Here is a 72,089-nt window from a genome sequence, read left to right on the forward strand (position 1 = left end):
GTCGTTGTCCTGTTGGAAGGTGAACCTTCACCCCAGTCTGAGGTCCTGACCGCCCTGGAGTAGTTTTTCATCAAGGATTTCTGTACTTTGTCAATCTTTGCCTCGATCCTAACTAGTCTCCCTGTCCCTGAAAAACATCCCCACAGGATGATGCTCCAACCACCATGCTTCAGCGTAGGTATGGTGGCAGATTTCCTCCAGATGTGAAGCTTGGCCAAATAATTTAATCTAGGTTTCATCATGTGCCGTTTACTGAGGAGTGACTTCCGTCTGGCCACTCTACCATAAAGGCCTAATTGGTGGAGTGCTGCAGAGATGATTGTCCTTCTGGACGGTTCTCCCATCTTCACAGAGGAACTCTAGAGCTCTGTCAGAGTGACCATTGGTTTTCTTGGTCACCTCCCTGACCAAGGCCCTTCTCTCCCTTTATTGCTCAGTTTGGCCGGGCGGCCAGCTCTAGGAAGAGTCTTGGCGTTTCCAAACTTCTTCCATTTAAGAATGATGGAGGTCACTGTGTTCTTGGGGACCTTCAATTCTGGCAAAAGGTTTTGGTACCCTTCCCCAGATCTGTGCCGCAAGACAATCCTGTCTCGGAGCTCTATGGACAATTCACTCGACCTCATGGCTTGGTGAATGCCTTTCCAAATCATGTCCGATCAATTGAATTTACCACAGGTGGACTCCAATCAAGTTGTAGAAACATCTCAAGGATGATCAATGTAAACAGGATATATAGTTGAAGTTTACATACATCTTAGCCAAATACATTTAAACTCAGTTTTTCACAATTCCTGACATTTAATCCTAGTAACAAATTCCCGGTCAGTTAGGATCACCACTGTAATGATCTTCGTCTTCATCGGATGAGGAGTAGGAAGGATCGGACCAAAACGCAGCGTGGTAAGTGTCCATGATTATTTATTATAACAGAACACGAAAATACAAAATAACAAAGTGAATGTAAGAAATGAAAATCAAAACAGTCCTGAAAGGTGAAAACACAAAACAACTACCCACAAACACCAGGTGGGAAAAGGCTACCTAAGTATGGGAAAAGGCTACCTAAGTACAACGATAGACAGCTGCCTCTGATTGGGAACCATACCAGGCCAAATGCATAGAAAAGAAATCGTAGAAAAACAACGTAGAATGCCCACCACAACTCACGCCCCGACCAAACCAAAATAGAGACATAAAAAAGGAACTAAGGTCACTTTATTTTCAGAATGTGAAATGTCAGAGTAATACTAGAGAGAATGATTTATTTCAGCATTTATTTTGTTCATCACATTCCCAGTGGGTCAGAAGTTTACATACACTCAATTAGTATTTGGTAGCATTGCCTTTAAAACGTTTAACTTGGGTCAAATGTTTTGGGTAGCCTTCCACAAGCTTCCCACAATAAGTTGGGTGAATTTTGGCCCATTCCTCCTGACAGAGCTGGTGTAACTGAGTCATGTTTGTAGGCCTCCTTGCTCGCACACGCTTTTTCAGTCCTGCCCACAAATTTTCTATGGGATTGAGGTCAGGGCTTTGTGATGGCAACTCAAATACCTTGACGTTGTTGTCCTTAAGCCATTTTCCCACAACTTTGGAAATTTTCTTGGAGTCATTGTCCATTTGGAAGACCCATTTGCGACCAAGCTTTAACTTCCTGACTGATGTCTTGAGATGTTGTTCAATATATCCACATCATTTTCCACCCTCATGATGCCATCTAATTTGTGAAGTGCACCCGTCCCTACTGCAGCAAAGCACCCCCACAACATGATGCTGCCACTACCGTGCTTCACGGTTGGGATAGTGTTCTTTGGCTTGCAAGTCTCCCCCTTTTCCCTCTAAACATAATGATGGTCATTATGGCCAAACAGTTCTATTTGAGTTTCATCAGACCAGAGGACATTTCTCCAAAAAGTAAAATATTTTTCCCCATGTGCAGTTGCAAACCTTAGTATGGCTTTTTTTATGGCAGTTTTGGAGCAGTGGCTTCTTGTTTACTGACAGATTAAACAGCATGATCATTACACAGGTGCACCTTGTGTTGGGGACAATAAAAGGCCACTCTATAATGTTCACACAACACAATGCCACAAATGTCTCAAGTTTTAAGGGAGCGTGCAATTGGCATGCTGATTGCAGGAATGTCCACCAGAGCTGTTGCCGGATAATTTCTTATTCATTTCTCTAAGCCGAGCCATAAGCCGCATCCATTGTCATTTTACAGATTTTGGCAGTACATACCACGTGAATGGCGTTGTGTGGGCGAGCGGTTTGCTGATGTCATTATTGTAAACAGAGTGCCCCGTGGTGGCGGTGGGGATATTGTATGGGCAGGCATAAGCTACGGACAACGAACACAATTGCATTTTGTTGATGGCAATATGAACGCACAAAAATACATGACGATAGATTAGGCCCTGATACATTTATTTTTTATTGTCTGATTTCCTCATATGGACTATAACTCAGTAAAATCTATGAAATTGTTTGTATGTGCATGTATATTTTTGCATGTGGCATATATATTTAAAATTAATGTTAAATCTTCCAGTCCATTGTCATGATCCAAATGCAGAAGCATCTCAACATATGATTTCTTCAACAGGCTGAATGTAGACCTATTGTCTCATTAATGGATGACATGTAGAACTATTGTGTAACTAATGGATGACCTGTAGACCTATCGTCTCATTAATTCACGGCATGTAGATCTATTGTCTCATTAATTTACGGCACATAGACCTATTGTCTCACTAATGGTGAGACAGGTGGTCGCCCCCAGGTGGTGAAGGTAGGAAACAACATCTCCACCCCACTGATCCTCACCACTGTGGTTCCAGGGTGCGTTCTCAGCCCTCTCCTGTACTCCCTGTTCACCCATGACTGCGTTGCCATGCACGCTTCCAACTCAATCATCAAGTTTGCAGACGATACTACAGTGGTAGGCCTGATTACCAACAACGACGAGACGGCCTACAGGGAGGAGGTGATGGCCCTCGGACTATGGTGTCAGGAAAATAACCTCTCACTCCTCGTCAACAAAACAAAGGAGATGATTGTGAACTACAGGAAACAGCAGAGGGAGCACCCCCCCATCCACATCGACGGGACAGTAATGGAGAAGGTGGAAAGTTTTAAGTTCCTCTGCGTACACATCACAGACAAACTGAAATTATCCACCAACACAGACCTCAGGAGGCTGAAGAAATTTGGCTTGTCATCTAAAACACTCACAAACTTTTACAGGTGCACAATCGAGAGCATCCTGTTGGGCTGTATCACTGACTGGGGGGGGGGGGTCAATGTAAATTGTCCGGGTGGCCATTTGATTAGTTGTTCAGCAGTCTTATGGCTTGGGGGTAGAAACTGTTAAGGAGCCTTTTGGTCCTAGACTTGGCGCTCCGGGACCACTTGCCGTGCGGTAGCAGAGAGAATAGTCAAGGACAATTTTTTGGGCCTTCCTCCAACACCGCCTAGTATATAGGTCCTGGATGTCAGGAAGCTTGTCCCCGGTGATGTGCTGGGCCCTACCTACTACCCTCTGTAGCGCCTTACGGTCAGATGCCGAGCAGTTGCCATACCAGTCGGTGATGCAACCGGTCAGCATATTCTTGATGGTGCAGCTGTAGAACCTTTTGCGGATCTGGGGACCCATGCCAAAATCTTTTCAGTCTCCTGAGGGGGAAAAGGTGTTGTCGTGCCCTCTTCACAACTGTCTTGGTGTGTTTGGACTATGATAGTTTGTTGATGATGTGGACACCAAGGAACTTGAAATTCTCGACTCACTCCACTTCAGTCCCGTCGATGTTAATGTTCGGCCCTCCTTTTCTTATAGTCCACGATCATCTCCTTTGTCTTGCTTACGTTGAGAGAGAAACTGTTGTCCTTGCACCACACAGCCAGGTCTCTGACCTCCTCCCTATAGGCTGCCTCAGTGTTGTTTCGTTAGCAAACAGTGATGGTGTTGGAGTCGTGTTTGACCACGCAGTCGTGGGTGAACAGGGAGTACAGGAGGGGGCTAAGCAGGCACCCTGAAAGGTCCCAGTGTTGAGGATCAGCATGGCAGATATGTTGTTGTCTACCCTTGGGGGCAGCCCGTCAGGAAGTCCAGGATCCAGTTGCAGAGGGAGTTGTTTAGTCCCAGGGTCCATAGCTTAGTGATGAGCTTTGTGAACACTATGGTGTTGAACGCTGAGCTGTAGTCATTGAACAGCATTCTCACATAGGTGTTCCTTATGTCCAGGTGGGGAAGGGCATTGTGGAGTGGGATTGAGATTTCATCATCTCTGGATCTGTTGGGGCTGTATGTGAATTGGAGTGGGTCTAGGGTTTCTTGCATGATGGTGTTGATGTGAGTCATGACCAGTCTTTCAAAGCACTTCATGGCTACCGATGTGAGTGCTACGGGGCTGTAATCATTTAGGCATGTTACCTTCTCTTTCTTGGCCACAGGGACTATGATGGTCATTTTGAAACATGTAGGTATTACAGACTCGGCAAAGGAGAGGTTGCTAAAGTCAGTGAAGACTCTTGCCAGTTGGTCCACGCATGCTTTGAGTACACGTCCTGGTAATCCATCTGGCCCCGCAGCTTTGTAAATGTTGACCTGTTTAATTGTCTTGCTCACATTGGCTACGAAGAGCATGATCACACAGTCGGCCGGAACAGCTGGTGCTCTCATGCATGCGTCAGTGTTTGTTGTCTCGTAGCGAGCATAAATGCATTTAGCTCATCTGGTAGGCTTATGTCACTAGGCAGCTCGCGGCTGGGATTCCCTTTGTAGTCCGTGATAGTTTTCAAGCCCTGCCACATCCGACGAGCGTCAGAGACTGTGTAGTAGGATTCAATCTTAGTCCTGTATTGACGCTTTGCATGTTTGATGGTTTGTCTGGGGCATGGTGGGATTTCTAGTAAGCTTTCGAATTAGTGTCCCTCACCTTGAAAGCGGCAGCTCTAACCTTTTTTTTCGGTGCGGATGTTGCATGTAATCCATGTCTACTGGTTGTGAAATGTACCTACGGTCACTATGCACTTATTGATGAAGTGGTGACTGAGGTGGTATACTCCTCAATGCCATTGGATGAATCCTGGATAAATCCCGGAACATATTTCAGTCTGTGCTAGCAAAACAGTCCTGCAGCATAGCATCCGCGTCATCTGACCACTTCCGTATTGAGCAAGTCACTGGTACTTCCTAATTTAGTTTTTGCTTGTAAGCAGGAATCAGGAGGATAGAATAATGGTCAGATTTTCCAAATGGAGGGCGAGGAAAAGCTTTGTATACATCCCAGTGTGGTGAGTAAAGGTGGTCTAGAGTTGTTTTGTCCTCTGGTTGAACATGTGACACGCTGGTAGAATTGTGGTGGTAAATACTGTAGAAGGCTACGAATAATATAGATGAGAACTCTCTTGGTAGATAATGTGGTTGACAGCTTATCATGAGGTATTCTACCTCAGGCGAACAATACCTCGAGACTTCTTCAATATTAGATATCGTGCACCAGCAGTTATTGACAAATATATACACACACACCCACCACCTCACCAGACGTAGCTGCTCTGTCCTGCCGAAACATGGAGAAGCGAACCAGCTCTATATTATTTGTGTCATCGTTCAGCCAAGTCTCGGTGAAACATAAGATATTACAGTTTTTACTGTCCCTTTGGCAGGATATTCATAATCATAGATCGTCCAGTTACAAGGCACCCCGCCCTCTGCCTCCTTTTTCTCTGTCTGTCTTTTTTTCATGCTGATGATGGGGATTTCGGCCTTGTGTCGACAAAGCAGTATGTCCTTTGTGTCGGACTCATTAAAGAAAAAATCTTTGTCCAGTTTGAGGTGCGTAAATCGCTGTTCTGATGTCCAGAAGCTCTTTTCGGCCATAAGAGACGGTAGCAGCAACATTATGTACAAAATGAGTTGCAAACAATGTGAAAGAACAAACAAAATAGCACAGTTGGTTAGGAGCCCGTAAAATGGCAGCCCTCCCCTCCGGTACCATTATTACCTTAATGGACCTATTGTCTCATTAATGGACGACATGTTGGCCTAAATCAGAGTTGTTAAATATAAAAAGTCTGATGCTTCTAAACCATATATCCCAATCTGACTGTGTAGGTGCCTCGTATTTATCCGTCTCAGCAAGAAAAACTAAGCTTGACAATTTTCTGGGATTAACGATCTGTACTGTATCTGGCAGACAAAAAGCTAACACAATAGATTAGATTATACAATGCACTCCCTATCAATACAGCTATTCTAGCCTGTCTATGCTTAGAGAACGTCCTTACCAATGATCTGTATAGCAGTTATAATTTAAACTTGAGGTTTATTTGGTAAGAAACACAGATTGGCTGTATTTTTATGTCGAACTGTATGTGAAGTGTGTGGACTTGATGGAGAGGAGCATCTCTGGCAACACTGAGTGTGAATACCAGCGTCTTACACAAGTTGCACCTCAGCCCCTTATGCTGCTAACTGCATAAATAAAACGTGAACGGACTTGTTCAAGTGTTTTCTCTATGAAACAGGTTCCCATAGGGACAGATAGACAACATAACATAACACAGAATACGAAATGAGCCACAACACCGCTCCATATAAAGATGACCAACTTTCTTTTTATTGAAAAATATAGCTGGTATTTCAAAAGAGGAGGAAGTGTGAGAGGTAAATACACTGAACGAAAACATAAACACAAAATGTAAAGTGTTGGTCCCATGTTTCATGAGCTGAAACAAAAGATCCCAGAAATGTTCCATACGCACAAAATGTCTCTCAATTTTGTGCAAAAATTTGTTAACATCCCTGTTAGTGAGCATTTCTCATTTGACAAGATAATCCATTCACTTGACAGGGGTGGCATATCAAGAAGCTGATTAAACAGCCTGATCAATACACAGATGCACCTTGTGCTGGGAAAAATTAAAGGCCACTGAAATGTGCACATAACACAATGCCACATGTGTCTCAAGTTTTGAGGAAGCATGCAATTAGCATGCTGACTGCAGGAATGTTCACCAGAGCTGTTGCCAGATAATTTAATGTTAAATTGTTTACCATAAGACATCTCCAACGTTGTTTTAGAGAATTGGGCAGTATGTCCAACCGGCCTCAAAAACGGCATACCACGTGTTTGGCGTTGTGTAGGCGAGCGGTTTGCTGATGTCAACATTGTGAACAGAGTTCCCCATGGTGGTGGTGGGGTTATGGTATGGGCAGGCATAAGCTACAGTTGAATTAAAGCGATACTGTGACGGCCCATACTGAGGCCCATTTTTTTTAAGGTATCTTTGACCTTCGCAGTCATGAAATCCATAGATTAGGGCCTAATGAACTTAATTCAACTGACTGATTTCCTCATGAACTAGAACTCTTGTTGCATGTTGCATGTTACATTCATACATTTATATTTTTGTTCAGTATATACACACAGTAGAATGAGAAAGAAAAAGAAAAGTAGCACATACCTGGCATAAAAACCAGCCACAGAGCAGAAAAAAATGAAACAATCTCCAGCTGAACCTTTAAGCCAGTTCTTTTTCACAATCCCTTCCCCTTGTATGACTCTCCCCCCCCCCCCACATCATGGATGGCACCATTAGTATGTATCTACTTCACTTCAGTAGCAAATAAAATGGGGGTGGACAGGTATGAGTGCTTTGATAGAAAATTAAAAGGTTCTTTATAAAGTGTCCCAGCATTGGTGAAGAACAGCTAAGTGATTGCAACAGTTTAACCCACTTTCCATAGACATATTCTACAACAATGGAACAAGCAACTGAGTTTAAAACAATAAGAACATAACAAAGAAATCCCAAATTTGGCCCATTTACAAATGAACAGCGTGAGAGGCCTGAGATTTATGTTCCCTGTACTGCTGTAGCCCGTAAATGTTTCCCTCAGACATCAAGACTCAATATGACATGTCAGAGAATGATTACATACATACTTGGCACATTTCCACCTGGTCATTTTAATCTCTGAACCGATCTCTCTTTAATACAGACATGTACACATGGAACTCAAACATACATAGCATGAACATATGGTTGAGTGATGTCACATCCTGCCTGGCATTAGGTTCCTCCCCTGACCTAATACCATTGGATAATGTGTTCCCCCCTCCAAACAACCAATCAACACCATAACAGGGAACAAAAACAGTGATCCCCAGTGTCACATATGGCACAAATGTGTCAAGCATGAAGTCAATAGATTATGACAACTGGGAACTCTGAGGAAAAAAACTAGGTCAAATCGCAACATCAATGATCTTCCGGTCGGAAAATAAAGTCAGTTTTAGAAAGATGCCCAAGTTTCCGACTTGGATGACTGTTCAAAATTATTTTCCCAATCAGACTTCGTTCAGAGATTCCCAGTTGTTTTGAACGCGACAATACTCAGGGATCCAGGAAGGTGTGAGCAGGGACTTCCTGCTTTACTTTAACAGATTAGATTTTTATCTGACCAAATTAATGAGAGGGAGGGGGACCTATAGTCACACTTCATTCATCCTAAATGGCACCCTATTCCCAATATAGTGCACTACTTTTGTCCAGAGCCTTATGGGCCCTGGTCAAAAGTAGTGCGCTATATAGGGAATAGGGTGCAATTTGGGATGCAAATACTGTCGGAGGAATCTAAAGGGAAAGGGAGCAGGCGCGCCTGTCTTTTCCTTTCCCAAACATATGACTCATGAATGGATAAGTCATTGGTTTGGTTACCGACCGATCAGCCAACTAAGTTCATGAATGACAGGGTGGAGGGAAGCCAGAGAGTGTGCTGATTTAATCTACTCCTACAGTATGTTTATGAATGAGAGGGTGGAGGGAAGCCAGAGGGTGTGCTGATTTAATCTACTCCTACAGTATGTTTATGAATGACAGGGTGGAGGGAAGCCAGAGGGTGTGCTGATTTAATCTACTCCTACAGTATGTTTATGAATGAGAGGGTGGGGGGGAAGCCAGAGGGTGTGCTGATTTAATCTACTCCTACAGTATGTTTATGAATGAGAGGGTGGAGGGAAGCCAGAGGGTGTGCTGATTTAATCTACTCCTACAGTATGTTTATGAATGAGAGGGTGGGGGGAAGCCAGAGGGTGTGCTGATTGAATCTACTCCTACAGTATGTTTATGAATGACAGGGTGGAGGGAAGCCAGAGGGTGTGCTGATTCAATCTGCTCCTACAGTAAGTTTATGAATGAGAGGGAAGCCAGAGGGTGTGCTGATTCAATCTACTCCTACAGTATGTTTATGAATGAGAGGGTGGAGGGAAGCCAGAGGGTGTGCTGATTTAATCTACTCCTACAGTATGTTTATGAATGACAGGGTGGAGGGAAGCCAGAGGGTGTGCTGATTTAATCTACTCCTACAGTATGTTTATGAATGAGAGGGTGGTGGGGAAGCCAGAGGGTGTGCTGATTTAATCTACTCCTACAGTATGTTTATGAATGAGAGGGTGGGGGGAAGCCAGAGGGTGTGCTGATTGAATATACTTCTACAGTATGTTTATGAATGAGAGGGTGGAGGGAAGCCAGAGGGTGTGCTGATTCAATCTGCTCCTACAGTAGGTTTATGAATGAGAGGGAAGCCAGAGGGTGTGCTGATTCAATCTGCTCCTACAGTATGTTTATGAATGAGAGGGAAGCCAGAGGGTGTGCTGATTCAATCTGCTCCTACAGTAGCCAGGTCTGCGTGGCACAATGGCGAGAGGAGGGTAATATTGTCACTTATAACTAGTGTTCTCCTATTACTGATACCCTCCTCCCTTCAAACTCCTCTCTTTCTCCTGATCCTACAAGCCTAGGGTGTGTACGGGGGAAGAGATGACCACATAGATATGACAGTCTACATTACGGTCACTTCTCTTGTTCACAACCACCATCTCTGCTCCTGTGAGTTATGTATTTGTTTCCATCGGTTTCTAAACATTTGTACAATAAAAGCACTACTGGTCATGAAAGCTTCTACAAAAAGGCCATTTATTTTCAACATTTTCATTTTTTTGTATTTAATAATAAGTCAAGTTAATTTAAAACATTTACATGGAAACAAAACAAAGATTTGTTGTGTACAATAGTTAGTGTTTTAGGGAGTGAGCTGTTGCTACACCTTGGCAGTGCTTGCAGGGGATATATGACTGAGTCCATTGATCTAAGCTAAAGTGTCATGGACTCACTCACCAAACCCAAACCTAGCCTAATCAACTCCAAAGCTAAGGCTTAAGCTGGCTCACTGAGTAGGCTAGTACGTTAGGCTTTAGAACAACTAAAGATCACCAAAATCCAACCTTTAACTAAATTCCTCCAATCAACATGGTGACTTAAAACAGTGCACAATATGATCGACCCCTTATTAGAAGTAGTTATTAGATAACAAACGAAACAAGCTAACTGATAATTTAGGACTTCAGAGTGTGTTGGCTGTATAGAGTATGTCTAGTGAAGAGTACAATAAAGCAGACTAATGGTTGGAATAATGAACAACCAAGTTGTGCCATTGATGAAGAACCTGAAGACCAACTGATGAATTCTGTATGTAGTAAACATAGGAGAAGCCACCTGTATTTACCCTTTGAACATGAACAAAACCAATATTTTAACTGCATCTCACCTCACTCAACACACACATACACATACAATCCAGTCAATGCCCCAAAGAATGCTGGGATACATTTCACTTCCTTTCTCCAAAGCAGTGTGGGAAATATACAGTTCAGTCCGTGACCTCACATGACTCTACACCCCACGCATTACACCTCCTCCTGGGTGATCAACAGTTCACGCGTCGACCTCTGTGACCTCTGTCAATCTCCATATGTCTGCTTTCAAAGAATGTGACAATCAGTGTCATGAGCGCTGGTTGGTTTTCCCTTACCTAATAATGGGCAATAAGGAATATCCTAGTACTGTAGCCAGGACTGTAGCTATGGTAACCATGAAGGGACATCCTCTGAATGGAAAGACAATGGTGGGATATGGTTCATGTTGAATATGAGTGGATATAAGGGTTGATCCCCTTATAAGGAGAAACACACTTTAATGACATATTGGAACTGTGGGATTAGATCATCATAATGACAGATCATAGTTCTACAAAAAAGAATCCCTCAAACCAATAACTGGTGTCTCAGAGTTGCAGTGTGTGTGTGTGTGTGTGTGTGAGAGAGTTAGTGGTCGACACGGAATTCTGTAATGGGCTGGAGAAATGGACTCATGGGACAGGCATTTTCGTTTCCATTGACAGTTGGACACACACACACACACACACACACACACACACACACACACACACACACACACACACACACGAGTAAATAAGGTTAAATAACAGATGGTGTATGGGTATTCCTGATCCAGGAGGTATAGCAGAACAGGATGTTCCCGTATATAAGTTCTCAGGATAGATCCATTTGTGGGGATTTTTCCAGTCTTTATCGTGCTCCCAACCCCTCCCAGACTTATTATAGCATCAAAACTCATGAAAAATAATTGTCTCCTTCGGGGACCTCACAAACCACGTTCTGGTGTCCTTATTAACCACATTCTGTGGTGGTGACATTACAGCCCTGTTCTGTTTTACACCCTGATCTCATCATCATCCTCGTCCATGAAGGAGAAGTCTTTATCGTCCTCCCCTCCAGCCCCCCGAGAGCTGTACTTGGCGCTGTCCGTGTCCCCCTCCTGCAGGTGGTGGAGTGGTTTCTCCTCAAGAGCGGCAGAGCCGGAGGAGGACACGGAGCAGCTGTCCAGGTGGCTGTGGGGGTGGTAGTTCCTGCGAGGGGTGTAGAGGGGGTCGGCCATGACCTTCTGCTGAGGATAGGTGCGTGGGGGCCTGACTGGAGCCTGTAGATCCACCTGGTCCTCGATCTCATCCTCCGTGGTGGGAGGGCTAAAGGGGGGTGACCCACGGCCCTCACTGCCCTTCCCCTCCTCGTACCCCAGGTCATCTTCCTCCCAGCCCTTCTTTTCCATGACGCTGAGGATGTCCCCCAGCATGGAGGGTCCCAGGTCAATGTGAAATGACATGATGGACTCTGCGTGCTTCATCCCGCCACCCCGAGGATGTGATGGGGGCAGGTCAGTCAGTTCTCCAAAGTTACGCTCGTCAAACTCCAGATCCAGCATCGCCATGGCCGAGGCACCGTTGACTGGTTTTCTGATTCCATCGACCTCGGGCAGCTTCTTCAGAGGGCTGGAGGAGACGCTCTTGGGCATCTGCTGACCACCGCCCATCCTGACCACGTCCTCGTCATTGAGGTAGGGCAGGGAGATGGCATTCTTCACAAAGTTTGGCGAGCCACCGTGGGGCGCCAATGAGTTGTTCTTGTACATGTCACCGCGGTTCACCGACTGGGAACGCTTGCTGCTCCTGAAGGTTCGGGACAGCAGGCCTGGTTTGGGTCCAGGGGAGCTCTGCTGGACCTCTGGAACTTGTTCTTTAGGGGGCTCCCCAGACCGGGTACTTAGGAAAGAGGTGTCCCCGAAGGCGTCCCCGCCACGACCCACATGCATGGTGTGTCTGAAGTCCCCCAGAGGGGCGCTGATCATCTCCGCAGTCAGGTCGGCCCGGGAGCGACGCTTGGACTGGTTCGAGGTTAGCTGCTTGAGAATAGGCATGGTGATGTCTGATGAAGTCTGATTTAATACGCAACAAGACCAGAAACACCTGATTGGTGCTGAGAGTTATGTGATGGTTGTTCCTTTCTCACATTTAATTGTAAACTGTGTTGTCAAGGCAAGGTTTGAACCAGGTCTCTAGAGTACCCAGCCATTGTGGTCCTTCAAACAGCTACGGTGAGTTCTGGTCCAGATAATCCACAAATCAACCTAAGGGAAAAACAGAAGAGAGGACACATTAAAATCACATTGCAAGAACCATGCAAACCAACTCAGATCCTCAAAGTTGGCATAGAAACTAACTATAACACAGAGTAGCTTTGTAATGTTATTCCTTCGGAGAATAAGCACATGACACATGACAGTGAACAATCTATTTCCAATAGCTGCTGGCTGCGTCTGCGGCCAGAATCAAGACAACTTTCTTCTTCTATGCCGCTCTGCCTCAAATGTGGAAACTTTTGTTGCCAGGCCGGGGCTTTGAAATTAAACCTCCAGTTGAGTGGTTCCAAACTCTAGGGGGACAAAAGGTAGGTATTCTGGAATGAAGTAGAGGGGGTGGGGGGACTTAAGGTAGGTATTCTGGAATGAAGTAGAGGGGGTGGGGGGACTTAAGGTAGGTATTCTGGAATGAAGTAGAGGGGGTGGGGGGACTTAAGGTAGGTATTCTGGAATGAAGTAGAGGGGGTGGGGGGACTTAAGTTCTTTCTCACTTAACTGGAATTCTAACCTTTCTCTGCCTGAACTAAAAGTACTTTTTTTAAAACAGGGGAAACACGTTTCAAGTCATCAGAACACATTTTTCATGCAAATACGTGTCTTTAATAGGGCTTCCAAGTTCCCATAAGTGCTGAAATATTGTTTAAAAGTGGCAGCCGGAATATTAATCAGTTGGGCTTTTCAATTTTTAGGAGACGGCCGTCTGTTATCTGGGGTCCCTGCTTCCACTACAGTACTCTGTTCTACTGCCGCAGTTCTGCAATTCCCATTTGGGCCCGTGCCTGCCTCTCTCCCCCTCTCTGCGCCTCTCTCTCTCCTATATTACCCTACAGTCATAAAATACTGGGAGCTTGAGGGGCCTCCAGCTGCCAGGAATAAAGAGCAGATGAAAAAAAACTATGAAGACAGAAGGGTTGGAACAGAATGATACAGTTAGTTATTGACAGTCGAGACATTTCTTCTGCAGCTTGGATTAATTTAGAGCAACAGCTAAGAAGCATCGACTGTCAATAACTAAATGTATCGTTCTATTCCAACCCTGGTCACTGACTGACTGTATCATTCTGTTCTAACCCTTCTGTCACTGGCTGACTATTGTTCTGTTCCAACCCTTCTGTCACTGGCAGATTGAAACTCTCTCCGAGTCTCTCCTGCTTGATCTCGGATTTCTCGCTCTCTCAAGATTTCCAGACATCTTTAAGCCAAGGGGACGTTTGAAGCTTGTACTCTTTTCACCCGGCCGTTCTTCTGCAGGTACTGGTTTGTGTGTAAATAATGACCTAAAGAATCTCACGCCCATCAGAGCCTTCTTACATCTACCCCATTAAGCTACATCCGGTCCATATGTCACCAGTCACTTGTATTATTGCAACACTCAAAGCATGCTGTGACTGATCACTGTGTTCAGAACTTCATTTGTGATTAGAGTCAGGGGCCCTGATAAGTCTACAGCCCTGCCACGAGGATATCATTTACTGCTTACATGCTCTGGATTTCACAGCAGACACTTTGATCTGCAACCTGGCAGCATTTTGACCTATGGCTCAATAAGCCTGATGATATGGGCCATTTCAGAAGCTGATGATACGGGCCGTTTCAAGAGTGTCTGCTTACCTAAGCCAATCTGTCTTCGTGTCACCATTGACCCCGCAATGAAATAAGATCTCAAAACATAATGGTGTGGGGTGGACAGTAGCAAAGTTGGCAGCTTTTAATGGGATAAAAGTTACTGTCCCCAGATAGGCCAGCAGCCAGCAATAAGGCCCAGTAGGCACATGAGTAGGCCTAGGTGACGTCAACAAGGGTTTCAATGTGGCTGCTAGGCGCCATCCAATCATTCTCATGTTTTAAAACCACAGCGCACGCGTGCACACACACAACGACACACCCTCTAGTCTCTGAGTATTCGTGTATTCATACCCTGTGGATGAATGGGGCCTCAGGGAAAAAGCAACGTCACCCTTGAAAACATTTACATCTCTGACAACAAAGGCCCATTCAACTGAAAAGGCAACTGTAGCAGCAGAGAGAACAGAGGGGGTTTTGAAAGATGATATGTTAACCCAGTTCTTCTCCATTCAAAGGACAGAACGTCCCTAAGGACAATTCAATGATCTTCTTGTCTGCCTACTGTGGTTTAACCTCTTTATTCAGTACCTTCAGAAAATCTGTCCTCAGTCATAAGGATTGTTAGTGTGTGGGGAGAGGTTTTGCACCCTCAACAAAGAATTCCCCTTTAGACAAACACAAGGACAACTGTATTGACTAAGACTGAGCATGAATGACTGAACAAGGGGTTTGGAGAAGTAGAAAGTTTATAATGGAATTTCCATCTTCACCTTTTCACCAACAACTAAAACACTAGCCATTATGAAGAGCTAACTGCTCCAAAACAACCATGCAAATGAGCTCAACCATCACCGCTTTCAAGGGTCACAATTGTGCAACCGCACATTGTGCTGTTGTGGCTAAGGAGATCTCTTAAGGAGGACAAGCTTTCTTTACTGCAGTGATCCGTCACTACCTATTACATTATTACACAACTCACTATGCATGAGACCACAATCCTCCAGTCAGTTTGCCGGCCCGCCTGCCTCTCCTCTATGTGCCGGCCCGCCTGCCTCTCCTCTATGTGCCGGCCCGCCTGCCTCTCCTCTATGTGCCGGCCCGCCTGCCTCTCCTCTATGTGCCGGCCCGCCTGCCTCTCCTCTATGTGCCGGCCCGCCTGCCTCTCCTCTATGTGCCGGCCCGCCTGCCTCTCCTCTATGTGCCGGCCCGCCTGCCTCTCCTCTATGTGCCGGCCCGCCTGCCTCTCCTCTATGTGCCGGCCCGCCTGCCTCTCCTCTATGTGCCGGCCCGCCTGCCTCTCCTCTATGTGCCGGCCCGCCTGCCTCTCCTCTATGTGCCGGCCCGCCTGCCTCTCCTCTATGTGCCGGCCCGCCTGCCTCTCCTCTATGTGCCGGCCCGCCTGCCTCTCCTCTATGTGCCGGCCCGCCTGCCTCTCCTCTATGTGCCGGCCCGCCTGCCTCTCCTCTATGTGCCGGCCCGCCTGCCTCTCCTCTATGTGCCGGCCCGCCTGCCTCTCCTCTATATGCCGGCCCGCCTGCCTCTCCTCTATATGCCGGCCCGCCTGCCTCTCCTCTATATGCCGGCCCGCCTGCCTCTCCTCTATATGCCGGCCCGCCTGCCTCTCCTCTATGTGCCGGCCCGTCGGCTTCTCTCTCTCATTCAATGTGCAGGCCGACAGTGCCTTCAGAGAGTATTCATACCCATTGACTTCAAGCCGGAATTCCATATTGATTAAAGAAATCTAAAAATCTCACACACACACACACACACACACACACACACACACACACACACACACACACACACACAATACCCCATGACAAATTAATTACAGAAATACACTATATATACACACAAAAGTATGTGGACGCTCCTTAAAATTTGTGGATTTGGGTATTTCAGCCACACCCGTTGCTGACAGGTATATAAAATCGAGCACACTGCCATGCAATCTCCATAGACAAACATTGGCAGTAGAATGGCCTTGAAGAGATCAGTGACTTTCAATGTGGCACAGTCATAGGATGCTAACTTTCCAACAAGTCAGTTCATCAAGTTTCTGCCCTGCGAGAGCTGCCCTGGTCAACTGTATGGATGAATCTGGGTTTTGCAGATGGTCTGGGGCTGTTTTTCATTGTTCAGGCTCGGCCTCTTAGTTCCAGTGAAGGCAAATCTTAACGCTTCAGCATACAATGACATTCTAGACGATTCTGTGCTTCCAACTTTGTGGCCAAAGTTTGGAGAAAGGCCCTTTCCTGTTCCATCATGACAATGGTTTGTCAAATTCAGTGTGGAAGAACTTGAACGGCCTGCACAGAGCCCTGACCTCAACCCCATCGAACCCCTTTGGGGTGAATTGGAACGCAGTCTGCGAGACAGGCCTAAACGCCCAACATCAGTGCCCGACCTCACTAATGCGATTGTAGCTGAATGGATGCAAGTCCGAACAGCAATGTTCTAACATCTAGTGGAAATCCTTCCCAGAAGAGTGGTTGTCGTAGCAGCAAAAGGGGGGGACCAACTCCATATTAATGCCCATGATTTTGGAATGAGATGTTCATCGAGCAGGTGTCCACATACACTACCAAAAGTATATAATTTACATAAGTATTCACACCCCTTTGCCGTGACACTCCAAATTGAGCTCAAGTGCATTCAATTTATTTTGATCATCCTTGAAATGTTACTACAACTTGACTGGAGTCCATCTGTGGCCAATTCAATTGTTTGGAAATGATTTATAAAAGAAAACACACCAACAGTTGACAGTGCATGTCAGAGCAGAAACTATACCATTAAGTCCAAGAACTGTCCATAGATCTCCGAGAGAATTGTGATGAGACTTATCTGCGGAAGGATATATAACCATTTCTAGAGTATTTGAAGTTTCCAAGAGCACAGTGTTCTTCACCATTGGGAAATTGAAAAAAAATATTGAACTAACCACACTCTTACTAGAGCTGGCCATCCGACCAAACTGAGCAACCGGGCAAGAATAACCTTTGTCATGGAGGTGACCAAGAACGCAATGACCACTCTGACAGAACTACATATTTCCTTGGCTGAGATGGGAGAACCTGCCAGAAGGAGAAGTCTCTACCGCGCTTCACCAATCTGGCCTTTATGGGAGAGTGGCCAGACAGAAGCCAATCCTGAGAAAAAGGCACGACAGCACGCCTGGAGTTTCCAAAAAATGTATGTGAAATTCTGAGCGCATAAGCCAAAAGATTCTGTGGTCTGATGAGATAAACATTTAACTCTTGGGCTGAATGACAGGCACAGCTCATTACCCGTCTAACACCATCCATGAAGAATGGCGGTGCCAGCATCACGCTATGGTGATGCTTTTCAGCGGCAGCGACTGGGAGAATGGTAAGGATAGAGGGAACAATGAATGGAGCCAAATACAGGCAAACCTTGATGAGAACCTGCTTCAGAGTGCAAACAACTTTAGACTGGGGGTGAAGATTTACATTCCAACAGGACAATGACACCAAGCATACAGCCAAAGCAATGCTGGAATGGCTGCCGAACAAGAATGTGAAAGTCCTTGAGTGGCCCAACCAAAGCAAAGACTTGAATCCCATTGAAAATCTGTGGAAAGACTTGAAGATAGATGTGGAGCAGCAGTGAACAGCAAATTTAAGAGGTTGACAAAATCTGAAAGGAAGAAAATCCCCAAATCCAGATGTGCGAAGCTGATACAGACATACTTAAGATGATTCAAAAAGGTGTAATCACTGTCAAAGGTTTTTCTACAAAGTGTTGACTCAGGGGTGTGAATACTTATCGTACCAGTTTGGACACAACTACTCATTCCATGGTTTTTAATTATTATTACTATTTTCTACATTGTAGAATTATAGTGAAGACATCAAACCATGAAATAACACATATGGAATCATGTAGTAACAAAAAAAGTGTTAAAACAAAATATATTTTATGAGATTCTTCAAAGTAGGCACCCTTTTCCTTGGTGACAGCTTTGCACACTCTTGGCATTCTCTCAACCAGCTTCATGAGGTAACCTGGAACGCATTTCAATTAACAGGTGTGCCTTGTTAAAAGTACATTGTGGAATTTATTCCCTTCTTAACAATCAGTTGTGTTGTGACAAGGTAGTGGTGGTACAGAAGATGGCCCTATTTGGTAAAAGACCAAGTCCATATTATGACAAGAACAACTCAAATAAGCGAAGAGAAATGACAGTCTATCATTACTTTAAAACATGAAGGTCAGTCAATCCAGAAAATCAAGAAATTTCAAGTACAGTCACAAAAACCATTAAACGCTGATGAAACTGGCTCTCATGAGGACCGATACAGGAAAGGAAGACCCAGAGTTACCTCTGCTGCAGAGAATAAGTTCATTAGAGTTAACTGCACCTCAGATTGCTGCCTAAATAAATGGGTCAGAGTTCAAGAAACAGACATCTCAACATCAGCTGTTCAGAGGAGACTGCATGAAATCAGGCCATCATGGTTAAACTGCTGCAAAGAAACAACTACTAAAGGACACCAATAAGAAGAGACTTGCTTGGGCCAAGAAAGACGAGCAATGGAAACTAGACTGGTGGAAATCGGTCCTTTGGTCTGATGAGTCCAAATTTGAGATTTTTGGTTCCACCCGCCATGTCTGTGTCAGACTCAGAGTAGGTGAACAGATGATCTCCACATGTGTGGTTCCCACCATGAAGCATGGACGAGGTAGTGTGAAGGTGCTTTGCTGGTGACACTGTCTGATTTATTTAGAATTCAAGGCACACTTAACCAGCATGGCTACTGCTGCATTCTGCAGTGATACGCCACCCCATCTGGTCATCAAAATATATTTTGATTTGTTTAACACTTTTTTTGGTAACTACATGATTCCATATGTGTTATGTCATAGCTTTGATGTAAATAGTAAAAATAAAAAACAACTCTTGAAGGAGTAGGTGTCCAAACTTAACTGGTACTGTATGTAAATTAGATATTAATTAATTACATTTGCTAACATTTCTAAAAATAAGTTTTCCCTTTGTCATTATGGGGTATTGTCTGTAGATGGGTGAGAGAAAAAAATAATTTAACACATTTTGAATTCAGGCTGTGACACAAAATGGAAGTGGAATAAGTCAAGAGCTATGAATACTTTCTGAAGGCACTGTATGTCCTTGGCTTTGCTCTCCTGCAGTATACCAACCCACTTGTATAATCATAACACATTAAAACAACAAGTTACTTGTCCAATTCTACTGTTAATATTATATACACGTTGACATTTTCAGTAAGGCTGACAAAAGCAAGGTATTACTACTGATGCATAAGATCACTGTCAACAACAGCAGTTGAAGGTACTACCTGGCAATAGCCTACACTGACACAGTGCCCACAAGGCCAGGCAGCAGCCAACCAGGGAGACTTGGCAGCATGGATCCACAACAGAGTGCCCTGTCCTGGACTACAGTCCAGAATTCTCACGTGTCCCTTCCTAGCTAATTCTCTGGCCATGTCTCCATGGCGACTTCAGCACTGCCTGGCTGCCCAGCTAGCTAACTTCCTATCTGTCTGAAAGGCCCTTATCCCCCCCAGGGTGACATCTTTTACTAATGGCTTCACCCTGGCTCCCTTAGAACTTTGTCTCTGTCCCAAATGGAGCCCTATTCACTAATATATATATATATATAGTCCATTAGTTTTGACCAGGATTCATACACACAATAACCCATTACCAAAGACATGGCATTGAGTAAAGCCAGTGTGTCTATGTATGTGGATGACTCAACACTATACACCTCAGCTACTGCAGCAATTGAAATCACTGCAACACTTAACAAAGAGCTGCAGTTCGTTTCAGAATGTTTGGCAAGGAATAAGTTAGCCCTAAATGTTTCAAAAACTAAAAGCCTTGTATTTGGGACAAATCATTCACTAAACCCTAAACCTCAACTAAATCTTATAATGAATAATGTGGAAATTGAGCAAGTTGACCTGACTAAACTGCTTGGAGTAACCCTGGATTGTAAACTGTCATGGTCAAAACACGTTGAAACAACAGTAGCTAAGATTTTTTTATTTCACCTTTATTTAACCAGGTAGGCTAGTTGAGAACAAGTTCTCATTTGCAACTGCGACATGGCCAAGATAAAGCATAGCAATTTGACACATGCAACAACACAGAGTTACACATGGAATAAACAAAACATAGTCAATAATACAGTAGAACTAAAGAAAACAAAAACATACATACAGAGAGTGCAAATGAGGTAAGATAAGGGAGTTAAGGCAATAAATAGGCCATGGTGAGGAGGTAATTACAATATAGTAATTAAACAATGGAATGGTAGATCGGCAGAAGATGAACGTGCAAATAGGGATACTGGGGTGCAAAGGAGCAAGATAAATAAATAAATAAATACAGTATGGGGATGAGGTAGGTAGGTAGATAGCCCATCTGTAAACAGCCCATTTATGTACAGGTGCAGTGATCTGCTCTGAAAAGCTAGTGAGGGAGATTTGAGTCTCCATCTTCAGAGATTTTTGCAGTTCATTCCAGTCATTGGCTTGGAAGGAAAGACGAACAACGGAGGAATTGGCTTTGGGGTTGACCAGTGATGGGGAGAAGTATGTATGTATGTCCATAATAAAGTGCTACTCTGCCTTTTTAACAACACTAATCAACAAGGCAGGTCCTTCAGGCCCTAGTTTTGTTGCACAGCTGGCACTTAAATGTACACATTAATAATATGCGTGCCAATCTCTTCTGGCTCAAAGTGGAAGAGATATTGACTTCATCACTACTTGTTTGTGGTGAATGCACCAAGCAATCTGTTTAAACAACTAGCACACAGCAAAGACACCCATGCATACCCCACAAGATATGCCACCAAGGGTCTCTTCACAATCCAAGTCCAGAACAGACTACGGGAGGCGCACAGTACTACATAGAACCATGACTACATGGAACTCTATTCCACATCAAGTAACTAACTGATGCAAGCAGTAGAATCAGATTTAAAGAACAGATTAAAAATACACTTTGTGGAAGAGTGGAGACTGAAGAGACACACACACAGGAACAGACACATGCACTCTACACACATACATTGTAATATTGTTGTATGGTGGTATGATACATTTTGTATTGTATATATGTAGTGGTGTAATATTGTTGTATGGTGGTATTATACATGTTGTGTTGTAGACATGTAGTGGTGTAATATTGTTGTATGGTGGTATTATACATGTTGTATTGTATATATGTAGTGGTGTAATATTGTTGTATGGTGGTATTATACATGTTGTATTGTATATATGTAGTGGTGTAATATTGTTGTATGGTGGTATTATACATGTTGTATTGTAGATGTGTAATATTGTTGTATGGTGGTATTATACATGTTGTATTGTAGATATGTAGTGGTGTAATATTGTTGTATGGTGGTATTATACATGTTGTATTGTAGATATGTAGTGGTGTAATATTGTTGTATGGTGGTATTATACATGTTGTATTGTATATATGTAGTGGTGTAATATTGTTGTATGGTGGTATTATACATGTTGTATATATGTAATGGTGTAATATTGTTGTATGGTGGTATTATACATGTTGTATTGTATATATGTAGTGGTGTAATATTGTTGTATGGTGGTATTATACATGTTGTATTGTAGATATGTAGTGGTGTAATATTGTTGTATGGTGGTATTATACATGTTGTATTGTATATATGTAGTGGTGTAATATTGTTGTATGGTGGTATTATACATGTTGTATTGTAGATATGTAGTGGTATAATATTGTTGTATGGTGGTATTATACATTTGAATTGTAGATATGTAGTGGTGTAATTGTCACGCCTTGGTCTTAGTATTTGGTGTTTTCTTTAATTATTTGGTCAGGCCAGGGTGTGACATGGGTTATTGTGGTGTGTTTTTGTCTTAGGGGTTTTGTGGGGTGTCTACGTAGTCTATGGTTGCCTGAGGCGGTTCTCAATCAGAGTCAGGTGATTATCGTTGTCTCTGATTGGGAACCATATTTAGGCAGCCATATTCTGTGAGTGTTTTCGTGGGTGATTGTTCCTGTCTTTGTGTTTGCACCAGTTAGGGCTGTTTCAGTTTTCGTTATTTCATTTAGTTATTTTTGTAGTTTCTGCATGTATAGTTTTTCCTTCATTAAAATATATCATGAATCATCATCACGCTGCATTTTGGTCCGATCCTTGTTCTACCTCTTCGTCAGAGGAGGAGATAGAAGAAAGCCGTTACAGTAATATTGTTGTATGGTGGTATTATACATGTTGTATATATGTAATGGTGTAATATTGTTGTATGGTGGTATTATACATTTGTATTGTAGATATGTAGTGGTGTAATATTGTTGTATGGTGGTATTATACATGTTGTATTGTAGTGGTGTAATAATGTTATATGATGTTATTATACATGTTGTATTGTAGACATGTAGTGGTGTAATATTGTTGTATGGTGGTATTATACATGTTGTATTGTAGATATGTAGTGGTGTAATATTGTTGTATGGTGGTATTATACATGTTGTATTGTATATATGTAGTGGTGTAATATTGTTGTATGGTGGTATTATACATGTTGTATTGTAGATATGTAGTGGTGTAATATTGTTGTATGGTGGTATTATACATGTTGTATATATGTAATGGTGTAATATTGTTGTATGATGGTATTATACATGTTGTATTGTAGATATGTAGTGGTGTAATATTGTTGTATGGTGGTATTATACATGTTGTATTGTAGATATGTAGTGGGGTAATATTGTTGTATGGTGGTATTATACATGTTGTATTGTAGACATGTAGTGGTGTAATATTGTTGTATGGTGGTATTATTCACGTTGTATTGTAGACATGTAGTGGTGTAATATTGTTGTATGGTGGTATTATACATGTTGTATTGTATATATGTAGTGGTGTAATATTGTTGTATGGTGGTATTATACATGTTGTATTGTATATATGTAGTGGTGTAATATTGTTGTATGGTGGTATTATACATGTTGTATTGTAGTGGGGTAATATTGTTGTATGGTGGTATTATACATGTTGTATTGTAGATATGTAGTGGTGTAATATTGTTGTATGGTGGTATTATACATGTTGTATTGTAGACATGTAGTGGTGTAATATTGTTGTATGGTGGTGTTATACATGTTGTATTGTATGTATGTAATGGTATAATATTGTTTTATGGTGGTATTGTACATGTTGTATTGTATATATGTAGTGGTGTAATATTGTTGTATGGTGGTATTATTCACGTTGTATTGTATATATGTAGTGGTGTAATATTGTTGTATGGTGGTATTATACATGTTGTATTGTAGATATGTAGTGGTGTAATATTGTTGTATGGTGGTATTATACATGTATTGTATATATGTAGTGGTGTAATATTGTTGTATGGTGGTATTATACATGTTGTATTGTAGTGGTGTAATATTGTTGTATGGTGGTGTTATACATGTTGTATTGTATGTATGTAATGGTATAATATTGTTTTATGGTGGTATTGTACATGTTGTATTGTATATATGTAGTGGTGTAATATTGTTGTATGGTGGTATTATACATGTTGTATTGTAGATATGTAGTGGTGTAATATTGTTGTATGGTGGTATTATACATGTTGTATTGTAGTGGTGTAATATTGTTGTATGGTGGTATTATACATGTTGTATTGTAGATATGTAGTGGTGTAATATTGTTGTATGGTGGTATTATACATGTTGTATTGTATATATGTAGTGGTGTAATATTGTTGTATGGTGGTATTATTCACGTTGTATTGTATATATGTAGTGGTGTAATATTGTTGTATGGTGGTATTATACATGTTGTATTGTAGATATGTAGTGGTGTAATATTGTTGTATGGTGGTATTATACATGTTGTATTGTAGTGGTGTAATATTGTTGTATGGTGGTATTATACATGTTGTATTGTAGATATGTAGTGGTGTAATATTGTTGTATGGTGGTATTATACATGTTGTATTGTATATATGTAGTGGTGTAATATTGTTGTATGGTGGTATTATACATGTTGTATTGTAGATATGTAGTGGTGTAATATTGTTGTATGGTGGTATTATACATGTTGTATTGTAGTGGTGTAATATTGTTGTATGGTGGTATTATACATGTTGTATTGTAGATATGTAGTGGTGTAATATTGTTGTATGGTGGTATCATACATGTTGTATTGTATATATGTAATGGTGTAATATTGTTGTATGGTGGTATTATACATGTTGTATATATGTAATGGTGTAATATTGTTGTATGGTGGTATTATACATGTTGTATTGTATATATGTAATGGTGTAATATTGTTGTATGGTGGTATTATACATGTTGTATTGTATATATGTAGTGGTGTAATATTGTTGTATGGTGGTATTATACATGTTGTATATATGTAATGGTGTAATATTGTTGTATGGTGGTATTATACATGTTGTATTGTATATATGTAGTGGTGTAATATTGTTGTATGGTGGTATTATACATGTTGTATTGTAGATATGTAGTGGTGTAATATTGTTGTATGGTGGTATTATACATGTTGTATTGTATATATGTAGTGGTGTAATATTGTTGTATGGTGGTATTATTCACGTTGTATTGTATATATGTAGTGGTGTAATATTGTTGTATGGTGGTATTATACATGTTGTATTGTAGATATGTAGTGGTGTAATATTGTTGTATGGTGGTATTATACATGTTGTATTGTAGTGGTGTAATATTGTTGTATGGTGGTATTATACATGTTGTATTGTAGATATGTAGTGGTGTAATATTGTTGTATGGTGGTATTATACATGTTGTATTGTATATATGTAGTGGTGTAATATTGTTGTATGGTGGTATTATACATGTTGTATTGTAGATATGTAGTGGTGTAATATTGTTGTATGGTGGTATTATACATGTTGTATTGTAGTGGTGTAATATTGTTGTATGGTGGTATTATACATGTTGTATTGTAGATATGTAGTGGTGTAATATTGTTGTATGGTGGTATCATACATGTTGTATTGTATATATGTAATGGTGTAATATTGTTGTATGGTGGTATTATACATGTTGTATATATGTAATGGTGTAATATTGTTGTATGGTGGTATTATACATGTTGTATTGTATATATGTAATGGTGTAATATTGTTGTATGGTGGTATTATACATGTTGTATTGTATATATGTAGTGGTGTAATATTGTTGTATGGTGGTATTATACATGTTGTATATATGTAATGGTGTAATATTGTTGTATGGTGGTATTATACATGTTGTATTGTATATATGTAGTGGTGTAATATTGTTGTATGGTGGTATTATACATGTTGTATATATGTAATGGTGTAATATTGTTGTATGGTGGTATTATACATGTTGTATTGTATATATGTAATGGTGTAATATTGTTGTATGGTGGTATTATACATGTTGTATTGTATATATGTAATGGTGTAATATTGTTGTATGGTGGTATTATACATGTTGTATTGTATATATGTAGTGGTGTAATATTGTTGTATGGTGGTATTATACATGTTGTATTGTATATATGTAGTGGTGTAATATTGTTGTATGGTGGTATTATACATGTTGTATTGTAGATATGTAGTGGTGTAATATTGTTGTATGGTGGTATTATACATGTTGTATATATGTAGTGGTGTAATATTGTTGTATGGTGGTATTATACATGTTGTATTGTAGATATGTAGTGGTGTAATATTGTTGTATGGTGGTATTATACATGTTGTATTGTATATATGTAATGGTGTAATATTGTTGTATGGTGGTATTATACATGTTGTATTGTAGTGGTGTAATATTGTTGTATGGTGGTATTATACATGTTGTATTGTAGATATGTAGTGGTGTAATATTGTTGTATGGTGGTATTATACATGTTGTATTGTATATATGTAGTGGTGTAATATTGTTGTATGGTGGTATTATACATGTTGTATTGTAGATATGTAGTGGTATAATATTGTTGTATGGTGGTATTATACATTTGAATTGTAGATATGTAGTGGTGTAATTGTCACGCCTTGGTCTTAGTATTTGGTGTTTTCTTTAATTATTTGGTCAGGCCAGGGTGTGACATGGGTTATTGTGGTGTGTTTTTGTCTTAGGGGTTTTGTGGGGTGTCTACGTAGTCTATGGCTGCCTGAGGCGGTTCTCAATCAGAGTCAGGTGATTATCGTTGTCTCTGATTGGGAACCATATTTAGGCAGCCATATTCTGTGAGTGTTTTCGTGGGTGATTGTTCCTGTCTTTGTGTTTGCACCAGTTAGGGCTGTTTCAGTTTTCGTTATTTCATTTAGTTATTTTTGTAGTTTCTGCATGTATAGTTTTTCCTTCATTAAAATATATCATGAATCATCATCACGCTGCATTTTGGTCCGATCCTTGTTCTACCTCTTCGTCAGAGGAGGAGATAGAAGAAAGCCGTTACAGTAATATTGTTGTATGGTGGTATTATACATGTTGTATATATGTAATGGTGTAATATTGTTGTATGGTGGTATTATACATTTGTATTGTAGATATGTAGTGGTGTAATATTGTTGTATGGTGGTATTATACATGTTGTATTGTAGTGGTGTAATAATGTTATATGATGTTATTATACATGTTGTATTGTAGACATGTAGTGGTGTAATATTGTTGTATGGTGGTATTATACATGTTGTATTGTAGATATGTAGTGGTGTAATATTGTTGTATGGTGGTATTATACATGTTGTATTGTATATATGTAGTGGTGTAATATTGTTGTATGGTGGTATTATACATGTTGTATTGTAGATATGTAGTGGTGTAATATTGTTGTATGGTGGTATTATACATGTTGTATATATGTAATGGTGTAATATTGTTGTATGATGGTATTATACATGTTGTATTGTAGATATGTAGTGGTGTAATATTGTTGTATGGTGGTATTATACATGTTGTATTGTAGATATGTAGTGGGGTAATATTGTTGTATGGTGGTATTATACATGTTGTATTGTAGACATGTAGTGGTGTAATATTGTTGTATGGTGGTATTATTCACGTTGTATTGTAGACATGTAGTGGTGTAATATTGTTGTATGGTGGTATTATACATGTTGTATTGTATATATGTAGTGGTGTAATATTGTTGTATGGTGGTATTATACATGTTGTATTGTATATATGTAGTGGTGTAATATTGTTGTATGGTGGTATTATACATGTTGTATTGTAGTGGGGTAATATTGTTGTATGGTGGTATTATACATGTTGTATTGTAGATATGTAGTGGTGTAATATTGTTGTATGGTGGTATTATACATGTTGTATTGTAGACATGTAGTGGTGTAATATTGTTGTATGGTGGTGTTATACATGTTGTATTGTATGTATGTAATGGTATAATATTGTTTTATGGTGGTATTGTACATGTTGTATTGTATATATGTAGTGGTGTAATATTGTTGTATGGTGGTATTATTCACGTTGTATTGTATATATGTAGTGGTGTAATATTGTTGTATGGTGGTATTATACATGTTGTATTGTAGATATGTAGTGGTGTAATATTGTTGTATGGTGGTATTATACATGTATTGTATATATGTAGTGGTGTAATATTGTTGTATGGTGGTATTATACATGTTGTATTGTAGTGGTGTAATATTGTTGTATGGTGGTGTTATACATGTTGTATTGTATGTATGTAATGGTATAATATTGTTTTATGGTGGTATTGTACATGTTGTATTGTATATATGTAGTGGTGTAATATTGTTGTATGGTGGTATTATACATGTTGTATTGTAGATATGTAGTGGTGTAATATTGTTGTATGGTGGTATTATACATGTTGTATTGTAGTGGTGTAATATTGTTGTATGGTGGTATTATACATGTTGTATTGTAGATATGTAGTGGTGTAATATTGTTGTATGGTGGTATTATACATGTTGTATTGTATATATGTAGTGGTGTAATATTGTTGTATGGTGGTATTATTCACGTTGTATTGTATATATGTAGTGGTGTAATATTGTTGTATGGTGGTATTATACATGTTGTATTGTAGATATGTAGTGGTGTAATATTGTTGTATGGTGGTATTATACATGTTGTATTGTATATATGTAGTGGTGTAATATTGTTGTATGGTGGTATTATACATGTTGTATATATGTAATGGTGTAATATTGTTGTATGGTGGTATTATACATGTTGTATTGTATATATGTAGTGGTGTAATATTGTTGTATGGTGGTATTATACATGTTGTATATATGTAATGGTGTAATATTGTTGTATGGTGGTATTATACATGTTGTATTGTATATATGTAATGGTGTAATATTGTTGTATGGTGGTATTATACATGTTGTATTGTATATATGTAATGGTGTAATATTGTTGTATGGTGGTATTATACATGTTGTATTGTATATATGTAGTGGTGTAATATTGTTGTATGTTGGTATTATACATGTTGTATTGTATATATGTAGTGGTGTAATATTGTTGTATGGTGGTATTATACATGTTGTATTGTATATATGTAGTGGTGTAATATTGTTGTATGGTGGTATTATACATGTTGTATTGTAGATATGTAGTGGTGTAATATTGTTGTATGGTGGTATTATACATGTTGTATATATGTAGTGGTGTAATATTGTTGTATGGTGGTATTATACATGTTGTATTGTATATATGTAATGGTGTAATATTGTTGTATGGTGGTATTATACATGTATTGTATATATGTAGTGGTGTAATATTGTTGTATGGTGGTATTATACATGTTGTATTGTATATATGTAATGGTGTAATATTGTTGTATGGTGGTATTATACATGTTGTATTGTATATATGTAGTGGTGTAATATTGTTGTATGTTGGTATTATACATGTTGTATTGTATATATGTAGTGGTGTAATATTGTTGTATGGTGGTATTATACATGTTGTATTGTAGATATGTAGTGGTGTAATATTGTTGTATGGTGGTATTATACATGTTGTATTGTAGATATATAGTGGTGTAATATTGTTGTATGGTGGTATTATACATGTTGTATTGTAGACATGTAGTGGTGCAATATTGTTGTATGGTGGTATTATACATGTTGTATTGTAGACATGTAGTGGTGTAATATTGTTGTATGGTGGTATTATACATGTTGTATTGTAGATATGTAGTGGTGTAATATTGTTGTATGGTGGTATTATACATGTTGTATTGTATATATGTAGTGGTGTAATATTGTTGTACGGTGGTATTATATATATTGTAGATATGTAGTGGTGTAATATTGTTGTATGGTGGTATTATACATGTTGTATTGTATATATGTAGTGGTGTAATATTGTTGTACGGTGGTATTATATATATTGTAGACATGTAGTGGTGTAATATTGTTGTATGGTGGTATTATACATGTTGTATTGTAGATATGTAGTGGTGTAATATTGTTGTATGGTGGTATTATACATGTTGTATTGTAGTGGTGTAATATTGTTGTATGATGGTATTATACATGTTGTATTGTAGATATGTAGTGGTGTAATATTGTTGTATGGTGGTATTATACATGTTGTATTGTAGATATGTAGTGGTGTAATATTGTTGTATGGTGGTATTATACATGTTGTATTGTAGATATGTAGTGGTGTAATATTGTTGTATGGTGGTATTATACATGTTGTATTGTAGTGGTGTAATATTGTTGTATGGTGGTATTATACATGTTGTATTGTAGTGGTGTAATATTGTTGTATGGTGGTATTATACATGTTGTATTGTAGTGGTGTAATATTGTTGTATGGTGGTATTATACATGTTGTATTGTAGATATGTAGTGGTGTAATATTGTTGTATGGTGGTATTATACATGTGGGCTAATACATAGAAAGAGGGCTGTCAAACAGGGCTAATACATAGAAAGAGGGCTGTCAAACAGGGCTAATACATAGAAAGAGGGCTGTCAAACAGGGCTAATACATAGAAAGAGGGCTGTCAAACAGGGCTAATACATAGAAAGAGGGCTGTCAAACAGGGCTAATACATAGAAAGAGGGCTGTCAAACAGGGCTAATACATAGAAAGAGGGCTGTCAAACAGGGCTAATACATAGAAAGAGGGCTGTCAAACAGGGCTAATACATAGAAAGAGGGCTGTCAAACAGGGCTAATACATAGAAAGAGGGCTGTCAAACAGGGCTAATACATAGAAAGAGGGCTGTCAAACAGGGCTAATACATAGAAAGAGGGCTGTCAAACAGGGCTAATACATAGAAAGAGGGCTGTCAAACAGGGCTAATACATAGAAAGAGGGCTGTCAAAAAGGGCTAACAAAGAAATAAGGTTATACATATAAATAGGGCTGTCAAAAGTATTGCATAATGTAGAGAATAGGGTGCCATTTGGCAATGGTTCTTAAACCTCTCTTTGGGGACCCCTAAAGAATTGTGTTGTAGCCTTGAACCAGCACACCTGATTCACCTAGACACAGGCTTGATGATTAGTTGAATTAGGTCTGCTAGCTGTGGAATAAAACAAATACATGGAACGTCTGGGGCTCCCAGAGGAGAGGGTTCAGAACCAGTGCCATATGGGACACATGTCTCAGTCCCTGCCTATTGGGCTCAGAGGGGAAAACAACACAACTGCTACACTAGAGGGGGAATGGAATACGTTAGAAAACATACATTGGATGTGATGCATCATTAGAACACATTCATACTTAGGAAAAAAGACCTGTGTGTACTCCTTTAATAACAACTATCCCACTATCCATAGACAGTCAAAATTGTCTATCGTAAAAATTCAAGAAAACAAAAGTGAATTTAAGTTTAGGGTTAGGAATAAGGTTAGCAGTTTGGTTAAGTTTAAAATCAAACTTTAAGAGAAATTGTAGAAATAGGCAGGGTCTATGACTTTGTGGCTGTGGTAACTAGTGACCACCTTTTACAGATGTAAAAGGTAGTCACTAGTTACAGATGTAGGATCTTAATATGATCACTTTAGTTGCTGTGAATTTCCCTGCACCGCAGGGAGTTTCTAGTTCTAGTTCTAGTTTTAAAAAGGTGTCTAAAGTTATCAATATCCACTTTGAATACATTGATTTGCTCAAAAAAATAAAAAGAATTGATCAACCCCTACAGAAATTCCCATTAATTTGAATCAACATAATAAATCACATTTCCTGGAAGCTACAGTACTTTGTACACAATCCACAAGCAATTCAAAACAACCTTCCAAACTGCTTGCTTATTTGTAGCCCCTTCATTGGGGTGGCAGGTAGCCTAGTGGTTAGAGCGTTGGACTAGTAACCAAAAGGTTGCAAGATTGAATCCCAGAGCTGACATGGTAAAAATCGGTTGTTCTGCCCCTGAACGTGGTACTTAAGCCACTAAATCTGTATGCCGTCATTGAATTTGTTCTTAACTGCCTAGTTAAATAAAAGGTTTTAAAAAAGATGTGCATTTTACTAGGGCCGAGACAATATTCTTTCTATGGTAAAAAAGAAAACACGAAGCAGACCCGACTCTTTGGCCATTAAAAACCTGCTGTATGTAAAATATTGTGTGATATAGGTTGACAAATAAATATAAAAAATAAACATAATTATGTTTGTTTCCAACATAAGGGCTGCTTTCGATTTTTTTTTTCCCCTTGTCGCGGCACTAATGAATATCACGATACTGGTATCGTCCCGGCCCTTCAGTTTACATTGAGCATTAACTAGACTGCAATAAAAATACCAGTGAAAATGAAAGCCATTTGCTTCTTTGCCTGGGACGTCATGCATGGGTTTGAGTAGTCACTGGGGATTTCACTGAGCCCAGCTGTATGGCCCATAATATACTGTTCCACACACAAATACACAGTGGTTCTAAGAACACCGCTGGGGAATGGATTATATCAAAGTGATCTTTCAAAGATCTCTAGCCTTTTGCAGGACCCAAGAGAGACTTGGTGGGCAAAACATTTTAGTGCCACCCACCCTTGATGGCAGAGAGAAAAACATATGTTTTAAAGTGAATTTCCTGCAATTCTACTCATTTTGCCATGACTTAAGCTATGTTAATGATATCTGATTGAGAGTGACTAACAAAATCAATTGGGGGCCCCCCTGGAGGTCAGGGCCCTGCGTGTCTGGTCAGTATTCTTAGTGGGCTGGGTCCCTCAGTGACTGCTTATGCCAGGTGCCAGCTCTGGTAACGTGGCCAGCCCAGTACAACTAGGCGTGTCCCTGTACTGTGAATCAGGCACATCTCCATCGACCTCTTACTCTGCTAATCCTCCTGGTTCACAAGCCACAATCCTCCAACTATGTTCCACACATATTACGCTCTTCACACCTCTCTCTTCCTCAGAGTATGCACACACATAAGAGGTTTTGGAAATGTCATCCATGTAGCCAAGTCAAGTCAATCTTCCGTCGCTCCTTCCTTTCACAGCTAGACTACCTAGAGAAACAAGCACACACTGCAGTCCAAAACCATGCTAGTTTTATTTTGGGGTCCTTTTAATTTTTCAAAGGAAAGACGGAGAGAGAACATTACTTATTCACTAGGCCGAAGGGAGGGAGGGTACTGGTTGTGTAATGTAAATAGAGTTAGTGGATCTTACACAACTGCAGAGTCACTAACATACTGTATGCCCAGTTAGATATTCAATTCTAACTCGGCATAGTCACATTTTAGTTTATATTAACAATATCATAAGAAATAAACAGCTGATATGCTTGTGCCATAAGTTGTTAGCTGTATATCACCACAAAAATCAAGTTTCCTTTCAGTGTTCCACAACCATCACTCATACCACATGTTCCGAATGTGTCAGACATATTTGTGCAACTACTTCAAATCAAATCGTATTTGTCACATGCGACGAATACAATTGTAGAACTTACCGTGAAATGCTTACTTACAAGCCCTTAACCAACAATGCAGTTAAGAATAATGTAAGAAAATAGTTAAGAAAATATTAACTTTTTTTAAACAAAAAAGTTCAATAGCAACAAAATAACAATAACGAGGCTTTATGCAGGGCGTACCGGTACAGAGTCAACGTGCAGGGGAACACGTTAGTCCAGGTAATGTAGATGTAGAAAATGGTGGGGTAAAGTGACTATGCATAATAAACAGCAAAAAAGGGCGGGGGGGGGGGGCAGTGCAAATTGTCCGGGTAGCCATTTGAATAGCTGTTCAGCAGTCTTATGGCTTGGGGGTAGAAGCTGTTGAGAAGCCTTTTAGACCTAGACTTGGCGCTCCTGTACCGCTTGCCGTGCGGTAGCAGAGAAAACAGTCTATGACTAGGGTGGCTGGAGTCTTTGACCATTTTCAGGGCCTTCCTCTGACACCGTCTGGTATAGAGGTCCTGGATGGCAGGAGGCTTGGCCCCGGTGATGTACTGGGCCATACGCACTACCCTCTGTAGAGCCTTGCGGCCGGAGGCCGAGCATTTGCCATACCAGGCAGTGATGCAACCAGTCGGCATGTTCGATGGTGCAGCAATATAACTTTCTGAGGAGCTGAGGACCTATGACAAATCTTTTCAGTCTCCTGAGGGGGATTAGGCATTATCGTCCCCTCTTCACGACTGTCTTGGTGTGTTTGGAACATGATAGTTTGCTGGTGATGTGGACACCAAGGAACTTGATGCTCTCAACCTGCTCCACTACAGCCCTGTCGATGAGAATAGGGGCGTGCCAGGCCCTCTTTCCTGTAGTCCACGATCATTTCCTTTGTCTTGATCACATTGAGGGAGAGGTTGTTGGCCTGGCACCACACTGCCAGGTGTCTGACCACCTCCCTATAGGCTGTCTCATTGTTGTCGGTGATCAGGCCTACCACCGTTTTGTTGATGGCAAACTTAATGGTGGTGTTGGAGTCGTGCTTGGCCACGCAGTCATGAACAGGGAGTACAGGAGGGGACTAAGCACGCACCCCTGAGGGTCCCCCATGTTGAGGATCATTGTGGCAGATGTGTTGTTGCCTACCCTTACCAATTGGGGCGGCACGTCAGGAAGTCCAGGATCTAGTTGCAGAGGGAGGTGATTAGTTCCAGGGTTCTTAGCTTAGTGATGAGCTTTGAGGGCACTATGGTTTTGAACACTGTAGTCAATGAATAGCATTCTGACGTAGATGTTCCTTAGAGATTGCGTCATCTGTGGATGTTGGAGCGGTATGCAAATTGGATTGTCTCTAGGGTTTCTGGGATGATGGTGTTCATGTGAGCCATGACCAGCCTTTCAAAGCACTTCATGGCTACAGACGTGTGCCACGGGCCGGTAGTAATTTAGGCAGCTTACTTTTGTGTTCTTGGGCACAGGGACTATGGGGGTCTGCTTCATGGGCTAACACTGTAATTCTGTTAGACATGGCATATTACATTATGCATGTTAAGTTTTTATCACATGTGGACGGTGCCTTGTTCTGTTCATGTGCTGCATTGTACTGGTAGGGTCTGGAGGAACCAGGTTACCGGAGGATGACCATTCCACTGTGAAGTCCTGCTAAACTTCCCACCTAAAGCTTGTAGACTCAAGCCTGTGCGTTCATTACTGTTGATTTGGCAAAATATTTAAGTCTACGTGACAAAAAAAAAAAAGTCTCTCTGTATTCTTACTACTAGAGTGAAACACTTTTGTTCGTCCTCTCGTGTACTTTTGTATTTTTCGTCTTTTTGCATATATTTCAATTTTATTTTCAATCTCTTCGCCGTTTTAGTTCAATTATACCTTGCACTAACCTGCCTCACCCAATGTGATATGGAACCGCTATTATTTTACATTTTTAGACCTTATAGCAAGAACCACCTAGCCATCAGAAGCTAACCAGCTAATTAGCTACAAGCTATTTATAGTCATGTTTAGCCACTGCTAGCAGCCTTTACCTTCTGCACAGATAACAGCCCTTTTTTTTTTTTTTATATTTTTTTTTTAGCCTGGATAGTACTCGCCAGCCTACCAGTAAAGGACTGTCTCGCCACTACAACACCAGATTCCTGCCGTAATCCCTGGACCATTACTCCTGATCTTCACAGCTAGCTAGCACCCACGAGTTACCCAGTACCAATGCTATCCCTGAGGCCCACCTCCCGGCCTACTCAGTTGTTCACCCGGACTCCACCCAAACACGGCTAGGACACACTACTCCACCGGATCCTTGCCGTAAGCTCTGGACCTTGGCACCGGATCACCGATGCTACCGAGTGGTTATAGTGGCTAATGCCCCTGCCCCGAAGCTAGCACCAGTGAGCCAGGTGCATCTCCTGGCTAAAAAACTATATTACTACGACTACAATGCCTCTTTCGCCATCTGGCTTGGATCCTTAGTCGACACGGCTCCCCGCCACACCACCACGACTGGTCAACCGACGAATACTCCATCCGCTGTGCCTTCAACCGGCCTCAGTCGGACGTCGGAGCAGACGCTTCTACTAGCCCCGGGCTACTAACTTTAAACGCCATGTCGCCCGTGTGCTAGCGTAGTAGCGACTACTCTGCGGCTTCCCTGTTCCATCTATTGCTGCCCCCTGGACCCTATGATCACTTGGCTACATAGCTGATGCCTGCTGGACTGCCCATTAATCACGTTACTCCATTCTGTTTATTTGTTTGTTTATCTGTCGGCCCCAGCCGTGAACTTAGGCCCTGTGTCTAGTTAACCGACCCTCTCTGCCCATTCATCGCCATTTTACCTGTTGTTGTTTTAGCTGATTAGCTGTTGTTGTCTCACCCGTTGTTGTCTTAGCTAGCTTTCCAAATCAACACCTGTGATTACTTTATGCCTCGCTGTATGTCTCTCTCATATGTCAATATGCCTATACTGTTGTTTAGGTTAGTTATCATTGTTTTAGTTTACAATGGAGCCCCTAGTTCCACTCATACCTCTGATACCTCCTTTGTCCCACTTCCCACACATGCGGTGACCTCACCCATTATAACCAGCTTATCCAGAGATACAACCTCTCTTATCATCACTCAGTGCCTGGGCTTACCTCCACTGTACCCGCACCCCACCATACCCCGCTCTGCACATGATGCCCTGAATCTATTCTACTACACCCAGAAATCTGCTCCTTTTGTTCTTTGTCCCCAACGCTCTAGGCAACCAGTTTTGATAGCCTTTAGCCGTACCCTCATCATACTCCTCCTCGGGTGATGTGGAGGTAAACCCAGGCCTTGCGTGTCCCCAGGCCCCCTCATTTGTTGACTTCTGTGATCGAAAAAGCCTTGGTTTCATGCATGTCAACATCAGAAGCATCCTCCCTAAGTTTGTTTTACTCACTGCTTCAGCACACTCCGCCAACCCTGATGTCCTTGCCATGTCTGAATCCTGGCTTAGGAAGGCCACCAACAATTCTGAGATTTCCATACCCAACTACAACATTTTCCGTCAAGATAGAACTGCCGAAGGGGGAGGAGTTGCAATCAACCGCAGAGATAGCCTGCAAAGTTCTGTCATAATTTCCAGGTCTATACCCAAACAGTTTGAATTTCAAATTTTTAAAAAATTTACCTCTCCAGAAATAAGTCTCTCACTGTTGCCGCCTGCTACCGACCTATCGACCTCCCTCCGCTCCCAGCTGTGCCCTGGACACCATTTGTGAATTGATTGCCCCCCATCTAGCTTCAGAATTTCGTTCTGTTAGGTGACCTAAACTGGGATATGCTTAACACCCCGGCAGTCCTACAATCTACGCTAGATGCCCTCAATCTCACACAAATCATCAAGGAACCCACCAGGTACAACCCTAAATCCATAAACACGGGCACCCTCATCGACATTATCTGACCAACTTGCCCTTCAAATACACCTCCGCTGTTTTCAATCAGGATCTCAGCCTCATTGCCTGTATCCGCTATGGGTCCGCGGTCAAGCGACCACCCCTCATCACTGTCAAACGCTCCCTAAAGCAGGCCATTCTAATCGACCTGGCCCGGGTATCCTGGAAGGATATTGACCTCATCCCGTCAGTCGCGGATGCCTGGTTATTCTTTAAAAGTAATTTCCTCACCATCTTAGATAAGCATGCCCCATTCAAAAAATGCAGAACTAAGAACAGATAAAGCCCTTGGTTCACTCCAGACCTGACTGTGGAGTGGCTGTGTTTTTTTTGGGACTTGGCAGTGATCTATCATAATCATGTTGTGTGCTTTCGCTGTAAAGCATTTTTGAAATTGGACACGATGGGTAGATTAACAAGAAGTTTCTTTCATTTGCTTTATTGGACTTGTTAATGTGTGAAAGTTACATATTTCCCAAAAATATTTTTGAATTTCACGCGCTGCCTTTTCAGCGGAATGTTGTCGAGGGGTTCTGCTAGCGAACACCTGCGCTAGAAAGGTTAAACATCAACTATCTGAGCAGCTAACCGATCGCTGCGGCTGTACATAGTCCATCTGTAAATAGCCCACCCAATCTACCTACCTCATCCCCATACTGTTTTTATTTTATTTACTTTTCTGCTCTTTTGTACACCAGTATCTCTACTTGCACATCATCATCTGCTCATTTATCACTCGTGTTAATCTGCCAAATTGTAATTATTCGCCCCTATGGCCTATTTATTGCCTACCTCCTCATGCCTTTTGCATACAGTGTATATAGACTTTATTTTTTCTACTGTGTCATTGGCTTGTTTATTGTTTACTCCATGTGTAATTCTGTGTTGTTGTCTGTGTCACACTGCCTTGCTTTATCTTGGTCAGGTCGCAGTTGCAAATGAGAACTTGTTCTCAACTAGCCTACCTAGTTAAATCAAGGTGAAATAAATCAAATAAAACCAATGAGATTATCCCCGTTTTGTTTAACTTTGAAATGATAAATCCCCCATCCCTCCCCCATCGTTCACACGCCTTGAGAAACGTCTCACTGTTAACTCAATCTCACCCCCTTCAACTCACAACACTGCATCCCTGTCTAACCTATTTACCCATCATCCTCTACTCTGAGCACAGTGTGAGCTCATGACCTCCTCCTCATCTCTTCACCAGGCCCTGGGCAAAAACCATGCAGCTTACACTACAGGTTAAGTATCTTCATGTTTTGATGCATAGACCTACTCCTTCCTGCAAGTTAAATACAAACCATCCAATTTCCAGGAAATGTCCAACCATATCCTATATATAGTGAATTCAGGGTGATGTACGTGGACAGCGTTGTAGAATGATGTCAATATAATTTCAATTATATTCTGATAATGGCCATGTAAACAGAACAGTCATTCTGGACACAGGCTAACACACTGCTTCAGTGTCACATGTACAGAAATAATTATCATCGTCACCATAACCCGTTGTTCCAGTTTCTCTTTATAACCAATGGGTTGGTATGTTATCTGATAGGGTGGCCTTCATATGACTAATGAGAGTGAGAAAGCGCTACAGAAGGAGAAAGAAAGAAAAATGGAGAGATACCCCACCGTATATTGTGAAATGCTGTTGTTGTCAGATCCTGATCCACACTGAAGCGTCTAACTATCAGCAAACAGACTCTCCTGGAGGGAGGGAGGAGGGACGGTGGAAGGAGTGAGGGTGGCATGGTACTACTTTGCAGTCTTTCACTCCCTGCCCAGAAGGAGTGCATGCCAACGCTGTGAACCAACACAGGCTTTTACACAGGCTGTCCTCCAAGCCCTGCATGGAGCATTTCCAAACTGTCATTAGCCCCTACAGAGAGGCACAGAGGGGGATTGTGTGTGTGTGTGTTATTAATCAGTGAACCCCCCCCCTCCCCCCGTCAGAGAGGACTGGTGGGCTCTCCTCTATCCCAGCAGCAGCCAGGAGAATACAGGACAGGCTCAACAGGCTAACAGCTGCTCCACAATAGATTGAGAGAGCTTCTATTGAGAATCATTTTATATGAAAGGAGAGGCTGTGCCCCAAACCTCATTACATTGGAACAGATGCCCATACCATTGCTAGAATTAGGCTACAGTTTCCATTCACTCCTGTAGTAGGAAAAACACCGTCATGACAATGTGCCATTTCCCTCAACCCTAGGTGTACTTTGTGCCTACAATAGTACTGGACAATGGAACGCTGATTGGAGCTCATTTATTTAAAAAATAAATAATAATTCTTCCAGATGGGTGAGCCATTCGCAAACAGAGAGCTCGCCCATGATGGCTCTGCCTATCTGCACCCCAGAGTGCTCACCAATGATGGCTCTGCCTATCTGCACCCCAGAGTGCTTGCCCATGACGACTCTGCCTTTCTGCACCCCAGAGTGCTCACCCATGACGACTCTGCCTGTCTGCACCCCAGAGTGCTCGCCCATGACGACTCTGCCTGTCTGCACCCCAGAGTGCTCACCCATGATGACTCTGCCTATCTGCACCCCACAGAGTGAGCAGAGTGGCAGCTGGAGAGAATGTGTCAAATCACCAGAAAGATTAGCAGATACCAGCGTAGCACAGGGCAGAATCTGTTCAGCCAACGCAGCAGTTACTGCTGACAAACAAACACATACAGTTACAGTGGAACTCACAGGGTAGGGAGCTCTGACCAAGCAGCTTTCTCTCTCTAATTGACAAGATAATAAACAGCAAGGTACTCGCTTTCACAACACCAACAGCATACCACCCTGCATCCTACTGCTGCCTAGCTTCTGAAACTAAGCAGCGTTCTGTCCTGGTCGGTACCTACACAGCCTCTCAAACATCTCTTTACTATAGCCATAATACAAATTCACAAGCTGAAAAACACCACAGTAAATATGCTGGTCTTATTTGTTTGAACCCTTATTTAACTAGGCAAGTCAGTTTAGAACAAATTCTTAATTATAATGACGGCCTACCCTGGCCAAACCCTACCCCGGCCAAACGCTACCCCGGCCAATGCTGGGCCAATTGTGCACCGCTCTATGGGACTCCCAATCATGGACGGTTGTGATACAGCCTGGAATCTAACCAGTGTTTGTAGTGACGCCTCTAGCAATGAGATGCAGTGCCTTAGACCGCTGCGCCACTCGGGAGCGGTGATCCGAGTGGTACGAACACATCACAGTAAATATGTAGTCTGAATGAGAGGCTGGCACAAACACATCACAGTAAATATGTTGTCTGAATGAGAGGCTGGCACAAACGCATCACAGTAAATATGTTGTCTGAATGAGAGGCTGGCACAAACACATCACAGTAAATATGTAGTCTGAATGAGAGGCTGGCAAACGCATCACAGTAAATATGTTGTCTGAATGAGAGGCTGGCAAACGCATCACAGTAAATATGTTGTCTGAATGAGAGGCTGGCACAAACACATCACAGTAAATATGTTGTCTGAATGAGAGGCTGGCACAAACACATCACAGTAAATATGTTGTCTGAATGAGAGGCTTTCACAAACACATCACAGTAAATATGTAGTCTGAGTGAGAGGCTGGCACAAACACATCACAATAAATATGTTGTCTGAATGAGAGGCTGGCACAAACACAACACAGCACCGTAACACACATCGTTAGGTTGATCACATTCACTGACTGGTGTCTTTTCACAGCTGACTGAGTCAGTTTGTGTGTGTTTGTGAGAGAGAGAGAGAGAGAGACTCTTTCCCAGCAACTTTACAGGAACGCCCAGTTCAGGGCATTTGGTAGAGGAGGACGGGGGAATAGGACACATTTGCTAGAGGAGGAGGGGGGAATAGGACACATTTGCTAGAGGAGGAGGGGGGAATAGGACACATTTGCTAGAGGAGGACGGGGGGGGGCATAGGACACATTTGCTAGAGGAGGACGGGGGAATAGGACACATTTGCTAGAGGAGGACGGGGGGGGGGCATAGGACACATTTGCTAGAGGAGGAGGGGGGAATAGGACACATTTGCTAGAGGAGGACGGGGGAATAGGACACATTTGCTAGAGGAGGACGGGGGAATAGGACACATTTGCTAGAGGAGTACGGGGGAATAGGACACATTTGCTAAAGGAGTACGGGGGGGGGGCATAGGACACATTTGCTAGAGGAGGACGGGGGGGGCATAGGACACATTTGCCAGAGGAGGACGGGGGGGGCATAGGACACATTTGCTAGAGGAGGACGGGGGGGGGGGGCATAGGACACATTTTCTAGAGGAGGACGGGGGGGGGGGGCATAGGACACATTTGCTAGAGGAGGACGGGGGGGCATAGGACACATTTGCTAGAGGAGGACGGGGGTGGCATAGGACACATTTGCTAGAGGAGGATGGGGGGGGCATAGGACACATTTGGTAGAGGAGGACGGGGGGGCATAGGACACATTTGCTAGAGGAGGACGGGGGGGGGCATAGGACACATTTGCTAGAGGAGGACGGGGGGGCATAGGACACATTTGCTAGAGGAGGACGGGGGTGGCATAGGACACATTTGCTAGAGGAGGACGGGGGAATAGGACACATTTGCCAGAGGAGGACGGGGGAATAGGACACATTTGCTAGAGGAGGACGGGGGAATAGGACACATTTGCTAGAGGAGGACGGGGGAATAGGACACATTTGCTGGAGGACGATGGGGGGAATAGGATCCATATGAGCCAGTGGCCTTGGTCAAGCCAGACCCTGCTGAACAAATACATTGTACACTCAGACACAGTGTCACCTCTAATTGATAGAGACAAATACTGAGTCTGCAGCTGTTCAGAGAGCACTGTGGTAGTTAATACCAAATCTATGCCAGCCATGATATTGCAACCCTCGTCTACCTGCATGCCTCTCTCACCACTGTCTCTTTCTGTTTCCCTGTCACTATCCTCCTGTCTTTCTCTATGGGGGTTTGGCATTCAACTAAGGAGCAGGTCTGATTTCCCAGAAATAATCAACGGTTTATTTTTTACTTAAGACAGCGAGTTTCCATGCAGAAGAGCCTTGGGAGAATGTCTTCATGTGCGTTCACAAGTATGTATGCCAGGGCTATTCTAGTATATTCTTACGGGGGGCAGACTTTAAACATTTTATTTACAGGAAGGCCAAACATTTTCTACATGGGATAACTTTTCCAAAGACCGTTATAAAAAGCAATGCACAAAAACACAACTATAATCTTATACCTTTTATTCTACTAAAATGTAATGTTGCTAAAAGTTCAATTTTAAGTGTTTTAAGATTAGCTTAATTCAGGGCATCAAATAGTTTAAATAATGGAACATATTTGTACTTAGAACACAGTTGACCTGCATCACAGTAATTAATTCCTACTTCCCTATCTGTTTTACATGAATCGTTTGTTTTTATTTAAACATAGGAAACCTTTTATGGATGGCATATCTCAGTTGAACAGCATCACATTCTGTTCTGTTTTCCATTTCTTTATTTTGTCTTTTTTAACACATAGAAACCTTTTATGCATGACATCTCTGCAAAAGCTGGTCAACTGAGATAAGTCTCCCCCCCCCCCCCCCCCCCCCCATCAGTAGAGAATGGGTCCCTATAACAAACTGCACCCTCCCGAAGGGGACATCAACTCATCAAATCTCGTTGCAAATCTAGCTTTCAGTTTATCTAAAAACTCAGACATCTTGGGAGTGATCTGTAATGATGACTGAATATAGTTGCACAGTCTAAGGAAATGGAGCATTTTGTTTTGGCTCTAATCAGGAGGAGAAAATAACATTTATTTAGAAAATAAGTACATTTTCCTATTGTGTTTTATCCCTCCCCTGTAGTCCCAAATTAAGTCCATTCAATTGACTGAAGAGGTCACTAAAAACCATCATCTGATATGAACTCCTAATCAAGCATTTTTACTAGATGTGTTGGCTTTCTTGTGGCGGCAGTCGAGGAGCAGAGCAACTATCCCCTCCCTAAGCCCACCATAAGCTGCTGCTCTAGAGAGCACGATTACCCTTGCTTAGCCACCGAACATCAGTGTGTAAAAGTAGATCATGACGCTCAGCAGACTACGAAACGTATATAGGCCCTGACGTAGGCTATAGGAGAGCAATAAAGGCTTGGCACAGTTCCCTCCCTGACAGTAGCGAACACACACAGCACGGAGTGTGAGTGTGTTTGAGCAAAGCGAGAGCCAGAATCGCTAATCTTGATCACATAACACAGTCAGACGTTTACATACACCATAGCCAAATACATTTAAACTCAGTATTTCAAGTATTTCCTGACATTCAATAGTAAAAATTCCCTATTTTAGGTCAGTTAGGATCACCACTTCATTTTAAGAATGTGAAATGTCAGAATAATAGTAAGAGATATTTCAGCATTTATTTATTTTATCACATTCCCAGTGGATCAGACGTTTACATACATTCAATTAGTATTTGGTAGCATTGCTTTTAAATTGTTTAACTTGGGTCAAACATTTTGGGTAGCCTTCCACAAGCTTCCCACAATAAGCTGGGTGAATGTTGGCCCATTCCTCCTGACAGAGCTGGTATATCGGAGTCAGGTTTGTAGGCCTCCTTGCTCGCACACGCTTTTTCAGTTCTGCCCACTAATTTTCTATGGGATTGAGGTCAGGGCTTTGTGATGGCCACTCCAATACCTTGACTTTGTTGTCCTTAAGCCATTTTGCCACAACTTTGGAAGTTCGCTTGGTGTCTTTGTCCATTTGGAAGACCCATTTGCGACCAAGCTTTAACTTCCTGACTGATGTCTTGAGATGTTGCTTCAATATATCCACATCATTTTCCACCCTCATGATGCCATCTACTTTGTGAAGTGCACCAGTCCCTCCTTCAGCAAAGCACCCCCACAACATGATGCTGCCACACCCGTGCTTCACGGTTTGGATGGTGTTCTTCGGCTTGCAAGACTCCCCCTTTTTCCTCCAAACATAACAAGGATCATTATGGCCAAACAGTTCTATTTTTGTTTCATCAGACCAGAGGATATTTCTCCAAAAAGTATGATAATGTGCAGTTGCAAACCATTGTCTGGCTTTTTTATGGCGGTTTTGGAGCAGTGGCTTCTTCCTTGCTGAGCGGCCTTTCAGGTTAGGTTGACATAGGACTCGTTTTACTGTGGATATAGATACTTTTGTACCCGTTTCCTCCAGCATCTTCACAAGATCCTTTGCTATTGTTCTGGGATTGATTTGCACTTTTCGCACCAAGTACGATCATCTCCAGGAGACTGAATGCGTCTCCTTCCTGAGAAGTATGACGGCTGCGTGGTCCCATGGTGTTTATACTTGTGTACTATTGTTTGTACAGATGAGCTTGGTACCTTCAGGCATTTGGAAATTGCGCCCAAGGATGAACCAGACTTGTGGAGGTCTACAATTTTTTTTCTGAGGTCTTGGCTGATTTCTTTTGATTTTTCCATGGTGTCAAGCAAAGAGGCACTGAGTTTGAAGGTAGGCCTTGAAATACATCCACGGGTACACCTCCAATTGACTCTAATTATGTCAATTAGCCAATCAGAAGCTTCTAAAGCCATGACATCATTTTCTGGATTTTTCCAAGCTGTTTAAAAGGCACAGTCTATGTATGATCAACTTTTCTTTGTCAACTTTTGACGCACTGGAATTGTGATACCGTGAATTATAAAAGTGAAATATGTCTGTAAACAATTGTTGGAAATATTATCTTGTGTCACGCACAAAGTAGATGTCCTAACTGACCAAAGAATTTGTGGAGCGGTTGAAAAACTAGCTTGAATGACTCCAACCTAAGTGTATGTAAACTTCCGATTTCAACTGTAGGTAGTTACAGTGACTTCAGAAAGTATTCACACCCCTTTACTTCTTCAAAATGTTGTAGTGTTACAAGGTGGGATTAAAATCGATTTAAGTGTCATTTTGTTTGTCACCAATCTACACAAAACACACAAAAAATCTAACATTTGTAAAAAAAAAATACATGAAAAATAAAAAACTAATATATCTTGATTACATAAACATTCAATCACCTGTGTTAATACATGTTAGAATCACCTTTGGCAGCGATTACAGCTGTGAGTTTTTCTGGGTAAGTCTCAGAACTTAGCACACCTGGATTGTACAATATTTGCACATTTCTCTTTAAAAAAGTCTTCAAGCTCTATCAAGTTGGTTGTTGACCATTGCTAGACAGCCATTTAAGTCTTGCCATAGATTATCAAGCCAATTTAAGTCAAAACTGTAACTAGGCCACTAAGGAACATTCAATATCGCCTTGGTAAGTAACTCCAGTGTATAGTTGGCCTTGTGGTTTAGGTTATTGTCCTGCTGAAAGGTGAATTTGTCTACCAGTGTTGGAAAGCAGAATGAACCAGGTTTTCCTCTAGGATTTTGCCTGCACTATTCTGTTACTTTTGTCCTAAAAAACTCCCTATTCCTTGCCGATGACAAGCGTAACATTGTGTTGGACTTGCCCCAAACATATCGCTTTGTATTCAGGACATAAAGTTAATTCCCTTGCCACATTTTTTGCAGTTTTACTTTAATGCCTTATTGCAAACAGGATGCATGTTTTGGAATATTTTTAATTCTGTCAAGGCTTCCTTCTTTTCACTATGTCATTTAAGTTAGTATTGTGGAGTAACTCCAGTGTTGTTGATCCATTCTCAGTTTCCTCCCATAACAACCATTAAACTCTGTAACCATTGGCCTCATGATGAAATCCCTGAGCCGTTTCCTTCCTCTGGGACAAATCACTCACTCAATGGTAAACCTGGTTTAGATATATAGCAAGCTGTCAAAGTTAAAACAGACTCAATCATTGCTAAAATGGAAATAGGTCTGTCCATGATAGGTTGTTGCTCTGCCTTCTTGACACATCAGTCGACCAGACAGGTCCTAGTTTTGTCACCCCTGGTCTACTGCCCAGCTGTGTGGTCATGTGCAGGAAAAGAAGGATATAGGTAAATTGCAGTTGATCCCAAACAAAGCAGCACGTATCACACTTAGATGTACACGGAAGGAAAGTGTCAGTCTCTCATGGCTCAAAGTTGAGGAGAGATCGACTGCATCACTATTGGTCTTTGTGAGAGTGTGTTGAATGTACAGTACTGAACTGTCTGTTCAAGCAGATGGCACACAGTTCAGACACTCATCGGTACAACACAAGACATGCAACGAGAGGTCTCTTCACAGTCTCCAGGTCAGAGGCTGGGAAGCACAGTATTAAAATAGAACCATGACTACATGGAACTCTACCAACCCAGGTAACTCAAGCTAGCAATACAACCAGATTTTTTTTTAAACGGATAAAATAACACCTTACTGCACAAAGGTCACTTGTATTATATATATTGTATTGTCATTTGCACTATACTATGTATTAGACCTAGATATTGTGTGTATGTACTGATATGTAGGCTGTGTGAGACATTTTAAATTGATGTATTTCAGTCCTTGACTAATAATGTTCAGTACTTTGTATTATGACATGTTTCATGTGGACCCCAGGAAGAGTAGCTGATGCTTTTGCAGCGGCTAATGGGGATCCTAATAAACACCAATAGCAATTCAAAAAGCACACAGAGTGAGTCCATGCAACTTATGATGTGACTTGTTCAACACATTTTTACTGCTGGACTTATTTAGGCTTACCATAACAAAGGGATTTAATACTGATTGACTAAATACATTTCAGATTTTCATTTTTCCATTTGGAAAACGTTTCAAATGAACATAATTCCACTTTGACATTATGGGATATTGTGTTCAGGCCAGAGACACAAAATAATAGAAAATTCATACTGAAACACAACAAAATGTGGAAAAAGGGGTGTGAATATACTTTCAGAGGGCACTGTATTTGTAGATGAGTGATTCATCAGTCAGACTAAAATGTAAACACACACGTTCTCTCACGGTTCACACGCACATCCAGTCTGTCCCTATAGACTTAGACTAGCACAAAGCCAGCAGAACTGAAGAACCAACAACGCCACATATCACAATGGACCCAGATCAACAAGAAACAAAGCAGTGCTTTCAGTGTAAAGGGAGACGGAAGCCAAACCCTAAAAGGGTTCCACACACACAGCGCGTTGGGCCATCTCCTGAGAACTGACCCAGTAAACATGGCAGGCCAGTCCAGAACACCCTCTACTCACCCGGAGTAAAAAGGACTGCATGGCCAGGATACTGCTGACAGACAAAGGACTATTAGAGGTATGACTCTCAGGGTATTATGTTACTTCAATAGACCAGACCAGTGGTCTAGGAGGCACAGGATGGTTCGGCCCTCTAACGGAGTGGCCAAGGTTAACACAGAAGAGGCCACTGAAAAGACAAAGAAGGAATGCCGTCATCTCTCCCCAGTGGCCGTAGGCTTGAGAGATACAGAACGGAGGGAGAGAACAATGGAGAACCACTGAACTGTGAACAGGCCAGAGCATTTCTCTTTCTGACAGACCAGCTGCACATCACTCAGCACAATGTGTTTTGAATACATAGGACTCCTCTAGTGAGTAGTCTACAGTATTGCCCAACTACTTGGCCAGTCAAAGCAGTGGTGGTGTGTCAGAGCCAGAGGTGAAGGGAATTAATGCAATCAGGGTTAATGGTTAATCATGTCTGCATTGAAACCTTTATCAAAGCAGACGAGGGACAATCAGACAGGAGGAGGGACAATTCAACTCGCAATCCAGTATCTATGAAGTGTAAACACTGCAACCTAATTTACATATTGTAAACAAAAACACTCCCCTAAAACATTGTTCGATTTGGTTGAAGAGAAAAGCGACTGAAGATGACCTCAGATTGTATCTTGGGAATGTGACTCACAATGAGAAAATGACATGATTTCTAGTCATTTCTTTTGAGTTCAGACATGCTAATTAGGTACTTCTCCACATCCATTGTCTAAACGCTAGTCTCTAAACGCTTGTCATTTAAACCCAGGCTTCTGGGTAAAAAACTGTACTGTAGAAGCTATTTGTGCAAAATGATACAAGATTGAAAGTGCTTCAGTGGGGTTGGGCGATTTTTGGGGAGACCTCTTCTACAATATGCTATTCCAAATATTGTGATATCCAATATAATCGTTTTGCTCTGGTACTGACTAGATCATCCTAGACTGTGCAATTTTTGTTTTTATTTAATATATCAGTTGCATTCTCATTAAATAATCGTAGTATGGAGAAGAAAAAAAAAGGCTTAGTTAATTCAATTAGACTTGATAAAACTGCACAGTTTGGATTCGTAGAGTTTAAATAGAGTTCAGTCTCACACTTCACGATATATCATCAATGTCAAATATCACAATATTCAACTGAATTCTATCAAATCGGCCCAACCCTATGCTACAGTACAACCAGTAGAACAAATCCATCTTGTCAAGCAGAAGCTGAACATATCAGCCTGGAGTGTTGTTGAACCACAGATGCATACGTTCACAAGGCTCCCGAGTGGCAGAACTGTCTAAGGCACTGCATCTCAGTGCTAGAGGCGTCACTACAGACCTTGGTTCGAGTCCAGGCTGTATCACAGCCGGCTGAGATTGGGAGTCCCATGGGGTGGCGCACAATCGGCCCAGCATCGCTGGGGTAGGCAGTCATTGGAAATAAGACTTTGTTTTTAACTGACTTGTCTATTTAAATAAAAAATACAAAAATTGACAGCCAAACCAGTTATTTATCTCTGCATTTGTCATATTGTATGGAAAGTAACCAACACAGGGGTGTTTTTGTAATGCACAGTACAGTATCAGATGCATCTCAACAAAGCAAGAACTAGCTTTTACGGAGTATCAGCCTACTTATCCCTGGCTAAACGCTGTCCTTTAAGGCATGGCCCAAGCCATTTGATGGGGTTGTAACCCACTCCACTAGGGTTACAGATCAACAGGAGAACCCTGTAGGTAGCTCATAGGATTACAACCTAGCGACGACAAGAGCTGAAATGCTGAAGCCTTTCAGAGTTAGGTAGCTACAATATCAGCTAACAGGGTCCAGGCCACTTCAGAAACATTTGAAACACTTATTCAAATTCTAGCAGGTGAAGTCAGCTAAGGCCTATAAAACAAAGTTCAACAGGAAAAGTTCAAACCTCAAGAAAGTCAATTTACAAGTTCAACTGATTCTTACTTCCATGTTGAAAAGGGTTCGGATAAGTTCATGTCCTCAGCAAGACGTGTCTAACTTAAAAGGCATCTGCTTCCCGTTCAGGAGAAAGGTAGTTCCTGTAATTTTGCCAGACACAATATCCCTTCTCTGGGACTCCAGTACTATCCAAGATCAACAGGAGGGAAAATAACCAAGACGAGTAACCTGCTATCAACCACAAGAATTTGCACACACACACGAAGGGATACAGCAGGGATATTCAACACTTCCCCAAGGAGGTCCTCCTGAGTACGGCTGGGTTTCTGTTCTACCTGATCATTAAGATGCACCTTGTGTCCCAGGTCTAAATCAGTCATTGATTAGAGGGGAAGAATATGAAAAAGCAGTGGAACTGACTTCAAGGTCCAGATTTATAATTGAGGGGCCGATAACCGAAACTGGCTACTCAAGTCACAAGGTTTCAACAGTTTAAAAAGTTTGAATAATTCATATTGAATTACCGAAGAGAGCTTAGACCTCATCACCCACTGACACCCAATCCAGCCAACGTGTGTATAAAAATATCTCTAGATCTATGTGTCTTGAGTTCTGCGTGGCCATAAAGGTCACTGGGTTGAATGTTCACCTGGGGGTCAAAGGCTTGCATCACGTGAGGACTGATTGAGCTAACACCCTTGATATAATACTTCATTCATTACGTTATCCAAAATACTTAATAAAAAATAGCATAATTAAAATGTATTGTTAAAAGATTGAATGGCCATTCAAATCAGATTGGTGATTATGAGACTTATGGGCCTACATTGCATTGTGAGCCTCAGGCAGAGAGGTCAGACCTATTGGTTCTGATGCGCAGCAAAGTCTGTGGACAAAGTAAGTGGACCCTTCAAGCCCAAAATGGCAAGTCTTCCTCTATTCATACCCAGTCTCCTATAGGCAGTCACTGAGGTGAAGGTAGGTAGCTAGGTAGGTAGCTAGGTAGGTAGGTAGGTAGGTAGGACAGCAGCATACTCAAACAATTTACATTTGCATTTCCTGCCTGGTTTAAAGGGGAACAAACAGGCAGATCTACACATGGTCCACACAAGAACACTACATGGTCCACACAAGAACACTACATGGTCCACACAAGTAGGAAACCTTCAGTCAAATTGGACATATGAGGCAGCTAATGATTATGGGCTATGAGTGTACAGCCCTAGAAATCATCCTGAGGACTTGCCACTTTAACTGAACTCCCTGTTGAATCGCTGGGGAATTTTTTCGGCACCTCTAGAAATTCGACACGATCTGACTGTGAAATACGCCTGAAGTCAGCTGTTTTTACAAGAAGCAGCCTCTCGTCAATGTGTCTGAATACACCCTCCCTCCAATGCTGCAGACTGTAGGGAGATCATGACCTCAGAGTAGTGCAGAGCAGAACTGGGCAGGTAGCCAGCAGGAGGCTCTGCCTTCACAACACCCAGGCAGCAGTCACCACCAATCACACAGCTTCAAATAAAGTACAATCAGAGTCCCAACATCTGAGGGCAAAGGTCAGAGGCTGTCTGCTCTGCAGTGCAACCCAACACAAAGCCAAGCTCATGTCACCATGTCTCAATAATTTTGAATAGAATAACAGTTGCTATAAGAAGGGGGGTATAATCACTGAACTTTGAGAAAAGTATTGACAAAATAAATGGAAACCCTAGCAGAAGTTAGGGGCTTTACTAGTGGTTGATGCTGTTTACAGTACTTGGCCTACACATGATGACTCAATTGCCTAGATGCAACACAATGACATGTCCTGTAATTATCCATCAGGTCCAATCAAAATCACTCGGGTGATGCGATACAGTGAAACCCATCTACTGAGGAACGAGTGGCGTGCCAAATATGATAACAGGCTCAGGGCACAGAGGTAATGAACTGGAAAATAGACAATTAGGCAAGGAAAGGGGAGGAAAGGGGTGAGAGAGAGTGAGAGAGATATGAGGGAAGGGGGTGGGATAGAGAGAGAGGGGGAGAGAGAGAGAGGGATAGAGAGACAGAATGAGGGGGGGGAAGAGAGAGAGAGGGGAAGTGAGAGATGGGAGGGAAGAGAGAAAGAGAAGGGGGATAGAGAGAGAGAGGGGGGAGAGATGGGGGAAAGAGAGAGTTGAGGAAGAGAAAGGGAGAGGGGGGAAGAGAAAGGGAGAAAGGGAGAGGGGGGGAAGAGAAAGGGAGGGGGGGAAGAGAAAGGGGGGGGGAGAAAGGGAGAGGGGGGGAAGAGAAAGGGAGAGGGGGGGAAGAGAAAGGGAGAGGGGGAGAAGAGAAAGGGAGAGGGGGAGAAGAGAAAGGGAGAAGAGAAAGGGAGAGGGGGGAAGAGAAAGGGAGAAGGAGAGAGGGAGGAAGAGAGAGAGGGGGGAAAAGATCTGGGAAAGTTTTTAATAGTAAACACAAGCATCAACTCAGTACTGTCAGACAGAATAACTCCAGGCTAGTTTGTTGGCTTCGGTAAACTTCTAATCATGCTAAAATGCCATGGGATGGATGATGATGCTCAAGGTTTTCCCATGTGAGTAATGTTAAAATAACCTGTCTTCCTATTGGAGCACTGACGTATTACACCCCATCTGCAATTTCTAAGTCCTACTACAGGACATTCTATCTACTGCTTTAGGGAACTAGTTATTTGCAGCATGTATGCCCCCCCTCCCCTCCCCCAGTAAACCACTTCATATCGCAAATAATTATTGCATTTAAGCCTATTTTATGCTCAATTAACTTCCATAAAAAAATTATGAATCGAAAAGAGGAGGAAAGTCCCTCAAATTTCTTCTCTCTCGCTCGGGATGGCAGAACTCACAACAATAACTTTTTACTAGTCACATATTTTCAGCTTCAATGAATGCAGCCAGTACACGCTACAATAGAAGTAACTAAAATGAGCCTGAGCAATACATTAACCCTGTAGGTCATTGATTTAAAGTGGCAGGCAACAAATTTTAGCCAGGCAGATCACCTAAGGTGATGTTCAATTGTTGTAATGATGGGAGTCATCAAAACTAACCCAGTTGATAAGACCGTTTTAAACACAATGACTATATCTTCATCGGCGGTGGGTTGAGTTACAGACACGATAAACAAAAATGGGAAGACTAGGCTGTATGGTTGAGTTAACGCACAATAGACTGCGCTCTCCTATATTGAGGAACCAGCCAACTAACTGCCCCTACGCGACGAGTGCAAGGCGCTGAGATTGTTCCACAAACATATTTTATATTCAAATGAGATGTAAATTCTTATTTTTCCTTCTACTAATGTTGTTCCCCGAGTCAAAGGTATTTGAACGTTGTATGAAATATGTTTAAGCGTCAATAACAATTCTCTCTCTCTCATATATATATATATATATATTTTTTTTTTAAATGTAATCAAGACAAATGTAATCAAGCCAATACTCAGCAGTTCAAATCACACATTTACAAATATGTCCAAAATGTTACCTTGATTTCTGATAGTCCAGACTGGGATATTGAATAAGAGAAAGTTGAATTTCAACATTGAGTTCCGAACAGAGCAGGATTAGTCTAAATACACAACCGATTTTAAAGGACAAAGGATACCGTCCTTTTACAGAATACGATATTGCTAAAATCGTTTTTGAATCTGACTACTTCATCTCTAAAGTGTTATGAATGTCCCACGAGTCCAACAATAAGGTAGGCTATGATATCGGTCCACAGTCCCAATGAAGCCTACGTCCGTCAAGTTTGCAGTGCTGTGGCGCACAAAACACTGAACAGTCAGAGAGAAAGAGGCGAAGCGAGAGGGATAAGGTTAACTTCTCCCAAAATATTTTCTCTCCGGGAGGTGGCGTTTTTTCCCGCTCACCAATCCTAGAGTTTTAGTATGGAGGTTAACGTGTGTTTCGAATTTGGTCAACACAAATATAATAGTTTATTTGCTCAGTGTGGCTTATTTAATAGAATATACGTTTCGCAATGGTTAGGTTGTTACGAGTGTACTGATATAAGTAGGACACGTAACATCCCGGCAACTTTGAGAAAAAACTAAAATTGTATCGTAGTGCCAGTTGTTCACATGCGTAACTGCCCTCTTATTGGCTAAAATGGTCCCACCTGATCTTGCCTCCGCCAGACCGCCTTGCATTTTTGAAGACATTTCTTTCCATTATTTGAGCGGACACTAGAGAATCTTGCCAATATAATGGATAATCTGTGGCACAGTCCTTTCCACTACTTCCTCTGAGCTCACCACCCTCCCATCCCATGTCGCGGTTTAAAGGGCCAGTACACAATTTCCTGACTGTCACAAAGGAATATATGTGTATCAAGTTACCATGGGTATTCAACCTGAGGTGAAATACTGCAGCAGGTCTGTGAAAATATCTAGGAATTTTTTTTACATAAGAGGAAAAATAAGTATTTTATTTCAAGGTTCTTATGAATACTGCTAGCAACAACATTATTATAATTCCATGCCTACAGTACAAAATAGGAGAATAACCTAATACCAGTGCCACCGGCTGCTGCTAAGCTTTCTTGACTTGACTTGGAAGTACATTTTTTCTTTCTTGACTTGGAAGTACATTTTTGCCAACACATGGCAAACCTTTGTTTAATTAACCAGCTAAACGGCTACTATTAGCAGAAATCACAGTAGGTTGGTGGAACCTTAATTGGGGAGGATGGGTCCCTGTAGCAACAAAAGGTTAATCATCTTCATATTCACCAACATCACCATTATTATCACCATCATCATCATCGTCTTCATACTCATTATATTCACCACCATCACCATCCTCATACGGGTCGGCAGGTGGCCTAGTGGTTAGAGCGTTGGCCCAGTAACCGAAAGGTTGCTAGATCGAGTTGACAAGGTAAAAATCTGTCATTCTACACCTGAGCAAGGCATTTCCCCAGGCGCCAGAGATATGGATGTCAATAAGGCAGCCGCCTGTCACCTCTCTGATTCAGAGGGGTTGGGTTAAATGCGGAAGACACATTTCAGTTGAAGGCATAATCATTGCCATATTACAGAAAGCAGGCGACCAGAAAAATGATTTTCTTTTTTAAGTTAGAAAATAATGTATTTTGATCATCATCACATCAGGTCAACTGACCACGTGGTGCAAGGACAACAACCTCTCCCTCAACGTGGTCAACGTGATCAAGACAACGGAGATGATTGTGGAAAAGGTTGACGGAGTACGCCCCATTCTCATCAACGGGGCTGTAGTGGAGCAGGTTGAGAGCTTCAAGTTCCTTGGCGTCCACATCACCAACAAACTGACATGGTCCAAGGACATCAAGACAGGCGTGAAGAGGGCACGACAAAACCTATTTCCCCTCAGGAGACTGAAAAGATTTGGCATGGGTCCTCAGATCCTCAAAAGGTTCGACAGCTGCACCATCGAGAACGTCCTGACAGGTTGCATCACTGCCTGGTATGGCAATTGCTCGGCCTCCAACCGCAAGGCACTACAGAGGTTAGTGAGTACGGCCCAGTACATTACCGAGGCTAAGCCTCTTGCCATGCAGGACCCCTATCCCAGGAGGTGTCAGAGGAAAGCCCGCAAATTGTCAAAGCCTCCAGCCACCCTAGTCATAGACTGTTCTCTCTGCTACCGCACGGCAAGCGGTACTGGAGCGCCAAGTCTAGGACCTAAAACAGCTTCTACCCCCAAGCCATTAGACTTCTGAACATCTAATCAAATGGCTACCCAGACTATTTGCATTGCCCCCCATATTTTACACTGCTTCTGGTCTCTGTTATTGTCTATGCATAGTCACTTTAATAATTGTAACTACATGTACATATTACCTCAATTACCTCAACTAACTGGTACCCCCGCACATTGACTCTGTACCAGTACCCCCTGTATATAGCCTCGCTATTGTTATTTTACTGCTGCTCTTTAATTGTTTGTTACTTTTATTTATTTATTTTTTAGCAATTTTTCTTAAAACTGCATTGTTGGTTAAGGGCTTGTAAGAAAGCATTTCACTGTAAGGTCTACACCTGTTGTATTTGGCGCATGTGACAAATACAAATTGATTTGATTTGATATTATGCCCAGAGCCAGTAAAGCATCATAACACCTTCAAGTGATTTTGTTTTTCTCAGCATAGTCTAATAAAGAATCTATTTAATCAAACAGAATACATCCTTCGCACTAAAACACACAATATATTCCTGGTAGATACAATAGGTTCTGTATGCGTGCCATTTAGGTCATTCTGAAGGTCCCACAGTCAGATCCACCACTCTGTCTAGTAGCTGATTGAAATGCCGTTTCCCCTGGCACAGTACGACAACATGATAATAAAAATCTATTCTGAGAGAAAATTGATCATCTCTAGAGGCTTGATATCATCAAAGTTATTTATGTTGCATTGTTTCATAACCTTCTGTCAAATCGATCAGCATCATTTTTTTATCAATCGTAAGTGAATCATAAAGACTATAAGAGAAAAACACTGAAGTAAAAACAAAATGTGGCACTGTTGGTTTAATCACTTGTCCAATGAAATACATATATTACTTATATATATATACTTCATGTCAGACACAGCAAAACGTCTGTCGTAAAAAATATAATTAAAATGTATCTGCCCCCCCCCCATGAAAAAAATATCCGCACCCAACCCCCAAACATCTTCCAGCAGCTATAGACGGTGCCTGGACACAATGCTTTGCTGGTGGTACCACTACCCTGGGATATATGATTACTTTCTTGTGTGCCCTCTGTTATGTTTTGTCATCAGAAATGGGCTGTGTGTGTGTCAAATCAAATCAATTGTTATTCGTCACATGCACCGAATACAACCTTACCATGAAATGCTTACTAACAAGCTAACTAACAAGCCCTTAACCAAGCCCTATGCTGATTTTGTTTTTAAAGAAAACATTAGCAAATTTTTTTTTTCATGTAACAAATTAACACAATAAAATAACAATAACTAAGCTATATAAATGGGGTACCGGTACCGAGTCAATGTGCGGGGGTACAGGTTAGTTGAGGTAATTGAGGTAATATGTACATGTAGGTAGGGGTAAAGTGACTATACATAGATAATAAACAGTGAGTAGCAGCATCTTAAAAAAAAAAGGGGGTCAATGCAAATAGTCGGGGTAACCATTTGATTACCTGTTCAGCAGTCTTATGGCTTGGGGGTAGAAGCTTGCCACCCCTTTTTCTGTAGTCCTCGATCAGCACTTTTGTCTTGCTCACGTTGAGGGAGAGGTTGTTTTCCTGGCACCACACTGCCAAGTCTCTGATCTCCTCCCTGTAGGCTGTCTCATCATTGTCAGTGATCAGGCCTACCACCTTTGTGTCAACGGCAAACTTAATGATGGTGTTAAAGTTGTGTATGAACGCGCAGTCATGGGTGAACAGGCAGTACAGGAAGGGACTTAGTGATGAGCTTTGAGGGAACAATGGTGTTGAACGTTGAGCTGTAGTCAATGAACAGCATTCTCATGTAGGTGTTCCTTTTGTTCAGGAGGGAAAGGGCAGTGTGGAGTGCAATGGAGATTGCATAATCTGTTTGTGCATTATGTGAATTGAAGTGGGTCTAGGCTTTCTGGGATGATGGTATTGATGTTAGCCATGACCAGCCTTTCAAAGCACTCCAAATGTCTGTGCTGTGGGGCGGTATTCATTTAGGCAGGTTAACTTGGCATTCTTGGGAACAGGGACTATGGTGGTCAGCTTGAAACATTTAGGCATTACAGACTCAGTCAGTGAGAGGCTGAACATGTCAGTGAAGACACTTGCCAGTTGGTCAGCGCAAGCTCTGAGTACGCATCCTGGTAATCCGTCTTGCCCTGGGGCCTTGTGAAAGTTGACGTGTTTTAAGGTCTTACTCACATCGGCTACGGAGAGCGTGATCACATAGTCGTCCGGAACAGCTGGGGCTCCCTTGCATGGTTCAGTGTTGCTTGCCTCAAAGCGAGCATTGAAGGCATTTAGATCGTCTGGGAGGCTCGCGTCACTGGGCAGCTTGCGGCTGAGTTTCCTTTGTAATCTGTAATAGTTTGCAAGCCCAGCCACATCCGACAAACGTCAGAGCCAGTTTAGTAGGATTCAATCTTAGTCCTGCATTGAAGCTTTGCCTGTTTGATGGTTCATCGGAAAGCGGGATTTCTTATAAGCGTACGGATTAGTATCCTGCTCCTGGAAAGTGGCAACTCTAGCTTTTAGCCCGGTGCAGATGTTGCCTGTAATCCGTAGCTTCTGGTTGGGATATGTACGAACGGTCACTGTGGGGTCGACATCATCGATGCACTTTTTGATGAAGCCAGTGACTGATGTGGTAAACTCCTCAATGCCATCGGATAAATCCGGGAACATATTCCAGTCTGCGCTAGCAAAACAGTCCTGTAGCGTAGCATCCACATCATCAGACCACTTCCGTATTGAGCAAGTCACTGGTACTTCCTGCTTGACTTTTTGCTTGTAAGTAGGAATCAAGAGCTTTGAAAGGCTGGTAAGACCACTTCCGTATTGAGCAAGTGTAACGGATGTGAAATAGCTAGCTAGTTAGCGGCGGTGTGCGCTAAATAGCCTTTCAATCGGTGACGTCACTTGCTCTGAGACCTTGAAGTAGTGGTTCCCCTTGCTCTGCAAGGTCCGCGGCTTTTGTGGATCGATGGGTAACGATGCTTCGTGGGTGACTGTTGTTGATGTGTGCAGAGGGTCCCTTGTTCGCGCCCGGGTATGGGCGAGGGGACAGTCTAAAGTTAAACTGTTACACAAGTCACTGGTACTTCCTGCTTGACTTTTTTCTTGTAAGCAGGAATCAAGAGCTTTGAAAAGCTATGTGTGGAGTAAAGGTGGTCTAGCATTTTTTAAATTCTGGTTGCACATGTGACATGCTGGTAGAATGAGGTAAAAAGGATTACTAGGTAAAATGGCCACTAGAATCGCCGCTTCTGAGTGAGCATACTCTTGTTTGCTTAAGGCCTTATACAGCTCGTTGAGTGAGGTCTTAGTGCCAGCATAGGCTTATGGTGGTAAATTGACAGATGAAAAATATGGATGAAAACTCTTTTGGTAAATAGTGTGGTCTACAGCTTATCATGAGGTACTATACCTCAGGCGAGCAAAACCTTGAGACTACCTTAATATTTTGATTGCGCACAAGCTGTTATTGACACAGACACAGACCACCACCCCTCATCTTACCGGAGGTTGCTGTTCTGTCTTGCAGATGGAAAGAAAATCCAGCCAACTGTATATTATCCACTTCGTCGTTCAGCATTACTCGTTGAGACATAAGATATTACAGTTTTTAATGTCCCGTTGGTATGATCGTTTTGAACAGAGCTCATTTTGTGTATTCTCTAGTGATTGCACGTTCACCAGTAGGAACTACGGTAAAGGCGGATTATCCACTCACCGACACATTCTCACCAAGCCCCCGGATCTGCCCCCCCCGTATCGGTTTCTCCTCTTCATACAAATGATGGGGATTTGAGCATGGTCTGGGAGGAGCCGTAAATATTTCTCCTCAGATAGGTTAAAGAAAAATAATTTGTCCAGTACAAGGTGAGTAATTGCTGTTCTGATGTCCAGAAGCTATTTTCTGTCATAAGAGACGATGTACAAAAAAAGTTACAACCAACGCAAAAAAGAACCACACAGAACAACACAATTGGTTAGGAGCCCGTAAAACGGCAGCCATCCCCACTGGCGCCTTTGTGTGTGCGTGTGTGTGTGTGTGTGTGTGTGTGTGTGTGTGTGTGTGTGTGGAGGATACAGGGACTTTGATCCAGAAGGAGGGGACATCTTATATTTGTTTCACCTACTGCATGTGCTAAGTTACTTCAAACCAATAACCTAGCTAATTCATTTAAAATGGGCAAATTGAGCCTTAAGGGCAAAGCAATACCCTGGATTAGTAATTTATAATGGGCAGATTGAGCCATAAAGTCAAAACAATAACCTGGATAATGAATTTATAATGGGCAGATTGAGCCATAAAGTCAAAACAATAACCTGGATAATGAATTTATAATGGGCAGATTGAGCCATAAAGTCAAAACAATAACCTGGATAATGATTTTATAATGGGCAGATTGAGCCATAAAGTCAAAACAATAACCTGGATAATGAATTTCTAATGGGCAGATTGAGCCATAAGAGGAAACACTTGTAGACAGCTGTTTCATAGGACACCTGCAGCATGTGGTGACAAAATATACAATTGAGAGAAAAGGAGAAAAATAGTAAAAATATTTGAATTTTGTGTGCTTTGTCAAAGCAACTTTCCCCTTTTGTGGAGTCTCTTGGTTCCCACAGTAGTTCTGGCAGGAGCCATAGCCCACCTACACCCTAGTCCCTCTATCCCAACTCCCCTAGCCAGGCATCAGGAGAAGGGGAGAGGCCTATTCCATCATGAAAGATCGCTTTTTGAAAAGGCACCAAGCTATGGATGGAAAAATAGTGGATCAGTTCCTAACTGGTTACCCATGACTAGACAGGCTCAGACATGCCGTACAACGCCAGTCCAATCGAGTGGGATGTTTTTTTTCTAAACTCCAAGTTTAGCTCCTTCCCAAATATCCCAGTATCCCAATAATATAAGCAGCTTTACTGACTGTTTATACAGAGTTTAACATGTATTCTGGAATCATTAATATTCCAGAGATTGCCTCCACCACCAAAGGCCATGTATCCCTGTCACGACCTCCGCCGAAGTCGGTCCCTCTCCTTGTTCGGGCGGCGTTCGGTGGTCGACGTCACCGGCCTTCTAGCCATCGCCGATCCGCTTTTCATTTTCCATTTGTTCTGTCTTTGTCTTTCACACCTTGGCTTCACTCAACCAATTACTTGTTTATTATTTAACCCTCTGGTCCCCATGTTTTGTTTGTGAGTGATTGTTCTTTGTACATCGGTCCGTTTTTGTGGGCTCGCTATGTTGCTTTATATTTTTGTAATTTTGAGTAGAGTACGTTGATTACTCATATCTGCTGTCCTGCGCCTGACTCTCTACATCAGCTGCACACAGGACCATTACAATCCCACTTAGGGTTCCCAACATCCCATGCTTTTTCAGAAATCCATGTTGGAGGATTTCTGGAATCAGCATGCAATAAGCTTACAAGGGAATTCTCCAACCGGGAAAAACATGGAATTTCGGGAAAGTTTCTGGAATTTTGCAACACTGTATCCCACCCAATCCCCACAGCCCTCTGTCTGAGCCAGACCATTACCAGCAAAATAAACTAATTCAACTTTAGATTTTCAGCTTTGAAAGACATTTGAACTTCACGTTCTGTCAGTACCTTTGAATGTCATTTCAGGCTGTATATCTGTCTTAGGGCTCTGAGAGGCCCCTATCCCCATTTAATGGTCATAGCCTCCTGCCTCTATAACCCGGTCCCCCTGTCTCTCCCGTCAAGAGAGATGTTTTCAACAAAACTTTTAATGAATGGTGTTGTCACGGCCATCTTCCTGGAAGGAATAAGTGGACCGAGGTGCAGCGTGGGGAGTGTACATATTCCTTTTTTTATTTGAATGTAGCCAACAAAACAATAAACAATACAAAACGACCGTGAAGCTTAACAGGGCTATGATGCCTCTAACAAAGTTAACTACCCACAAAGACAGGTGGGGAAAAAGGGCTGCCTAAGTATGGTTCCCAATCAGAGACAACGATAGACAGCTGCCCCTGATTGAGAACCACACCCGGCCAAAACAAATAAATACAAAACATAGAAAATAGAACGTAGAATGCCCACCCCACATCACACCCTGACCTACCCAAATAGAGAAATAAAACGGCTCTCTAAGGTCAGGGCGTGACAGGTGTAGGCCAGTCCATTCCAATCCTTGTCCTCTGTCCTTTCTATCCTCTATCCTAACCAATCATAACCCTCCTGTTCCTGGCTCGGACACGTTAGTAGGTTAGGGTTGGATCCCATTAGCTTCATCCCCATCTGACATACACTACCGTTCAAAGGTTTGGGGTCACTTAGAAATGGCCTTGCTTTTGAAAGAAAAGCTTATTTTTTGTCCATTAAAATAACATAAAATTGATCAGAAATACAGTGTAGACATGGTTAATGTTGTAAATGACTATTGTAGCTGGAAACAGCGAACAGCGTCATTAGCTCTGAGACCTTGAAGTAGTGGTTCCCCTTGCTCTGCAAGGGCCGTGGCTTTTGTGGAGCGATGGGTAACGATGCTTCGTGGGTGTCAGTTGTCTATGTGTGTAGAGGGTCCCTGGTTCGAGCCCGGGTAGGTGCAAGGGGACGGACTAAAGTTAAACTGTTACATTAGCACAGCTGAAAACTGTTGTCCTGATTAAAGAAGCAATGAAACTGGAGCATCAGTATTTATGGGTTCAATTACAGGATCAAAATGGCCAGAAACAAAGGACTTTCTTCTGAAACTCGTCAGTCTATTCTTGTTCTGAGAAATGAAGCCTATTCCATGCGAGAAATTTCCAAGAAACTGAAGATCTCGTACAATGAAGTGTACTACTCCCTTCACAGACAGCGCAATCTGGCTCTAACCAGAATAGAAAGAGGAGTGGGAGGCCCCGGTGCACAACTGAGCAAGAGGACAAGTACATTAGAGTGTCTAGTTTGAGAAACAGATGCCTCACAAATCCTCTACTGGCAGCTTCATTAAATAGTACCCACAAAACACCAGTCTCAATGTCAACAGTGAAGAGGCAACTCCGGGGTGCTGGCCTTCTAGGCAGATTTGAGGCCAGACCTCAGACTGGCCAATAAAAATAAAAGATTAAGATGGGCAAAAGAACACAGACCTGGACAGAGGAACCATTTTGAGCCTGTAATCGAACCCACAAATGCTGATGCTCTACATACTCAACTAGTCTAAAGAAGGCCAGGTTATTGCTTCTTTAATCAAGAACAACAGTTTTCAGCTGTGCTAACATAATTGCAAAAGAGTTTTCTAATGATCAATCAGCCTTTTAAAATGATTAACTTGGATTAGCTTACACAAGGTAACATTGGAACACAGAAGTGGTTGCTGATAATGGGCCTCTGTAGGCCTATGTAGATTTCATTAAAAATCTGCCGATTCCATCTACAATAGTCATTTACAACATTAACAATGTTCAATTTGATGTTATTTTAATGGACAAAAAAATGTGCTTTTCTTTCTAAAACAAGGACATTTCTAAGTGACCCCAAACTTTTGAACGGTAGTGTATATACTCTACAAATAACATTATGGCGCAGTTGGAGTCTGTGTGTGTCTACGAATAGGACCAGGGATGTGGTTTGGACAGTCTAAAAAGGAGCAGACCATATTATTTTTGTCTCCAAGAAAAAAAAAGGCAAAAAGAGTCCAGGTTATTTTCTGATCAGCTGTCATTTCTCTCAAATGAACTCCCCACTACATGTCTGTTACTGGACAAGTTTATCAGAACAATGAATGAGCTGATGAATGATTTGCTGTAATTTATGTTGTGAAACTCCCTCCTCTCATTGAGAAGATCATTGAGTTATGTAATTGTGGTCCGAGTGGACTGGACTGGGGTGAACTAGGCAAGGTCAGGAGGGGACAGCTGTAGCCATGTAACAGGATTTCTCAGGTCTACTGATCCAACAACCCTACACGCTGATAGAAGCCAGGTGGGATTTCAGCTTTCAGCGCCTAGCCTACAGTACACACAAGATAACACACAGGACACAAAAACCCTGCTTTCCTCCTCGTCAGTGTTCCTCTGAAGTATGGGATATCCACAAGTGGAAGGGTCACTGGCCTGTATAGGGAAAACATCGTAGATTATAAATGAGCTATTATTAAGTTATAATTGAATGTGATGTTCCTACTAAACACTTCTATCTGGCATTCCCTTCCTGTCTACATGACACATTCACTGTTTACTGTCAACACCGTCTCAATGTATGGTACCATGGTTACAGTCATACAATTTCATTTCAATGCCACTCTCCATTCACATCAACCCCATTCTCCAAATCCTTTACCCCCCTCCCCACCCCTCTCCTTCCATTCCCTTTACAGTATTGATACAGTACCAGGACAGGACTCCCATTGAAAAATAATTTATTTTGGAAATGTACGGTGATCATATATCCATTCGGAATCAGTATAATGATAGTTATTTTATTTGCGTACAGTGACATCACCCCACAGAGAAAAAAACACATGACAATTTTGGAATTATGATTAAACTGTGACTACCATTAAATGTGTCTGTGTCCTGCCTGTAGCTGCACTAGTATGTGGCTGTGTCCTGCCTGTGGCTTCTGTGTCCTGCCTGTGGCAGTACTAGTATGTGGCTGTGTCCTGCCTGTGGCTGTACTAGTATATGGCTGTGTTCTGCCTGTGGCTATACTAGTATGTGGCTGTGTCCTGCCTGTGACTGCTGTGTCCTGCCTGTGGCTCTACTATTGTGTGGCTGTGTCCGCCTGTGTCCTGCCTGTGGCTGTACTAGTATGTGGCTGTGTCCTGCCTGTGGCTGTGCTATTATGTGGCTGTGTCCTGCCTGTGGCTGTGCTAGTATGTGGCTGTGTCCTGCCTGTGGCTGCTGTGTTCTGCCTGTGGCTGTAATAGTATGTGGCTGTGTCTTGCCTGTGGCTGCTGTTTCCTGCCTGTGTCTGTGTCTTTCCTGTGGCTGCTGTGTCCTGCCTGTGGCTGCTGTGTTCTACCTGCGGCTCTACTAGTATATGGCTGTGTCCTTCCTGTTGCTGTAATAATATGTGGCTGTGTCCTGCCTGTGGCTGTGCTAGTATGTGGCTGTGTGCTGCCTGTGGCTGCTGTGTCCTGCCTATGGCTGTAATAGTATGTGGATGTGTCTTTCCCGTGGCTGCTATGTCCTGCCTGTGGCTGTGCTAGTATGTGGCTGTGTGCTGCCTGTGGCTGTACATAGCATGTGGCTGTGTCCTGCCTGTGGCTCTACTAGTATGTGGCTGTGTGCTGCCTGTGGCTGTACATAGCATGTGGCTGTGTCCTGCCTGTGGCTCTACTAGTATGTGGCTGTGTCCTGCCTGTGGCTGTACTAGTATGTGGCTTAATCCTGCCTGTGGCTATACTAGTATGTGGCTGTGTCCTGCCTGTGGCTCTACTAGTATGTGGCTGTGTTCTTCTTGTTGCTGTACTAGTATGTGGCTGTGTCCTGCCTGTGGCTGTACTAGTGTGACTGTGTCCTGCCTGTGGCTGTACTAGTGTGGCTGTGTCCTGCCTGTGGCTGTACTAGTATGTGTCTGTGTCCTGCCTGTGGCTATACTAGTGTGGCTGTGTCCTGCCTGTGGCTGTACTAGTATGTGGCTGTGTCCTGCCTGTGGCTGTACTAGTGTGGCTGTGTCCTGCCTGTGGCTGTACTAGTATGTGGCTGTGTCCTGCCTGTGGCTATACTAGTGTGGCTGTGTCCTGCCTGTGGCTGTACTAGTGTGGCTGTGTCCTGCCTGTGGCTGTGTACAGTATGTGCCCTTTAAGCTGGTTATGGAGGGTACCTACGCCCCCTCTTCTTCTTCTGAGCATCCTGTACAGTCTCTTGTATCCAGACACAGTGGACGCTCCAAAGCTTTTGTCGAAGAAGTGTTATCATCAATCGTCAGCACAGACAATAGTCTCATATTCAGATAGGACTCAAAGTCAATCACAACTGCATTGTGTATTTGTGAATCCATTCCATGACATCATCGCTTTGCTTCGGCTCAAAGGCTTCCTGCCCGCGATGATGATGTCACTGACAGAGAGCAGCACCTGAGCCAGATGAGACATGCAGAGGCCACTATCCTCTGTCTGTTTTTCAAAATGGCTCGTGTCTGAGCCTGCTCCTTTCTGTGTGCCCACATGTGAGAATCATTGAACTCAAAGAAACTTAAAATGTTGCTGGCTGTGTTATAATGACACATATTATATACATCATTACACATTCACTGTCTACTGTCAACACCATCTCAGTGTATGCTACCATGGTTACAGTCATACAATTTCAAGGTCACTCTCCATTCACATCAACCCCCTTACTTACACACACTCCTTCCATACCCTTTACAGTATGCAGTACCAGAACTCCCATTGAAAAATCATTTATTTTGGAAATGTACCGTGATCATATATCCATTCAGAATCAGCATAATGATGGTTATTTTATTTGCGTACATTGAAATCACCCCACAGAGAAAAAAGCAGAAGAGATTTTTGGAATGATGATTAAACTGTGACTACCACCACTGAGTCTGGAATTAAATGTACGTGCCCTTTCAGCTTGCCATGGAGGGCAGGCGCCGGGAGGGCAATGCCTTAGCCTGGGCGTCCTGTACACACAGTGGACGCTATGTATAAAGCTTATGTTGAAGAAGTGTTATCATCACACGTCAGCACAGACAATAGTCTCATTCAGATAGGACTCATAGTCAGTCACACATGCATTGTGCGCTCATCATCATCATCATTGTTACACAACATGAGAGAGAGGTGAATCCATTCCATGACATCTCTTTGTACAAGCTCAAAGACTTCCCATGATGATGTCACTGACAGAGAGCAGCAACTGAGCTAGATGAGAGAGAGCCCAAAGAGCCGATAGATGAAGAGCTCCAGAAACTGCTTCTCCAATAGAAATCCCAGATCACGCTTGTAGTCGATGTCATGGGCGATGTTAGCTAGCTTAGCTCATGTGCAGGCCGTAAAATCAAAGGCACTCCTTCTATATAAAGTCGTTTTTTTACTAAATGAAAAAAAAGTGTCAGTTTGTCACTTTCACAAGGTCGAAGTAATAACATGTTCAGCTACTTAAGACATCTCGAGTCTAATCTGGGTTTGAGAACCAGCGGAAATACGTATTCTCTGTCTGTTTTTCTAAATGGCCCCCATGTCTGAGCCTGCTCCACTCTGTGTGCCCACATGTGGGAACCACTGAACTCAAAGCACACTTTAGATGCTGTCTGTGTTATCATTTCCAGTCTTTATAGTTTGATGTGGAAGCATGATGATGTCACTGTTGTTGTTGTGGGCCACTGGGCATGTGCGGTGGCGGTGTGTTGATGAGGGTTGTGAGTGAGTCGTGATGCCACAGGTTAGGTTAGATCATCAGTATAGGAAGGGCTTTTAGATGTCTTCACACCCAGCACCTGTCCGATCTGTAGAAGGCTCATAGTGGCTGATGAGCCTCTGTAGGAGTAGTCACCTGGATTGCATCCCAAATGGTACACTATTCTCCTTTTATTGCACTAGTTTTGACCAGTCCCATAAGACTCTGGTCAAAGTAGTGAACTATATAGGGAATAGGGTACCATTTGGGCCGCATACTCTGGTCAGGCCCATTAAACTTCTTTAGTGGTGTCAGATCAATATACTGTACAAATATACGTTATAAATAGGGATTAACACCAGTATCCGCGACCCCCCCCCAAAAAAAATGAAGGGATATCCGGAACAATAATATACAGTGCTTTCGGAAAGAATTCAGACCTTGACTTTTTCCACATTTTGTTAGGTTACAGCCTTATTCTAAAATGTATTAAATAAAAAACTCTCCTCGTCAATCTACACATAATACCCCATAAAGACAAAGCGAAAAACTTTTTTTTTTTTGTGCAAATGTATTAAAAGACAAACAGAAATATCTTATTTACATAAGTATTTAGACACTTTGCTATGAGAATCGAAATTGAGCTCAGGTGCATCTTGTTTCCATTAATCATCCTTGAGATGTTTCTGCAACTTGATGAGAGTCCACCTGTGGTAAATTCAATTGATTGGAAATTATTTGGAGAGGCACCCCTGTCTATATAAGGTCTCACAGTCAACAGTGCATGTCAGAGCAAAAACCAAGGCATGAGGTCGAAGGAAGTGTCCGTAGAGCGCCGAGACCGGATCGTTTCAAGGCACATATCTTGGGAAGCGTACCAAATAATTTCTGCACCATGAAGGTCCCCAAGAACACAGTGGCTTCCATCATTGTTAAATGGAAGAAGTTTGTAACCAACAAGACTCTTCCTAGAGCTGGCCGGCTGGCCAAACTAAGCAATCGGGAAGAAGGGTCTTGGTCGGGAGGTGACCAAGATCCCGATGGTCACTCTGACAGAGCTCCAGAGTTCCTCTGTGGAGATGAGAGAACCTTCTCTGCAGCACTCCACCAATCAGGCTTTTATGGTAGAGTCGCCAGACGGAAGCCACACTCAGTAAAAGACACGTGTATACCTGCTTGGAGTTTGCCAAAAGGCACCCAAAGACTCTCAGACATTGAGAAACAAGATTTTCTTGTCTGATGAAACCAAGATTGAACTCTTTGGCATGAATGCCAAGCGTCACATCTGGAGGGAACCTATCACGATCGCTACAGTGAAGCATGGTGGTGGCAGCATCATGCTGTGGACATGTTTTTCAGTGGCAGGGACTGGGAGACTAGTCAGGATCGAGGCAAAGATCAGCGGAGAAAAGTACAGAGAGATCCTTTCTGAAAACCTGCTGCTGGTGCGAAGGTTCACCGTCCAAAAGGACAACAACCCTAAGCACACAGCCAACACAACGCAGGAGTTACTCTGAATGTCCTTGAGTGAACCAGCCCGAGCCCGGACTTGAACCCGATTGAACATCTCTGGAGAGACCTGAAAATAGCTGTGCAGCAATGCTCCCCATCGAACCTGACAGAGCTTGAGAGGATCTGCAGAGAAGAATGGGAGAAACTTCCCAAATACAGGTGTGCCAAGCTTGTAGCATCATACCCAAGAAGACTCAAGGCTGTTATCGCTGCCAAAGGTGCTTCAACAAAGTATGGAGTAAAGGGTCTGAATACTTATGTAAATTTGATATGTTTTTTATTTTTTATAAATTCGCAAAAATTCTAAAATCCTGTTTTATCTTTGTCATTATGGGGTATTGTGTTTAGATTCATGAGGGGGGGGGGGGGGACTATTTAATCCATTTTAGAATAACCTACCAAAATGTGGAAAAAGTCAAGGGATCTGAATACTTTCCAAAGGCACTTTATAATTTCTATGGAAAAATATTAAATCGATTTTTAACTCTCTGACTTCATCCACACATTAGACCACTGATCACAATGTCCCCAATAGATGTCCTTTAACTGGCATCGATGACTATCATGAAACTGTAGCAGACTACATGTGACCTTTGCTTACCATAACTGCTTTGAATCTCAATCTCACGTTCACAAACTAGCTTTGGCAGAGGCTCCAAAATATAAACTGCTACTCACTGTTAACAAAACGGCTGATACATTGTGTCCGCAGAAGCACTCAAGGAAATAGACATTTGCAACGTTGTTCCATGATGTTACACTAACAAAAGTGAGAGCATGATTTTAAAGATCCGCAGGGAATTGATAAACCATGGTGCTGAATCTCCGCTACTGCGGCCATTTGCTTTTCTGTTTGTTTAGCGCAGCATCAGACTACATTCCCTAAGACTAAGCCAACACAGTAAGCGGCAGGTATTCTATCGGTTAAGAGCATTGGGCCAGTAACTGAAAGATTGCTGGTTTGAATCCCGACGAGGTGAAACATCTGATGTGCCCCATGAGCATTTCACTTAACCCTAATTGCTCCCATAAGTCCCTCTGGATAAGAGAGTCTGCTAAATGACTAAACTGTTGTCAAAACAACCACTACTTGGCCTCATTCTCATAATAGTGAGAGGAAAGGACCAACAAGCTTTCCGTCAATGGTAGACTAAAACGAATGACGTTTTCACTAGGCTGTAATAACCTCTGGATATTTTACAAGTCGACCAACAGTGCTTCATATGCCTACATTAAAACTAGATTACATCAACGAAATAGTGTAGTGACTTTGAGAACTTTTAGTTGATTAAAATGAAACAAAATCAGGAAACTGTTAGATTCCTGTGTATATTTTTCAGTGGTAGAATTATGTCAGATTTCCTTCGCTGGTATTATATGCTTTTAAATAGCACAACAGGAATACTGGGATGCCTGAGAATGGCTTGTAAGGGAACATTTTCAGGAAAATATGAATCCCTAGTTATAATCAACCATGTCATGTCTGATCCACTAAAGGACACAAAGAACTTGCAGACCAACCTCAACATTTTTACTTCAGACATACATTACATTTCCCATATCTGCCAAGGCGGGCAGGCAACTAGGAACTTGGTGTACAGCACAGAGATGTGACCTGCCTGTGACATCGAAATGCTGTCAGACACAATAGTGCGTACCCTATAGGCCAGCCCAGATAACTGCTGAGGATCATGGTCCATAGGTTAAATAGGGGGAGGTCACTAACATATCTCACATTAACACCCAGAAACTTAATTGACCTAATTGGACAGGACTGGGCATTTAACAACTGCCAGTGGGCTCATTTCAGCCTCAATCTCCCCCTTCCTCCTCACTTTCATTACTTTGTCTTTTCTATAGCCTGTTCCTCTTTCCGCTCGCTTGTATGGCTCCATTTTGGGATCCCAGTTTCATTGGTGCTTGTTATCCGAGTGTGGATTGACGCTATGAAACTTTTATCGTCTCGTAGATATTTTTTTCCAATAAACTCTTGCCTTTTTACAGTATCTAACTAAATTATTCTCTTGTTGTATGTGTGTAGAAGTGTAACAATGAAAAAGAGAAAATAAATAATACATTGAAACTCATGCAAATCAATCAAACAGAAACATGAATAGATACTGTCTTGTTCTCAGCAGATGTCTATGGGTTAAAGAAAACTATACCAGCACACGCACACAAATGAAACTATACCAGCACACGCACACAAATGAAACTATACCAGCACACGCACACAAATGAAACTATACCAGCACACGCACACAAATGAAACTATACCAGCACACGCACACAAATGAAACTATACCAGCACACGCACACAAATAAAACTATATCAGCACACGCACACAAATAAAACTATATCAGCACACGCACACAAATAAAACTATATCAGCACACGCACACAAATAAAACTATATCAGCACACGCACACAAATAAAACTATATCAGCACACGCACACAAATAAAACTATATCAGCACACGCACACAAATAAAACTATATCAGCACACGCACACAAGAGGAACAATGTACTGGAATGAAGTATGTAACTTCTGTCATGTCTGTGTACAGTATGATCCTTAAAACACAACTCAGTAATAAAAAGGAAAGAAGAAAAACAAGTAAGAAAAAACAGAGAAACAGAAATCAAGTTGGTGGATTCAGAGTTTTTTTTTTGTGTGTTGGGTATTTACTCTCTAGACACGTTGGGCAGCAGGGTGGGTTTTGTTTTCAGAAGGGAACACAGATCCCTCTCGGAATCAAACGAATGAGGAGAACCCGGCGATGGGGGCCCGAGATCCAGGGGCTGGGCTGGGGCTGCTGGGGGGCCAGTAGGACAGGGTGTTGGAGTGGCTAGGAGGGGTGGAGTTGGAGAGCTGCTGAGAGGGGGTGGGAGTCCGGCTGCCTTTGGGCCTGAACAGACTACCCTGGCCCTGGGGTGTGAGGACCTGGGGTTGACCATGGGGCTGGGGCTGGGTCTGGGGTAGAGGGGTGGTGGAGGTGAGCTGGGGTGGTAGCGGGGGCAGGGGTGGTGACGGGGCGCAGGGCTCCGGGTCACCCGACTCTGATTCTGTATAATTGTAGGCCTGTGCCCGGGAGATGCCCTTCTGCTGGCGGCGCCACGAGTTGTAGTAGGTGGGGTCACTGATGTAGTGGCTCACAAAGGAGTGTGTCTTCTGTCTGTGCTGGTCCACTTCGTACTCACTGTCACTGCCCTGAGAGGGGAGAAGGGGGAGAGGGGAGGGGAGAGGACAGGGGAGGAGGAGAGGAGGGGTATGGGGAGAGATGGAATAGGGGGAGTGAGAGGACAGGGGAGGAGGAGAGGAGGGGTATGGGGAGAGGTGGAATAGGGGGAGGGAGAGGACAGGGGAGGGGTATGGGGAGAGATGGAATAGGGGGAGTGAGAGGACAGGGGAGGAGGAGAGGAGGGGTATGGGGAGAGATGGAGTATGGGGAGGGAGAGGACAGGGGAGGGGTATGGGGAGAGATGGAGTAGGGGGAGGGAGAGGACAGGGGAGGAGGAGAGGAGGGATGGAGTAGGGGGAGGGTGAGGGGAAAAGGGAGGGGGAGGGAGAGAGAGGAGATGTTATCAGCACAATACCACATATTTGTCTGAGAAGTTAGAGATGTGATAATGTGTTTTATTGGGAGGTTCAGAGCACAGTGTCTTTCTATAACACACACGCACGCACGCACACACACACACACACACCACACACACACACACACACACACACACACACACACACACACACACACACACACACACACACCCCCTTTGGCCCCCTTTCCTTCCAGTTCTCTGCTGCCAATGACTCTGCTGCCAATGACTGAATTTGGAGACATATCTCCCTCACTAACTTTAAGCATCAGCTGTCAGAGCAGCTTATCGATCGCTGCAGCTGTACACAGCCCATCTGTAAATAGCCCATCCAATCTACCTACCTCATCCCCATATTGTTTTTATTTACTTTTTTCCTCTTTTGCACACCAGTATTTCTACTTGCACATAATCATCTGCACATCTTTCACTCCAGTGTTAATTTGCTAAATTGTAATTACTTCGCTACTATGGCCTATTTATTGCCTTACCTCCTCACGCCATTTGCACACACTGTATATAGACTTTTTCTATTGTGTTATTGACAGTACGTTTGTTTATTCCATGTGTAACTCTGTGTTGTTGTTTGTGTCACACTGCTTTGCTTTATCTTGG

At 42.4% G+C, this 72,089-nt stretch overlaps 2 protein-coding genes across 6 annotated transcripts in view; both read right to left on the reverse strand.

The window, feature by feature from the left end:
- Positions 1–6,601: 6,601 nt before the first annotated feature.
- Positions 6,602–53,240, reverse strand: LOC109900072 (cdc42 effector protein 4-like). Its single transcript, XM_020495795.2, has 2 exons — positions 52,857–53,240; positions 6,602–12,831 (listed from the first exon to the last, which is right to left on the reverse strand). The coding sequence occupies exon 2, from the start codon at positions 12,619–12,621 to the stop codon at positions 11,581–11,583; it is 1,041 nt and encodes a 346-aa protein (XP_020351384.1). The 5' UTR covers positions 12,622–12,831; positions 52,857–53,240; the 3' UTR covers positions 6,602–11,580.
- A 10,233-nt stretch (positions 53,241–63,473) lies between these two features.
- Positions 63,474–72,089, reverse strand: part of LOC109898960 (protein sidekick-2) — a 651,349-nt gene continuing 642,733 nt past the window's right edge. For all 5 annotated transcript variants that reach the window (XM_031835235.1, XM_031835233.1, XM_031835236.1 and 2 more), the window contains one exon: positions 63,474–71,088. In XM_031835235.1, coding sequence (XP_031691095.1) covers positions 70,633–71,088 — 456 coding nt within the window. In that variant the 3' untranslated portion in view covers positions 63,474–70,632. The remainder of the gene's footprint in view (positions 71,089–72,089) is intronic.

The sequence above is a fragment of the Oncorhynchus kisutch genome, linkage group LG11 (assembly GCF_002021735.2).
Source record: "Oncorhynchus kisutch isolate 150728-3 linkage group LG11, Okis_V2, whole genome shotgun sequence".
In the NCBI taxonomy this organism is placed as follows: domain Eukaryota; kingdom Metazoa; phylum Chordata; class Actinopteri; order Salmoniformes; family Salmonidae; genus Oncorhynchus; species Oncorhynchus kisutch.

Coding starts and splice junctions, on each gene's coding strand:
- LOC109900072 (XM_020495795.2), bottom strand. CDS start 12,621: ATGCCTATTCTCAAGCAGCTAACCTCGAACCAGTCCAAGCGTCGCTCC.